This window comes from Coenobita brevimanus, chromosome 39 (genome assembly GCF_032717465.1).
Source record: "Coenobita brevimanus isolate Jiangsu-jjx chromosome 39, ASM3271746v2, whole genome shotgun sequence".
NCBI classification, from domain to species: Eukaryota; Metazoa; Arthropoda; class Malacostraca; order Decapoda; family Coenobitidae; genus Coenobita; species Coenobita brevimanus.
This window is the reverse complement of record NC_136992.1, coordinates 12946399-13018487: the sequence shown is the minus strand read 5'-3', so window position 1 is coordinate 13018487 and position 72089 is coordinate 12946399. Positions and strand designations below refer to the sequence as shown.

Here is a 72089-nt window from a genome sequence, read left to right as displayed (position 1 = left end):
TGGCAAGCAGTGTATACATGTTCCGTACCTTCTCACTGATGTGGTCAGCCGGAGATAGTCCGTTATTGATAATCACACCTAGGTCCTTCTCTCTTTCTGATGTGTGCAGGGTTTTGTTTCCTAATGTATAATCCTAATCAGGTCTTTTTCCACTTTTACCAAACTTGATTATATGACACTTGTCCACATTGAATTCCATTTGCCATGTATTATTCCATTCATGAAGTCTATTTAATTCTTCTTGTAGCTCTTTACAAGAGTTTGTGTTAGTAATTCTCCTTTGTATTTTTGCATCATCTGCAAACATATTTAGATAGCTTTCATTTCCAGTGTTACTATCTATATCATTTATATACACTAAAAACATGATTGGTGCCAGCACTGAGACCTGTGGTACTCCACTAGTCACTTCTTTCCATGATGAGTAATTTCCCCTTAGTACTGTTCTCATTTCTCTTTTCATGAGAAAATCTTGCATCCAACAATACAGATTGCCTCGAATTCCTCCTTGATGGTACAGTTTCCATAAAAGTCTTTGGTGTGGTACTGTGTCAAATGCTTTCTTGAAATCTAAATAGATACTGTCCACCCATCCTCCTCTTTCCTGTAATGTGTCTGTCACTCTGTCATAGGTGCTCAACAGATTAGTAACACATAATTTTCCTTTTCTGAAATCAAACTGTCTTTCTGTCATCATACTGTCTTCTTCTAGGTGAGTTACCCAAGCTTTTCTTATAAGCTTTTCTAATACCTTAATTACAACACTGGTTAGTGACACTGGTCGGTAGTTAAGTGGATTTTGTCTATTCCCTTTCTTGAATAAGGGAACAATGTTTGCTTTCTTCCAAATATCAGGTAGTTTACCTTGACTCAAGGATTTCTTGAAAATTAAAAATAATGGTTTACTTAACTACTTTGCACATTCACATAGCACCCAACATGAAATTTCATAAGGACCATTTGCTTTTCCTTTGTCTAATTTACTTAGCTCCTCCTGTATTTCTTTTTCTGATGTTTGTATATCTGGTAGTATGTGTGGGCATGCATGTTCCACATAATCCCTCTCACAATTTTTTTCCTCTGTAAAAACTGATTGGAAATTCTTGTTTAGTGCTTCACAAATATCCTTCTCTTGTGTATAGGTGATTCCATCGTCCGTAATGGATTGTATTTTGTCTTTTACTTTGGTTTTGCTTCCGATATAGCTGTAAAATAGCTTTGGTTGATCACTACTTTTATTTATGATATCCTCCTCAAACTGTTTTTGGGCTTCCCTCCTTACTCTTGTATAATCGTTTCTTGCCTGTTTGTAATTATTATATGCCCTTTCACTATTGTGTCTTCTGTATCTATTCCACAACAAATCTCTTTTTTCTTTTGATTTTTTACATTCTGTATTGAACCATTTCTGTATTTTCTTTTCTGTTTCTTTGTGCTGTAGGATGTACTTCTGGACTCCTATTTCATAAAGTTCACAGAATTTTTCATATATAGCATTTTAATCTTGTCCTCTAAGCTCCTTTTCCCAAGCAGTTTCTAAGAAGTACTTCTTTAGGTCATGGTAGTTTCTCTTTTTATAGTTTAGGCTCTTTTTGTAACTTTCATTGCTGTTAACTATGTCATATGCAATCCTGAAATTGCAATTTAGTACTGCATGGTCGCTTTTGCCGAATGGAAGGCGATATATTAAATTGTCAACAAAGTTTTCTTGCCTAGTAAATATAAGATCTAGCATTGAGGGCACATCGAGTCCTCTTTTTCTGGTGCTTTCCCTTACATGTTGCGTTAGGAAAAACTCTTGCACAAGATCCAGGAGCTTTTGGTCCCAACAGCTTTCTTGGTTTATTATATCTAGAGTATTCTAATTTATATTTGTATTAAAATCTCCAGTTAGTATAATTCTTTCCGATTTCTCTTCCATTTTATGTAGTAATGCTCTTAAACTCTGAATTGTACTCTCCACCAGGTCCTCATATTCGTCTCTTTCCCATGTGTTTAATCTGGATGGCATATACAAATTGGCTACAATTACTTTCCCTTCAGATGTACTTTATTTATCTCTACTGCAATCAGTTCTACTTGTGAGGGTATATCTAGTTCTATTTCTCTGACGTTTAGATTTTTCTTAATTAATATTATATTTCCTCCTCCTTTTTTTAAGTTTCTATCTCTTCTCCATATATTATATTCCTCTAAGTTTAGTTTGTCATTTGATATCCTTGGTGTTGATTTTGTTTCAGTTAGGCATATTATATGTGGTTCATTTTCTCTGACATAATCATTCATCTCTAATAATTTAGATACCATTCCATCCACATTTTAGTACATCAACTTAATCATCTTGTTTATATACTTGTCATGATTTGGTTCTACTACCTTCCTCCTTTTTATTCCCTCATGTTTATGTACCACTTTCATACTCCAATTAATTTGTAAAAAAATGTTTTCTTCTCCTTCTCTGATTTTCCCTCATTTTTTGTTTTTACTTCCTCCCTCTTCTCTTTCATTAATTCCAGTTCTTCTTGTGTTAGGCATCTTTTTATCCATACATTTTTTAACTCTTTTTCCATAAGATTCATTGCATTTTTTAGTATCTCCTCCACGGTGTTTACACTCTGGAAGGTTACCTTTAGGGGTCTTGACATGCTTTTCTCGTATTTCCCTAACCTTTTGTGTTCCTCTATGTCTTTACTACAGATATCCTCTGATACTTCTTTCAATATGCCCATTTCATTTGCCATCTCCTTTTTGTCTCTTGAGATCTTGTTTTTTTACTTCTTCCTCTTCTATACCAGTGATTACTATAGATTTATTGATATCCACTGAATCTCTGACTAACTTGGGATTGTTTTGGATTATTCTTTTCACTTCCTTTTTAATGCTTTTTTCTTCCACCCTTGTTTCCAAGTCTTTCTTTACTTTCACCATTTCAGCATAAGCGGTTTCCACATTTTTGTAGCTTTGCACAGCTTCATTCACCTATGTTATCTTCTCCTCAATATCACTGCTCTGGTCTATCAGACTGCTTTCTTGTCTAATTGTCTCTGTATCATTTTTGAACTCTTCCATAATACTATTTTGGTTGACTACTGTACTTGCCATTTCACTAATTTTCCTCCTAAGTGTACTCACTTCAACTGTGAGCTCATCTATGGTTGTGTCTTTCTTGTTGACTTCCTTTCCTAATTTTTGTTTTTCTTTTCTTTTTTTTTTTTTTTGCAAGTGCATCTGTTTCTTAATTTCATCAATCTCATTTTGAAAAGCCGTCTCTAACCTGTGTACTCGTTCCACCAGTTTATTGTGAATCTCCATTTCAACCAGTTTTTGGTAGAAATCATCATCCTGCTTTCTACCTTTATCCCTTTTCTTTTCCAAATTTGCTTTACTAAAGTATGTGGTCATTTTGCAGTACTAAAAGCGCATATACAGTAGTACTTAAATTCTCTGGGGCAGTTATAGACTAAACAACGATCAGTTGATTATGCGCATTCTTGCACCGCTTTATTTTCTTTTCTGTTTGACCAAGTCTTATTTAAAACTTCTTCTTTTTTATATTAGAACACCTTGTACAGAGCTTGACTCATAAAGATACTAATTCAGTTAATGCCATTGGCCAAGTTGGCCAGGTATAGAGCGGTGGCGACATGCGTCTGCTCTCCTCGGTGCCTCGGTGTGTGTGTGTGTGTTTGTTCCTACCTAAGTGTTCTTACCTAATTGTACCTTTACAGGAATGAGTCAAGCTCGTTCTGTCCCGTGTTTTGAACCATTTTGATTATACATATCTTTGAATTTATGAATACGGTAGTTTTAGCACACACAGATTCAATCGGTAGTGCATTCCACTGATCAGTTGCTCTAGGCTATTTGGGAAACTGAATTTCCTTACGTCTTTATCATCTCTCTTTTTGTACAGTTTTTTGCAGTTTCCTCTTGATGTTGCTTCCCCATAGGTTATACACTATATACTCATCTGTACCTATTTTCTCTTTTCCTAAAATGCATTCATATAGCATAATCATGTCTCCTCTATTCCTTCTCTCCCATAATGTTGGTAGGTTTAATTTTTCTAGTCTTTCTTCATAGCTTAGATCCCTTAGGCTTGGTGCCCATCTTGTTGCGATCCTTTGTACCTTTTTAAGCTTATTTATTTGTTTTTTGAGATGTGGATTCTGGAAAAAGATGCATACTATAGAGCTGGGCTAATGAGTGATGTAATTATCTTTCTCGGCATGTCTTCATTACCCGTCCCCACCCCGGAGGGGCTCGGGGACGGGTATTGTTTTCACTTGGTTTCTTTTTAACAACTTCATGCAAAACCTACTGGTGCGATCTTGACTGAAATTACAAGGATGATGTGCTATGACCGTTTGATTACCTGATTAAATTTTGAGCCAAAGTAGGCCAAGGCCTAGGCAGTAAGCCCAACAAATGTAAAAAGAAAACAGATCGTTTTTCGCCATAACTCCGTTAAAATTCGTCATATCGCCATGAAACCAAAACCTAAAGGTGCAACTTTCAAATCTGCATCCTATAACATACCTCATTTTCATCAGAGGGGGTCACCCCTAGCTAGCGGTCGGGGGGTCCGCGTCAGGTGGGTCGGGCCTAAAGTTTCATATGGGCATAAAATTGTCTTATTTTCACCCAATTTACTCCAAATTTGATATGTGACATCTTTGAGAAGATATCCTGTTGTGTTTATACGTCAGCATTAAAATGACTGCCCATGTATAGAGTTAACAGTTGTGCAGGGGTAAAGAAGGAATGGAGTCAGCTTAGCACACATAATCTCTTGGAAGCAGATTTTACAAGAGATGTAATATGATCTTTCCAAGATAAGTCCCAAGTAAATGAAACCCCAAGCATGTTCAATGATGATGCAGGATTAAGCTGAATATTATTAACCCACCGCATGCCAGTGCCGTTTTAAAACGATCTGACAATTCCATGGCCAGTGCCAGTGTCGTTTTAAAATGGTTTAAAATAAAAAACTTCACTGTGATCACATTTTTCAAGATTCGTGGGTAAAAATTGGCAGGCATGTAAGGTAACTGCTCCTCTACCATCCCCCAGGCTGTCAAGGCCATACACTCACTCGCTTCCCCCCTCACGCTTGCTCTGTCTCACTCTGCCTGTGTGCCTCACCCAGTGCTGTACATAATGAAGGCATTTTGTAAATATTTTCATGTAAGTGAAATTTGTAAATATTTTCTTGTAAGTGTAAGGACTATATAGTGAAGTTAAGTTGTAAATACCTTCTTGTAAGTGCCAGGACTATACATCATGAAGTCAGGTTGTACCTATCTTCAGATAAGTATAAGATAATGCATTCACAGTGAGAAAAATACACAAATTGTGATAGATGCTGAAGCAATAAGTAATCAGAAATGTGTACTGAACATTGCTATACCTTCCCAACATAAATACCTGAGTATACCTTATATAGAAAACGGCTTTCTCTCACATACGAGGTGAGCATGAGAGTGGCTATACCTGTAGACGAGTGTGCCGGACTGAATAAAACCCATTTCCGAGCCTCAGTCAGCATTTTAATGGCGAAATTTGTTGCTTCTACATCAAAATCTATCATTTAAGCCAAAAAAAAAAAAGTCAAAAAATGGCCAGCACTGGGGTGACCCATAGGGCTAAAAATAGCCGGCACGCTGGGGGTTAATAGCACAACAGATCATCAAAACATGTCCTGCACTTCATTTACCTTTAGCTATGATGTCTTGGTCTGTTCTTGTTAACTGCAGATTTTTTATTTAGAATACAAAAAATCTCATGTTCGGGGGGTTAACAAAGGCTACACTGAACCCTTTCTCTGCCAAAAAACTCTCTCCTCCACTAAATTAAACCAGTCACAGACTCCACTGTTTCACTGTTGAGCAGAGTCTGGTACCTGAGGTCTCTCCTGTACACTTCCAGCCAGCTGTGGGTCATGTTCTCAGTTACCTGTTCTCCTGCTGCATCCATACACTGGCCGAAGTCCTGAGCTTTGAAGCTGGTACAGTCAGCCATGGCCTTTTCACCCTTCAGGAGCTTGTACCAACCATGCTTAAACGTGAGCGCAGAGAGTTTCCTCCAAGCCTGGTCCTGGTTGTAGATTGCAGAGTTGAGGGAATATCGCCTGAGGTTGGCCAAGATCGTCTCCCCCTTAATGTCCTCATCTTGGGCTGCCTTCTCCTTGTCCTTGGGCACAACCACCATGTCTTTAATCAACCTTTACTGGTACAGTACGTTGCCATGATAATACCCTGGTCCATGGGCTGCAAGATTGAGGTCGAATTAGGGGACAAGAACAGCCAACTCTGTCTTAGCAGGATGAGTAGGAGCATTGTCATGGAGCAACAAAGCCTTCACTTGGTCTTGGGCAAGGCCAAAACTTTCTGTCTGATAACGATTAATCTCCTTCACAGCATGATTGCAAATCCAATCTTTGAAGATCTTGGCTGTAAACCAAGCCTCCTGCTAGGGGAAATAAAATACTGGGAGACGATCCAATAACCCCCGGAGACAACAGGTTTCAGACAATGGGAGCCTGTTGCACAGGCACAACACAAAACAGAGACGTGCTGTTTGCACACCTTACGACCAGGTACCGACTTCTCGCCAGCCAAGATATGAGTCGGCACTGACCTGAAGAACAGATCAGTTTCACCTGCATTATAAACCTGACTGAGACCTAACCCTTCTTCGTCAATCAAGTTTTTAAGCTTGGTGCAAAACTCATCTTCTTCAGTGTCAGCATCCAATGCTGCGCCATAGATCATCCTGTTGAACAGCCCATGTCGACATTTGAACCAAGTCAGCCAACCTTCAGATGCCTTGAAATCCGTGAGCCCCAGTTGCTCAGCAAGCATGGTGGCTACAGCCTTCAGCTCAACAGGATGTGCAATCATGCCACTGCCAAGCTGCCGCCAAAACCACTTCAGGCATGTCAACTCAAGTTCACAGAAGCGTGGCTTGGCCATCATCTCGCATTCGTGCCGTCGCACATTCTCACCATGTTGACCCTGGAAGAACATCTTGATGCAGTGTTTGTCCTTCCGTAAATCCTGCAACGTGGTCTGGGGTATGTTGTAGTGCTCCATTAACTGTGCTATGGTCCAGCCAGGCTCCATCTTGTTGATTATCCCCATCTTCTTCATGGACAAAACAATACAATGCCTCATAGCAGGTGGTGGAGGCACCATCGAGACAAGGACCAGGACAAAACACAAGGCCAGCAAGACCTGCACCAGGCAGGGCACGACTACAAATGCCACAAATTCAGCCATGATGCACAACTACTGCAGTGTTGTTATGAGAACTTTCAGGCCACAGGTGAGGCATGTCAGGAGAAACATCATGGGGGGGTAGGAGAAACAGCACTAGGGGGTAGGAGAAATGGCACTGGGGGTTGGCACTCACACTCATATGTACAGTATGCAACAATTTGACAATAACAATAGAGCACTAGGATATGATCACTGGCAGGCAATTAGCTTTGCAATACAATACTGTACAGAACACTACCTCGAACATAGGATGCCACAGTTAGTAATGGGGCCCAGGTTTTGCGACTGCCTGGTTGAAAAGGCAGAGCATGCAGATACATCTTCAGTGAATGACATCCGAGGACAAGAATGAGAGCATGCGGGTATTCTTGGCATGCTGAGTGAGGCTGATTCAGATTGGCTGGCAAGTAGCCGGTGTTTTCATTGGCTCCTGAGTTTCGAGATTTCCCCTGCTGCTTGTTGGCTACCACCTACGAGCCTGTTGAGACCCGTTAGTGCCGGATATTGCATTGGACCGCCGGTTATGTCCAGTTTCAGTGCCATATGTTGCATAAAAATTGCAGGATATTGCTTTAATAGAGCCAAGATAGCTGTGCTGGATAATGTGTTGGGCTGTATATTGTGATGGTGGATAATTGAGAGGTTACTGTATTACTATTCTTGGCAGTAAAGTCAGTAAATATTACCTAGAAAAAAAGTCCCTGAAGAATTAAAAGCAATTTAGAGAAATTAAAAAAAAAACATTCTAAAATGCTTAACATTTAAAAGCTTCTAAATCTGTCTACTATCTATCTACTGTCAGACGCCATAACCCGTAAGGGGTGGGCGTTTGACTTTGAGTTAGTTGTTTTACGGGGAGGGGCACTAACCCTCCACCAACCCATTTGTTGACACGTAGGGAGCACGTATGGTTTGGTTATATGGTTACCACCCAGCGCTGTAAATGGTTTCTTGGCTAACAGGAAACCATTAGGCTTGTCACTCAATGTAAAGCCACCTGTAAAGGAAAGAAAAGCAATAAGAAGTGACAGGAAAGATGGGAGAAATAGAAAGAGAGGAGGACAGACACAGAAAAAGAATGATAAAGGCTAAGGAAGAAGTAGGCAGCACTACATCAAGTGAGTGGATGATGGTCGCCACCACCTACCACAATGCATTTGAAATTTTCTAAAATGTATAGTTCAGTTACATGAAAATGCACTGATATTAAAATACATTTAAAATAGTAGAAACAAACAAGCATTTACAGCATTACAGAACAAAAAATAAAAAATAAAAATACATTAATATAAAAAATAATTATTAAAAATAAATAGCAGTTAAGGAGAGGTGCAGTTAAAATCCATAATAACTACATGACCTGTGCTTTTGGACCCAAGGTAGGAAGTCAGAAGGGCCGATATTCTCGTTGGTTGAGGAAACTCCCTAACACTTTTTCCTTAGCAAACTACATTCGGATGTGGCAGGTTAATTTCTTTTATGCAGAGTATGGTGATGTTGGAAGGATTTATATAACACAGAACAGGACAGTAGTTGTAATAAACAAAATAAACCGCTCAGGAAGATGTGTTAGGTAGCTTCCTTAGCCAGGTAGAATATGGACCCAGGTCTTTGTCATAGATATCCACTTCATTTGTTCTTCAATAAGTTTTGCACATGTCCTAGAAACAACCCTTTCTTAAAGAATGGGATTTTATAACAAATTCATAGATTGAAAGAACTCTTCATCCTTCTGTAAAATCTAGCCTGCATAAGGGCAGTTTGATGCCATATTAAAAACTGACTACAACTGGAAGCAGTAATATGCGGCTGCTTACATAGAGACCCCACGTACTCTTTTAATGTATTATTATGAGCTATATTTAGAGAAAGCGTATGATAGAATTGATAGGGAGGCTTTGTGGACTGTTTTAAGATTGTATGGACTTGATGGTAGGTTACTAAAAGGGGTGAAAAGTTTTTATGTAAATAGTAGAGCGTGTGTAAGAGTGGGAAATGCTGTGAGTGATTGGTTTCCCGTGAGAGTGGGGCTGCGACAGGGATGTGTGATGTCGCCTTGGTTGTTTAATATTTACATGGATGGTGTTGTAAGGGAGGTGAATGCAAGAGTTTTAGGTGGAGGTCAAGTCTGGTGAATGTTGATGGTGGAGAGTGGAATCTGAAGCAGCTGCTGTTTGCAGATGATACTGCACTGGTGACTGATTCAAAGGAGAGATTGAGACAGTTGGTAGAGGAGTTTGGAAGGGTGTGTGAAAGGAGGAAATTGAAAGTAAATGAGAATAAGAGTAAAGTGATGAAGTGTACGAGGTTGATAGATGGTAGGAGGATGAATATAGTTTTGAATGGTGAGTTGCTTGAGGAGGTAGATTGTTGTATCTAGGGTCACATGTTGCTGTGGATGGAAGAATAGATGCAGAAGTGAAGTTTAGAATAAATGAAGTAGGAAAGGTGCTGGGAGGAATGAAAAAAGTGTTTAATTGTCGTTCGCTTAGAATGGATGTAAAGAGAAGGCTGTATGAGGGTGTTGTGGTACCGACTACGTTATATGGGGCTGAAACATGGAATATGGGTGTAGCAGAGAGGAAAAGTTTGAATGTAATGGAGATGAGGTGTCTGAGGAGTATGTGTGGAGTGACGCGTATGGATCGAGTGCGAAATGATGAAGTGCGAAGGAGAACTGGAGTTGTTCGGGAGATGGCTGGTAGAGCTGAGCAGAGGGTGTTGCGATGGTTTGGGCATATGGAGAGAATGGATAATGAGTGATTGGTGAAAAAGATAACTAGATCTGATGTGAGAGGTGTAAGGCTGAGAGGAAGACCACGAATAGGATGGATGGACAGTGTGAAGAGAGCGCTGGATGCGAGAGGGATGTCTGTTGAGCAAGGAAGAGTGGCTGTGCATGACAGAAATAAATGGAGAGAATTTGTGAATGAATAAATGATGACGCAGCCCCGAGGGGATATTCTCCCGCATTTGGTCTGATCAGCTAGTCAGGTCAGGTGCGGGTAAGGGGATGGGTCTGTTATGATGTGGCAGGGGTAAACCAGTTCTGCTGTCGGGCTCTGCTGCGGATGTCACTGATTGCATTGCGCAGTTGACCCTTGTGCAGTGTGGTGCGGTGAGGATCTGTCCGTTCTCCCCTTTGGGGCTAAGATGCGAATGAATGTGTTTGAATGGATGAGTAAATGGGGGGAGTGTCGTCCTGTCTCAGCTACCTCCCTTTCCTTGGGGGAAGCAGCCTAGGTATATAGATAGATAGATATTAAAAGCATTAAAAATATTTAAAAATTGCTTTACTGTTCCAAAGACATAACCCATAACCAGAACAATATGAAGCAAATAAAAATAGCATTGCATTTATAAAAAAATTAAAATCTTTAAAAACTGTGTTGAAAGAAGCATAACAATTGTTAAATGTAAATGCAACATCTTTAGTATCATTAAAATCAAAAGAAATGTAATGACCAGAAGCAGTATTTGTAATCCCAAGTTCATTTGAAACGTGAACCCGGTGGACTGCAGACTCAAACTGATCTCCTAAATCTCCCCATCCTCTTTTTATGGGGATAGGGAAGTAGTTTAGGGACGTTTGTACAACCAGGCAGCTGAGCGATCTGGTCATATTGGTGCCGCCACATGAAGGCATCCCACTCCAGCACCACACTTCCAGGTATATACAGGCTGGCCCATACGTAACACTCCACATACACTCCGCCAGAAGATCTCTTGTGTGTTCTGGGGACGGCTCAGTCGGTGTTATCAGTATCTACCTAGCATCATTTATTTATTTTCTACTCCAAATGCCACAACCACGCCCACACTAGCCAACTGAGCTGTCCCCGCAACACATAATACCACGTGAGTTTCTGGTGGAGTGCTAGGCTATATACACGCGGAATAAAAAATAACACGCAGGAGGGGTACAGTGATATCTGATCAATATAGCTTGTGTAGTACTTGGAAAATTAATTGATTATCATTTGAATATGCATACAATAACAATATCGACCATAAATTGTCATATGAAACCTATCTATGACATACGTATGTAAGCAGGTTTGACAACAAGGGGGAAAAATCATCAAACATTTCTAGAGTCCATCGTCTGTGGCGTCAAATTTTTTCGGGCCAAATGTGCACCGATTTTTTTTTTTTTTTTTAAATCGTGTGTGAGGTTCATCCTGTATACATGTAACTGATATGTACTGCAGAAAGATTTGGTAGTGTAACAATGATCGTCTCAGTATCATCATTTAAGACTTCCTTTCCTACCCATACTCTTGTGGGCTACGCAGGGATGGCCATATTCTTTTAACTGTAACTTGACCTAAAGCTGACATCTCTCCATCTAGAATGCGAGTGACGACAGTAGTTTAATACTAGAATATGGTGCTAGTCACGAAGAAGTGCTATGGAAAGGATGTAGAGCTGCAGTATTCCTCTAACTTGATTTAAAATTGACATCTTACCATCTTGAGTGCTAAGTAGCAATAGTAGATTAACCCTAGAATATGGTGCTCGTCAGGAACAAGTGTTATGGAAAATATGTAGAGTCGTAGTCATGTCTTTCCATACTCTAGCTTGGCTTAACACTGACATCTCCCCTTCTTGAATGCTGAGTTGCACGAGATTAACACGAGAATATGGTGCTAGTTACAAAGAAGTGCCATGGAAGGGTTGTAGATCCGAAGTATTGTCTGCTGTCACTGAGATACGTGAAACAGGCTGCAAAAGGACGAAATTCTGGGCCAAGTTAGTGTGATTGAACAATAGTGGCAAAGGGTGCTCAACGAATGGGTCACACTGAGTATAATCACTTCTTATGCTGCAAGCTGTGGTAGTGGAGTGAGCAATATATTGACCACCCTGAATATAATCTTGTCTATGTTGCAGGATGTAGTAGTGGAATACATCAAGTTCATGGCCCAGTCACCACTTGAGACCACCCTCACTGCCCAGACCGTGACGACTTACGTGAAGAAGGTAACAGATATCTTGGCAGATTTCACGCAGGAGGAGATTGAGGCGGTGAAGTCCAAGCTGCCGAGTGACAACGCAGATCTGCACACGTATATGATGTGAGTAGGCTGGAATGTGACCTTGGTGGGAAGTGTAGTAATAATATTAGTATTAGTAGTAGTAGTAGTAGTAGTAGCAGTTGTAGTAGTAGTAGTTGGCTTAGTTCAAATGAAATGTAAACCAGGTGGATTACAGGTTGAAATTATCCTTCCCCGACAGTCCAATATCTTCCTCTCGAGGGATTCAGAGGGAGTTGAGGGTTGTTTGTATAACCAGGTAGCTCCATTACACAGTTCCTTATATCAGTGCCACCGCATGAAGGCATCCCTTTTCAGCACCAGACGGGAAGGAAGAAACGGAAATATGACTGTAAACATGAACACAGCCAGGCGGGGGGGGCAAGGATCCCATGCCCCTCCCCCCCCTTTTTTTTTTTTTCAAAGTTCAGTAGGAAGGTGGTAATCCATAGATTTAGTTGTTCTTTCAGGTGCTAATAATTATATTCTGGACTGTTTCATTAATATTTAACACTATATAAGTCTTTTACCTTAACTTGGCCCAGGTTTTCATTTTTTGGCAGCTTATTTCATTTAGATGTCTCTGTGACTAGCATCATATTCTTGAGTTGTTCTCTTGCTACAACGCAGCATTCAAGATGGACAGATGGCAGTTTGGGGCCAAGTTAGAGTGCAAAGAATATGGTGGGTCTTGTGGTACAGCGTCTTCACCAAATACAGATAATAGTTACATAGAGTCAGTATACTGTATACAAAGAAGAAAATAGGTAAGAATTTATAAGACATAATACTTTCCAAGCAGCCGCATCTTAAGAATAAGAACAGTATAAATTTAGTAACTCCTATAACAAAATCCTGCCTGCGCCTCTGGCTGTAAAATATGTGATAATGGAGAGAGAGAGAGAGAGAGAGAGAGAGAGAGAGAGAGAGAGAGAGAGAGAGAGAGAGAGAGTTGACATAAAATGTTGTTGGGGATTCGGAGAATTATCTGTCGTGAACCCAGTGGACTTCAGGAAAAAGCTAACGCCAGACGATTTTATTCAGCCAAGAGTGGGCCATGCCTTGATGTCCACGTTGTTCATTCCAGAAACATATTTAAGCGCTTGGTGATGGGGGCGGGTACAATGCCGGCAGTTCGGTATATCATCCAGCAACTGAGCAACCCAACTACCTTCAACCTGAACGTCTACATTGATTTCTTCTCTGAGGATTCCATTTCTAACATCAAGAATCCTGTCCTCATACCAGAGATACTCGTAAGTAAGAGAGAGAGAGAGAGAGAGAGAGAGAGAGAGAGAGAGAGAGAGAGAGTCCTGCAACACCTATTTTGCTACTGCCAGGTGGCGTATGGGATGCCTGGCGAAGACAATGCATGAGTGTTAATACTGTCCCCAATATTTTTAACTCTGCCTAAAAACAAGCACTCCTAATGTTACACACTAGTGACACTAAATGAACCGTCCCAGCAACACACGAGAAATGGGTTGCGCTATATGGACCACCCTGTACTTCTTTCATATAAATAAAAAAAATAAAAAGTACAGTTATGACAGAGGACTGATTATTAGCGTATTTGTGAATCCGGGATCTGTTTCTCGTCCTTTCAGACAGAGAACTACGGTAATATGCTAACCACCTGACCACCGCCTTTCCCTGCAGGACTTGGTGACGATGCCGAATGAGAATGTGCCGTTGGAAATGCTGAACTATCCGAGGATGTCCATAGCGAAGTTGATCCACGATTTGTGCCTCGACCCAGAGAAGGATGAGACCACCACCTTCACTGCCTGCGACACCCACTTCACTTGTGACACCCAGAAAATCTTCGAAACTTTCATCCCGTCACTCAGACAAGATATTCAGGTAAGGAGATGGAGGTGAAGGAGACCGAGAACGAGGCGGAGACGTAAGGTGCGAGAGTTTGTCAGGGAGAGTGGTGTGTTTGAGGAAGAGGGGTTGTTGCTGAGTTGGGACTGAAACGCCTGGGGATTTTTTTTATCGAGGCCACCCCTCATAGTATGCAACGTCAGACAAGAGGCAGATATATGGATGGATAGATAGATAGATAGATAGATGGATAGATAGATAACAAGACAGGTAAATGGTTATTGAAAGAGATGCATGCATAGATATATGGAAATATTAACTGACTGATTAACTGACTGACTGATTGATTTGTTAATTGACTGTTACTTAAAATAATCCATAGGGCCTGATATTTGTTGGTTTCTTCCTCATCTTAGACTTGACTTTACTATCCAATACGCTTTGAACCTGGGAATATGTGTTTGAGTGGAGCACAGTCAGAGCTGGAAAAAAGGTTTTGATAAAACTTGGCAGGATGCCTGGAATTAGGTCCCAGATGGGTCAGTTTCTGTTTCATGCCGATTTTGAAGGAATGTTTTGGCCTCTATTAATTGCCCCACTGGTGTTCCACTGAGTACATGCGTGGAAAATGCAGTGGGACGCTTCAGTGGAGTTTCCTTTCTCTCCACAGCAGCAAGATAGGCCCGCAAAGCACTTACTCCAATGCAGATTGCGGTTCAGAAATGATTCCCATTTGGACAAGTGCTGAGCGACCCGGTAGGGCCACAAGGCGCTTGTTATTATAATAATACCCATGCGAGGGTGGGTATTATGCGCGCACGAGTGTATGTATGTACGTACTGTATGTGTGTGTGTGTGTGCAAATTAAAAAATGTTTTCATCCGAATTTAACCAAACTCTGTCGAAGGGTTAAGAGATAAACAAAGGGAGGACCTATTGTTTTGGGGAGCACTACATCAAAGGTCAAGGTCACGGAACTATGTCATAGTCTGACACAGCAAAATCAGCGTAAAAAGATTATACTCAATTTGGACCTAACTTGGTGGATGGGTTGAAGGTAGGGCAATAGCTGAGTGGGTTAATTTTAAGAGTGATCAGTAAAAGGTCAAAGCCACAGAGCAATGTCAAAGTATGATAATGGTGGTTTGAATAATGGTATGTATTAAGGTAATACAGAGTATACAGTATAGTTGGTGGGAGCACTCACCATCCACTCATTTGACGTAGTGCTGCTCTTGGTGCCTGCCCTTTCCTCTCTTCCTTCTTCCATTCTTCCTTTTCTGTGTTTCCTTCCTTAATTCTTTCCTCTTCTTTCTGTCAGTGGGTGACTCTACACTGAGTGACAAGCCAAATTGTTTCATGTACACCAGGAAACCATATTGTTAAGATGCGAGATTTGCCAGTTAGGTAGTTGAGCAGCTTCTCGACATTTCCCGATGTTTACCGTAGGTTCCGGTATGAGTCAGAGTTGCCAGTTTGTCTGCTGTTTGTGTTTCGAAAGTTATGCATTAATTTTTGTGCTCTTTTTCTTTATAATGTTTTATTTATGTGATTGCTTGTTAAATTATGTAATTTAATTTAAGTTTGTATGCAAAATAATTTACAGTGATATGTAATGTAGGAAAACTCTGGCATGTTTTGGATGTCTCTGAACTGGTAACTGTTGTTGCTAGGGGCAGGTACGGGACCAATACGTCCTAGAATCTTGGAGAAGGATGGGGAAGAGACTAGAGCAAACTCAGTCGGTTTTCAGTTCAGTTTGAGTGTCGGTGCAGTGTCTTTGCAGTTTATATATTTTCGGTACTTGTGAAAACAGTGAAGTGTTGTTGACAAATAGTGAAGAGTTACTGAAGTTTGTATATCATCGGAACTTGAGAGAATAGTGAAGTGTCGTCAAGCATTATGTGCAACTGCAGTTATTAAAGATTGTATAGCTCCAGTGATTGGAAGAATAGTAAAGTGAAGTTGGAAAGCATTAAGTGTAATTATATGAAAAATAAAGACCCTGAACTTTACCCTTTCGTGTGCAGATAAGTTTTTAAGTTTTCTGTTCTACGACACGTCGGCTTTTCTCCCCTGCCTCCCTGGCCACCGTGTGCTCCAAAAAAGTGTATTCTCGGCTTATTTTCACCACCCAAACATATTTATTTTGCCACAAAACCCACATATTCCTATTCGTCGATGTTTGTTCTACACGATAAGCAAAAAAAACACACACACACAAAAAACACTATACGTAAGTTAGGGCCGTGTGAATAAACATTCGGGAACATACATCTCACTTCCCAACATCATAAGTCGAATGTTTACTAATCAATCACTACATGTTATACCATCATTGGAAAGAAAATTTTATTAGCTTTCGAATGGGTGGGGTCCCAGTTTGATACGAGGTATGGTATTGGAGCAATAAGCGAAAAAGTAAAACCCATTTCCGATAAACAACAGATTTTTTATTCAGGGAGCTCTAGCGAAAAACTTCTCTCAGTGCTGTTATGTTATTTTATCATCCTATGCAGAATTTCATTGGCTTTCATTTGAAACCAAAACGGTGATCCTAGGCCTCAATAGTTTTCGAGAAACATGCAAAAAAACTACGGTGTACCCATGCCGTGTCGTGACTGTAGGGTGGTTTCCTGCCTCCCTCTAAGCTACTGCATGTATTTCACCAATTCCTTGTACACTAGATATGCACACTATATTCACATGATTCACTGTCACTACTTTAATAGTTGAATACTCACATCTGATGCAGGGTAGAGGCAGTGTAGTTGATTAGAAACAGTAGCACAATCTTCGTTGGGCCAACGGCTGATGACAACCAGGAATGCTTCACAAACACCAAATCTAATCACAACAGTGCCCAAAAACTATCCATAAGCACTATTGTTATAGTGAAATATGTTGCCTGGCCGGGATGGGGATAAGAGTGGAAATTTAAAGGGCCAAACCACACAGTACCTCCCCCACTCACAGCTCATTTAGTATTGAATAACCTGTCCACTCTCTTGCTGGTATTGAGACCCACAGTTGCCAGCTCATTACTTTTGACAAACGCTAGGCAAAGTATGACGCCTCCAAAAATGATGCCAATCCACCAAAAACTTTTTCTCTGATGAAAGTTTTTATGCTTAACCCCCCCCCATCCCGACGTTTTCTGAGCAGTGGTACGCCCCAGTCCTGACATTTTTGGACCTTTTTTTTTTTTTTTTTTTTTGCTCAAACATCCGCTTTTGGTGAAAAACATCGAAAATTCATAGAGAAATCGCTCACCTGAGGTTTAAAATACTCGATCCAGGTAGGAGTACCTCCTTACCTTACAGGGTTTTCTATCAGGCTGGCTGGAAAGAAAACGAGTTCTATGGGAGGATAACTATTCCACACCACTCATAAACGGTATTTATTTATTTATTTGGTACGAATTATATGTAGTACGAGAGTATATTGGTTTTCAAACGGTAATATAGGCATTATAAGCATTGTTTCACTCACTAACTCATCACCATTCCTGACCTTTTTTTGCCACATTACCTGATCATCATTTCTGACTGTTTCTTCCTCTAATGTTTGTCCTCCACATTGTCATCTATTGGGGAATCACTCTGGCCCTGAATTTCGTACCATGGCATGACATGGCTTTACTGGCCAGGTCACTGATAACAGGTGAATTGCTGAGAAAAGGGCATGAAGGGGGGGGGAGGAGATCATGCTGGGTAAGGCATTGTCCCTGCCTGGCATCTTGTAGAGGAAGGTGTCCTGTGTATACATGCCAAAAATCACTCGCAGAAATTGAAAATTGTTCAAATTAAATTGAAAATTGTGCAAATTAGGGACCTTGCAATGTTGCCGCGTTAATTTACGTCTCCGGGATATGAGTGCACATCATGTGAGGACGTGAATTCACGTCTCCGGGACGGGGCGGGTTAAATGAGGACAAAGGCATCAATGAATGTAGTTGCAGCACACCCAAATGATGACTAAGGTGTCAATGCGGGTGAAGGGGTTAAGAAGCCAGTGTATATTTACGATGTCTGAGCTGATCTTGTGTACTGTACACCTAAAGGCTGATGATAAGAAGAACAACTCACTGGGCAATGTCCTTCCTGTACTGTACTACTGTTGTTGGAGCCTTTGGCAGTGTGGGGTGGGGACGTAACAGTGGTGTCAGGAGTGTGGATTATTTAGGGCTGCAGTGAGTCTACCTTTCGACATGGAAGCAGAAGGTGTGCAGACAAGGTCTTGAGCTGGGCAGGAGGAGGAAATGTTCCTGGCGACAACTGTGAAGCTATTACAGGCACAAAAGAAATAAAGAACAATTCCAGGCCCAAAGTGAAGAACAGAAAAAGCTCAGGAACAAAATCAAAGAACAGTTACCAGCACAGAATGAAGGGCAGAAAGAACTCAAAGAACAACTGCAAGCTCAGAGTGAACAACTAGAGGCACAATGTGAAGAACAAGAAGAATGATATGAAAACTTCAAGAGCATCATAGGAGCAACAGAGGGAATTACAACTGAGGATGCAAGGGCAGCTGGATGCTGTGAAGGAAGAACAGGAACAATTGAAGGAGCAGGTATACACTGAGCTATGGCAGCAGACGTATGAGGTAGTCAATAATGTGACTGAGTGCAGACAGCATGTAGACGACTAGTTGAAGTCAGTTAATCAGGAAATAGTGATGGAGTGCAAACAACATGTGGACAACCAGCTGAAGATTAGTGAGAGAATAGTGATGGAGTGCAGACAGCATGTAGATAACCAGTTGAAGGATGTAGTTGACCATGTGAAAATAATTAGTGAGAAAATTGAGGCTGTAGAGAAATATTGCACTGCTGAGCCTCAGGTTAGTGTACAGGGAGCATATGAAAGGAATGGACAATGTATGGTGAATCTTGACGGATCCCAGGCATCTGAGGGTAGCATTACTTGGCTGAATAATGAAAATGCAGAAGTTTTAAGTCCTGGCCTTAATTATGATGCCCCAGTTTTTAGGCCCCAAACTAGTGAAGTAGATGACTATAATGGGGGTCCAATTAAAAAGAAACCTCAGGAATTTGATGGTACAGTATCTTGGGAAGCTCACCGTGCACAGTCTGAGTTACTTGTGGATCAGAATGGTTGGGATGATAGGTCGAGGGCAGTGGAGCTTGCTACTAGCCTTAAGGATGCTGCAGTGGAAATTCTGGGCCAGATGTCAGTGATAGAGATGAACAGTTATCAGTCCCTATTAGAAGTGTTGGAGTGCAGATATGGAACCACGTACCAGGCTGAGGTTTGCGAAGTAAGATTTTGGAGCCACGTACAGGCTCGAGGGGAATCCCTACAGCAGCTTGCTCATGACCTGCGGAGTATAGCATACAAGGTATACCCTGGAGCAGCACCTAACCTGTTGGCTATGTTACTGAGGGACCAGTTCATCGATGCTCTTGATAGTGCAGAGTTGAAAGTGCAAGTGAAGCAGGCACAACCAAGAAGCATGCAAGAAGCATAAGCCAGGACTCTAGAATTTGAGTCCTACATCAGATCCAGTACATCCACTTTTCAGGCAGGTCGTAGTGCAGGATTCAAGGCAAGAAAGGGGCAGGTATGCGAAACAAAAATTTGAGGGAAGTTGCTGGTACTGTGAAAAGTCAGGACACAGAAAAGTGGATTACAACAAGTGGAAGAGAGAACAGGAGAAGCTCAAAAAAGTTGCTGGTTCTGTGGGAAGCCAGGACACAAGAAGGTGGATTGTTACAAATGGAAGAAGGAGCAAGAATGAAACAGTGCAAGGAAACCAATGATTGCAACAAATGGGTGTTGGACATGTGGCGAGGTGGGACGCTTCAGCTATGAGTATCCAAATGAGAAGGATGAAGATAAATTAGTGAAGGCCTGTGATAAGAGGCAACAACCTGCCAGTTTTTCCCAAGAAGCCCCACCACTGAAGAAATGTAGGAGAACCTTCATGAACAGTATGCGAGAAGCTGGAAGAACAGACGACAAGCTGTGTAGTGGAAATGGGAATCATAGGAAGAAATGCTGTGCATTGTAGTGACAGGGCCAGTGTCAGAGGAAGAAGACCTGAAGAGGATGCAGATGGAGGATGAGATTTACAACCAGTGCTAGAGTGGCTGCAGCAGAGAACAGTGCGACCATCTTGGGAAGAAGTTTCCAGGTTAAACCCTGAGACCAAGAGCTACTGGGTTCAGTGGCACCTTATTCGTTTGAACAGTGGACTACTAGAGTGTCAGTGGGAGACAGCCGATGGCCTCAGCAAGTATTGGCAACTGGTGGTTTCGAAGAAGATGAGGTCCGAGATCTTGGATGAGTCTCATAACCAGATCATTAGTGGGCACATGGGAGTGAAGAAAACCCTAAGCTGGCTGTGACAGAGGTTCTACTGGATTGGCATGCGTCAGGATGTTGAAGAGTGGTGTCTGGCCTGTGATGTATGCTGTGTCAAGAAGGGACCCAAGAAACGTGGTTGTGCTCCTCTCCAGCTGTACCAGGTGGGTGCACCAATGGAAAGAGTCATGGTGGACATTGTTGAACCTCTGCCACTCACTGAAAGAGGAAACCGGTATATATGTGTCACCATGATCTACTTCACAAAGTGGCCTGAAGCCTATGCTATCCCCGATCAAGAGGCTGTTGCTCAGGTGTTGGTTGACCAGTTTTTCTGTCGTTTTGTGATGCCACAAGAGCTACATTCAGACCAGGGTAGAAACTTCAAGTCTGCTGTGTTCCATGAGTGCTGCAAGTTATTGGGGATCAAGAAGACCAGGATAACCCCACTAAGGCCACAGTCAGATGGGATGGTGGAGAAATTCAACTGGACCCTCGGGCAAGAACTGGCCAAACACTGCGCAGAGGGACAAACAGAATGGGACAAGAAATTACCTGCATTGCTGATGGCATATTGGGCTGCATCCCATGAGTCTACCGGCTACACCCCTGCAAAACTGATGTTGGGCCACGAGTTACGTTAACCCATTGACTTGTTAATGGGAAGACCACTTGGTGAAGAGCTGCCTACAGACACCTCCAGCTATGCGAAGCATCTTTAAGAAAAACTGGCTGAGGTACATCATCAAGTGCAACGAGCCCTTAAGTTTTAGGAGAGGTGATGAAGTACAAGTATGATGCCAAGGCAAGTGAGGTGAGCTTCAAGGATGGTGACCAAGTTTGGTTATACAATGCTCAGCGAAGGAAGAGACAGTCACCGAAGCTGCAGAGTCCGTGGGACGGGCCTTACACTGTGTTGGACTGCCTATCAGGCCTGACGTATTGGATTCAGGGAGGCAGAAAGTCTTGCCCAAAGGTGGTACACGTGAATCATCTGTAGCAGTACAATGGGCCAGGGCAGTACAGCTGAGACGTCTCCGAGGAATCGTGCTCTGCCCCAGCTGGAGATGTTGAGGGGGACCAGGAAACTGAAGTGCAAGAGGATGGTGACAGTTTCCCAAGAGAAGCTGTGAATAACGAAGAGGACCAAGACCTTTCTGGCAGGGTGGACTATGTTGAGGAGCAAGGACGTTGTCAGAAACGACACAGAAGACGACTTGATATATTGAAGGATTATTTTGTGTATAGTTAGATGTTTCATTAGGATTAAGGTTTATATTTGTATATACTGTGTAGTTTTGTCGGGACGACAAAGAACTAGGGACGGGGTAGTGTTAAGAAGTGAAATTTGCCAGTTAGGTAGTTGAGCAGCTTCTTGACGTTTCCCGATGTTTACCGTAGGTTCCAGTACAAGTCAGGGTTGCCAGTTTGCCTGCTGTTTGTGCTATTTTTCTTTATAATGTGCCCTTTTTCTTTATAATGTTTTATTTATGTGATTCCTTGTTAAATCACCTAATTTAATTTAAGTTCGTATCCAGAATAATTTACAGTGGTATGTTATGTAAGAAAACTCTGGCATGTTTTGGATGTCTCCGAATTGGTAACTGTTATTGCTAGGGGCAGGTACAGGACCAGCACGTCCTAGAATGTTGGTGAAGCAAGGAAGGTTATATAAGGATGGGGAAGAGACTAGAGCAAGCTCAGTCGGTTTTCAGGTCAGTTTGAGTGTCGGTGCAGTGTCAGTGTAGTTTGTATATTTTCGGTACTTGTGAAAACAGTGAAGTGTTGTTGACAAATAGTGAAGGGTGATTAATGTTTGTATATCATTGGAACTTGTGAAAATAGTGAAGTGTCGTCAAGCATTAAGTGTAACTGCAGTTAGTAAAGTTTGTATAGCTCCAGTGCTTGTGAAAATTGTGAAGTGAAGTTGGAAAGCATTAAGTGTAATTATTTGAAAAATAAAGACCGTGAACTCAAGAGGCCAGTGTTTATTTACGACGCCTGAGCTGATCCTGTGTACTGTACACCTAAAGGCTGACCATAGGAAGAACAGCTCACTGGGCAACGTCCTTCCTGTACTGTACTACTGCTGTTGGAGCCTGTGGCAGTGTGGGGTGGGGACGTAACAATATACTATGCTGGGTGGTAAACATATAACCAAATTATGGCACCTGGTGGTTTAGTGGGCAATTAAGGCACTCCCATCGCATTGAGCCTATGCAGGTTTATGTCCAGGGGATGGTTGGGATTCATTGCTCACAAATGCCACTCAGGGATGAGTGAGGCTGGTCACTGTCATCATAAATGTTAGCACCAACTTGCTTAGCCCCGGGCTCCTGCGCTCCTCATGGGGCAACTGTGGATTAGATGATGATGATGATGATGATTAAGGTAATAAAGCAAGAAATGATGATGGTAAAAAAAAATGGTAATGACGATAGTAAAGATAAGGATGAAAAATAATACTGATGATAGTGCAGATGATGATTACCAAATGGTGTTGAAGATAGTGAATATGATGATACTGATGGTGTAATGATGATATGATGCTTGTTATGATTATGGTAAATCGTGGTGAAAATCATGATATAATGGTTATGGTAATGTGCTGATGCTGATGGTAACAGTGATCTAATGATAATAATGGTGGTAATGATGATGACGCTAATGGTGACATGCATGACATTCTAAATAGTGATCCTCTCTCATCTCTCCTCCCTCAGAATACGGGACTGTCCACATCTGTGCGTGACTCGGCCTTGCAAGCCTTATGCAACCTTGGCGTCCCCTCCGAAATTGACACTTTTAAAAACATCATCCTCGGTACCCATGGAGAGCCGCTAGATATGAGAATGCATGCTCTGTACTGCCTAGATGCCCACCACATGCCTGCCTCTGCAAGATCAACGGTAAGTTACCATGTTCTGTCCACTGTAACTTGGACTAATACTGCCATAGTGCCATCTCTCCGTCTTTGATTGCTAGCATTGAGATGTAATGCTGTGCTCTTTTCACCTTGATTGGCCTATTATTGCCACCTTTCCATCTTGAATGCTAATACTAAGATACAATGCTCTACTTTGTTCACTTTAATTTGGTCTAACATTGCTATCTCTCTGAAACTGAGATATAATACTGTACTTTATCCACTTTATCTTGGCTTAAATTTGCCGTCTCTCCATCTTGAGTGATAACATTACAATGTAATGCTATACTCTGTTCACTATATCTTGGCTTGAAATGACCATCTGTCCATCTTGCATGCTAACACTAGGACATAATGCTATAGTTTCTTCACTTTAATTTAGTTTAAAATTGCTACTCTCAATCTAGCGATTAACACCAGACTGTGATGATATAATCTTTTTACTTTAACTTGCCTAAAACTGCCATCTCTTCATCTTAAATGCTGAGCTGTAACAAGTATGTAACAGTACAAAACGACAGCATACTTTTTCTACTCTAACTTGGCCTGAAATTGCCATCTCGCCATCCTGAATGCTGAGCTAATGCAAGAGACTGTAGTAGTTTTAGCCCCAGGTTCATCCGAATATAAACCCAGTGGATTACAACTGAAGCTGCCACTCTCGTGCAGTCTATTAATTATCATTCATTCTGGGTGATAGGGAGGGAGTTGAGGGACACGTGTTCGACCGGGCAACTCCACCGCCCAGTTATATCAGTGCCACCACATAAAGGCTTCCCTCTCCAGCACCAGGCAAGAGATTAACACTAGAATACGAAGCTATACTCAGTCTACTTTACCCTCGCCTAATTTTGCTATCTGTCCATCTTGACTGTTAAACAGAAACAAGAGATTAACAACAGAGAATGATCCCCCACTCTGTTCATTCTAACTTGGCACAAAATTGCCAATTCTTGATCAATAATGGTTAGCCGTAACAAAATATTTACATTGGTCACGAATAAGTGCTATGGGAAAGATGGAAAACTGTGGTATTGTTTTATTTTGTCACTGAGATGCTGCACGAAATTAGCACCAGAACACAGCTCTAGTCAAGAAGAAGCGCTATGGAACGTATGGAATGCTGTACTATTATCTTATTCTGTCACTGAGATGTTGCAAGAAATTAGCACCAGCGCAGCACTAGTCACAAAGATGTGCTGTGGAGAGGATGAAGAACCGTACGGCTAATGTCTTATTCTACCACTGAGGTGTTGCACGGGATCAGTAGTGGAACTTCGCTCTAGTCACGAAGGGGTTCTGTGGAATGGATACAAAGCCATAGCATTGTCTAATTTTCTGTCACTGAAGTTTGGAAAATAAGTTGTATAAGGACGAAAATCTCTGCCAAGTTAAGGTGGACAAATTATAATTCGACTGAATATGAAGAATAGGGACGCCTTCATGTGGTGGCACAGATTTGACTGGGCGGTGGAGTTGCCTCATTACACAAACGTTTCTCAGTCTCCACCCTATCCTTCACGATATAAGACGGTGGACTGAGGGAGAAGGTAATTTCAGCCTGAAGTCCACTTGCTTCATGTTCAGATGAGCTTGGGGCCTGAAAAACAACAACAGCAACAATTGCTATTACTACTAGTACTACTACTGCTATAACTACTACTACTGTACTACTATTACTAATGTTACAACAACAACAACTATTACTACTACTACTTCAGCTACTACTATTTCCACAGCTACATGAACCACATCAACAACAACAACAACAACAACAACTACTACTACTACTACTACTACTACGACCACCACTACCATTACTACTACTACTATTATCACTACCACTACCATTGCTACTACTACTACTGCTGCTGCTGCTGCTGCTGCTGCTACTCCTACTCCTGCTACTACTACTACTACAACTGCTGCTGCTGTTGCTGCTGCTACCACCACCACCACCACCACTGCTACTATTACAATAACAATAACTACAACAACGACCACTACTACTGTTACGTGACTAGCATCATATTTTAGGTTAATCTTTGTTTCACGTGGCCCCGTGACAGAGAAAGACATTTCTTATTAGCTGTACATCCTTTCCGTAGCACTTCTTCGTGACTAGCATCATATTCCAGCTTTAATCCATTGTTACAACTCAGCATTCAGGATGGAGAGGTGACAATTTAAGGCCAGTTAGTGTTAAAGGAGTATAGATGCTTGACTTCCTCGATTTTCTTCGATTCTTAGCCGGGTAGAGGAGAGGAACACCTTCACGTGGTGGTACCGATATAACCAAGTGGCTTCCCAGCCCTGTTATGCAAACGTCCCTCAACTCCCTCCCTACCCCAGAAAGGAGGATGGTGGACTCCCGGGGAAGGGCAACTTCGTCCTACAGTCCACTGGGTTCATGTTCCAAAAGAAGCAGCAACTACTGCTGCTGCTACTGCTGCCGCAACTACTACTACCACCACCACCACTACTGCTACTACTATTACTACTACTACTATACTACTGCTACTACTACTACTATTATTACTGGTGGTACATCTTGCTAATACAACCTTATCTATCTGGCTGTCTATGTATCTGTCTATCTGTCTGTCTATCTGTCTGTCGATATACATATTCACATACATATATATGAACACACACACACACACACACACACACACACACACACACAAACACACACACACACATACTATATATATATATATATATATATATATATATATATATATATATATATATATATATATATATAGTATATAGTATATTTATTTATTTATTTCCAGATCCTACCCTTCTTGGTACTCATCATTGAAAACAAAGGAGAGGTTCCTGAGGTCCGTAGCCTGGCCTTCCTCAGTGCAGCTACATGGGTCCCTGGTATTGTATTGATTACCTGTATTTATGTATTATTTTAAATACATACACCTAGGGGCTGGAGAGGGACGCCTTCACGTGGTGACACCGAAATGAGCAGACGATGGAGTTGCCTGGTTATCTAAACGTTTCTTAACTCCTTACCCATCTTATGCGAGGAGGATGGTGGAAAGGCAGCTTCAGCCTGCAGTCCACTGGGTCTGCGTTCAGACAAGCCTTTGGTTACTACTACTGCGACTACTACTACTACTACTACTACTACTACTATTACTACTACTACTACTACTTCTGGAACCAAGTACTTTGAGTGTGGTGTGAACCATCTTTACATACTGTATATACAGTACATACACAGCATCAGAAACAATGATTTTTACACTTGTCGTTTTATTGTCAGAGAAACAACTCTTCCCAGTTCCGTCTGAAGAAAATTTACAACTGGCGAAATGCGGTCAAAACTGTATCTCTGTTAGTGTGTACCTCAAATGGTTCGATTTTTTTTCGCTTAAAGGTTGGGAAGATACTTTTGTCTTTTTCTATATACATTTACGGCACGCGACGTGGAGAGGTTAATAATTTTATCAACATAGACGTCATACAATATTCATTTAGTATTGTTTGTTTTAACTGGGTATAATATTACTTGTAATATTACATGTTTATATTGATACAAAGAGCTTTTATCAATATTCATAAACTGTGTTTAGCTTAGTAGTAGTAATAGGAGTAGTAATGGTGGAGGTAGTAATAGCAATAGTAGTAGTAATGGTGGTGGTGGTGGTGGTAGTACGGTAGTAGTAGTGGTAGTAGTAGTAGTAATGGTAGTGGTCGTAGTAGTAGATGTAGTTGTAGTAGTCCCAGTTTCATCTCAAAAGTGAATCCAGTGGATTGCAGGTTGAAGTCCACCATGCTCCTTTTGGGTGATGGGGAGGGAGGTGAGGGACGTTTGTATAACCAGGGAGTGGATCAGCTTGGCTATATCCATGTGAAGGCCTCCCTCTTCAGCACCCTCTTGAGCTTAATTTGTATAGAAAATTGCATATTTGTACATTTTTTTGTTTTTTAAGTGGATGAGCCAGTGGTGCATTGGTAGCACACCCAGCTCGCAACTAAAAGATTCTGAGATGGTATGGCCATGTGAAGCAGATGGAGAACGACAGACTGCCTAGGAGAGCGAATGTGAGTGAGGTAGAGGGGGAGAGGAAGAGGAGAAGACCAAGGATGAGACGGAGGATAGAGATATATGAGAAAGGGGTGTGTAAGGCCCCAGTCACATTGCAGGTACGACTTATCGCAAACTACCCGCGACCTGCAAGTCGTGGGTGGTTTTGGTGAGGTTTACGACCGGTCTTCATATGTCTCGGTTTAGCTGCAGGCCACCATGGCGACCAAAAAATCGTTGCGACGTTTTTCGTGCTGCACGATAAACCTCCCTGCGACCACCGATGTTGTAACATGGAAGTCGCCTGGTGGGCGGCTGGACTGCATCCGGCTGGCTTACAGACTGTGACTGGTGGGCGACACCTGATTTTTAAGCAGTGGTTGCCATCTGGACGGAGGCCACTTGCCGCCCACTCTGTGCGGTGGCCGTCTGCACTCCGTCGAGGCGATGACTGGACTGCGGCGGCCGCCATCCACAAGCCTCCTGTCTGGGGTGGTAGTTGAAGTCCAGCCACCGTCCAGCCGGCGATTGGTTGAGTGACAGGTGGTGGGCTGGACTGACACCAGCCACCGGCCAATCCATGGCTGGTGTCGGTCTAGTGGTCGCGGTCTGAACTGCAACAGGACGCGGACTGGCCGGCCACCTGTCGGTGTCTTGACCTTTGTGTACCTGTCCATGGTCGCTGTTTGGCCGCCCACTGGATGAACGCTGGACGGACACTGGATGACCACCGGTAGCTGATCGGTGGCACGACTGCTCGGTGACCTCCGTGGCTGGGGACTGGTTTCGCGATTTTCAGGTTTGCGACAAGTCGTACCTGCAGTGTGACTGGGGCTTGAATTGGAGGGAGAATAGCCAAGTGGCAGAGGACAGGGAGACGTGGAAGGGGTTTGTTTGTGGCCACCCCTTATGGGATTAAGGTGCCTAGCTTTAGATAAGCAGAGAGAACTAAAAAGACAAAGTCATAGAAGAAAGCAAAATATCAACAAACGAATCTAGCAATTGTTTCCAGGTAATTCTAGACGATTTTACTGAGGTGAGAGTTAGTCGTTGGGGCCTTTTCCAAACGGACGTGATGTGGTACATAGGAGTACATAGCAAATGCAGATAACAGTAGGCCTGGTGGCCCATGACGAAGTTATCTGTTGGATAAAGTGTAAAGTCTCCTAAGAACAAACCAACGTGTAAGAAAAAAGAATAGATAAGAGGAAGACTCTCCTCCACCCACCACACCATCCTGTTAACCTAGCAAGAAAAAAAAAGTGCTTGTCAGAAAGAGCATGCATTGAAGATTTTATAGGAGAAGCAGAAGAGGAACAACTGTGCACTATTTAATATATGTTCTGTTGATATGTTAAAGGAAAGCAAATGCAAAGTTTATTATTAAGTTTATTATTAAGCAATTGTTTCACAGTCGTCAGCATACGACTACATCTCAACGTGGAAATAAACACTAAGTCATTTACAGCCTATAGTCTCAAAACTGATTTTGTCTAGTCGAATTTTAAACGTATCAATTGTTTTTTTTTTTTACTAATTACTGTTGCTGGTAGCCTATTCCATTGTTCAACTATGGGAATATTAAAGTAATTTTTCCTTGTATTAGTATTGCATCTCTTGCTTTCGAGTTTCATTCCGTTATTTCTATTCTTAGTATCATTCTGTATTTCGAACAACTTATTATATCTATCATCGTCAGATTTGTCAAGAGTTTTAAATATTTGTCTTACATCTCCTCTGAGTCATCACTTTTTTTTTTTTTTCTTTATAGAGAGAAAACATATGTAGTTTCTCCAGTCATTCTATGCAGGTCAAATTTCTCAAGACAATGCAGCTCTGCGCTGCATTGTCTTGAGTCCGTCTTGGTCCACAATAAGATTCAAGGACCATTGCTGCACACAGTATTCTAGATGTGGTTTAACTAATATCGAATAGAGCTTAGAGATTACATCAGGCGTTTTATGATTAAAGTTCCTTGTGATGACGCTGGGCATTGTGCTTGCTTTATTGCTGGCTGCGATACACTGTTTAGTTTGTGAGATCTTCACTGATAATAACTCCTAGATCCTTCTCGTCCTTTTCTTCCATCAGTGGGGTATGGAACATGCGATAATCATATTTAATGTTTTTGGTGCCAAAGTGCATTACTTTACATTTATCTACATTAAATTTCATTTGCCATTTTTCACTCCATTTCATTAACTTACCCAGGTGGTTTTGTAAACATTCACTGTCCACTCTCATGTTTACTTTGCCTCCAATCTTCGTGTCATCTGCAAATTTCGATACCTTAGAAACGAGTTCATTTGTAGATCATTGATATAAATGGTGAAAGGAACTGATCCTAGAACTGACCCTTGAGGAACTCCACTTGTTACTTTTAGCCAATCTAATGATTCGCCACTTGTTACAACACGTTGCTTCCTGTTCGTTAACGATTCCGCAATCCATGAACATTATTTGTTTGAGAGGGCTTTAGATTTTCTAGCAGTCTTAGATAGGGGACCTTATAAACAACTTCTGGATCTAGGTGGATGACATCCAACGGTATTTTTGCGTCTCAGTTATCATATATGTCTAAAAAATTCAAGGAAATTTGTAAGGCATCGTCTGTTATTATGACACCCGTACTAATTATCTGTTATAAGATTATGCGTATTAAGGAACACGATAATTTTATTTCTATTTTTTTTTTTTTTTTGCAAAACTTGCATAATAAAGGCATTTTTGACGGTCATCTGTGGTGCATTTTTTAACGTCTTTTAAAAAGAGATGTTATATTTTTGCGAACTTCCATTGATTAGGTACTCTACATTAAATCAATGATTTATTGAATATTTTAGATCGGGGAAAGGCGAACTGTCTGTAACATTCATGTAGAATGTGAGGAAATATCAAGTCTGGGCCAGATGATTTATTTGGGTCGATTTTCTAAAGTTAGTTGAACACATCATGCCTTGTCACTGTGTTGATTGATAACTTATCATCTGGTGTTGAGAAAACAGACTGAGGAATGCAAATGTTTACACAACTTTCTTTTGTCAAAACACTCTGAAAGAAGTCGTTCAGTATTGTTGCTCTTGTTTGGTTATCATGGACGAGATCGCTATAATTTTCACCAACATCTCAAGAATATATTAGATCACCGTCTGTCGCTAGGGCATGGTCGAGAATATTATTACCACAGGTCGTATACACTGCATCGTCCACCAGTTCTAACGACCTGTTCCCTTCTTTGCCGGCACAAAAACTTTTCCAATCAGTATTCGGATTATTAAAGTCCCCCCAAAGTGGAAGGGGTATAGACAATTTGAGAAAGGTTTTTGGAGATAGCTTTAAATATATAGATATATAGAGATAGCTTAGGGATATAGAGAAATACTGGTAAGAGATAGCTTAGAAATATTGTTATTTCCCCATCCTACACTGCCACAGGCTCCATCAGCAGTAGTTCAGTACAGAAAGGATGTTGCCCAGTGAGTTGTTCTTCCTGTGGTCAGCCTTTAGGTGTACAGTACACAGGATCAGCTCAGGCATCGTAAATAAACATTGGCTTCTTAAGTTCACTGTCTTTATTCTCCACATAATTACACTGAATGCCTTCCAACTTCACTTCACTATTCTCGGAAGCACTGGAGCTATACAAACTTTACTAACTGCATTTACACGTAATGCTTGGCAACAACACCTCACTATTTTCACATGTACCAATGATATAGAAACTTCACTAACACTTCATTGTTTGCCAACAACACTTCACTGTTTTCACAAGTAAAGAAAATATACAAACTTCACTGCATCATACACTCAAACTGAACTGAAAAGTGACTGAACTTGCTATAGTCTCTTCCCCATCCTTATAGAGCCTTATATTACTCGAGAAACTTCTAGCACAGACTCGACAGGGCAACAGTTAACAATTTCCAACTAGGAGACATGAAAACATGCCAGAATTTTCATACATTACATGACACTGTAAATTATTTAGCATACAAACTTAAATTAAATTACATAATTGAACAAGCAATCACATAAATAAAACATTATAAAGGAAAAGAGCACAAAAATTAATGCATAACTTACGAAACAACTATGCTCACAAACAGCAGGCAAATTGGCAACTCTGACTCATATAGGAACCTACTGTAAACACTGGGAAACATCAAGTAGCTTCTCGATTACCTAGCTGGCAAAGCTCGCTTCTTAACACTACCCCGTCCCTAGTCCTTTGTTTTTTGACAAAAGTACACAATATATACAAACATAAACCTTAATCCTAATGGAATCTCTAACTATACACAAAATAATCCTTTAGCTTATCAGATCTTCTTCTACGCCACTTCCAACGGCGTCCTTGCTCCTCCACACAGTCCACTCCTCCAGGAAGGTCTTGGTCCACTTCCCGATTCACTTCTTCCCTCAGGAAACTGTCACCTTCCTCCTGCACTTCAGCTCCCTGGTCCTCCTTAACATCCTCAGCTGGAGGAAAGCACGATTCCTCGGAGATGTCTCAGCTGTACTGTCCTGGCTCATGGTACTGCCACAGACGATTCACATGTAGCACCTTTGGGCAAGATTTCCTACCTCCCCGAATCCGGTATGTTATGTCTGAAAGGCGGTCCAGCACAGCATAAGGCCCATGCCATGGGCTCTGCAGCTTCAGTGACTGTCCCTTCTTTCGCTGAGGATTGTATAACCAAAGTTGGTCACCATCCTTGAAGCTCACCTCACTTGCCTTGCCATCACACTTGCACATCATCACTTCTGAAAACTAAGGGCTCCTCACGCTTGATGATTTTGTTTTTTTAATGCGAGGAAGATGGAACCAAAGGCCATGAGCCTGCAATAACAGTTTCCTCCAAGAGAAAAACAAAATAGAAGAGAGAGCCAAATTCAAGATCCATTCATTTCGAGATGCCTGGACGCACTGCTTTTGAAAGACTGGAGATCATAGGCAGCAGGAAATACAGACAGAGGGAGACAGTTTCATAGTTGACCTGTTGCATAAATGGAGGACTGGGAGTAACGGTTAACTCTTGCATTAGAGAGTTGGACAGAAAAGGGATGAGAGTTTGCTGCTAGACGGGTGCTACGCGCCCGTCGTAGAGGTGGAGGAATGCATGCAGACAGTTCAGAGGAGCAGTGACCATTAAAGTAGTGATAGAAAAGAGATAAAGATGCAACAGTGCAGCGAAGAGACAGAGATTGAAGGGAGTCAGTAAGAGGAGGAGAGTTAATGAGATGAAAAGCCTTTGACTCTACCCTATTGAGAAGTGCTGTATGCGGGGAGCCTCCCCACACATGAGAGTTGTACTCCACACAGGGACGGATAAAACCCCTGTATAGTCAACAATTGTGCAGGGGTAAAGAAAGAACGGAGTCGGCTTAGCACACCCAATCTCCTGGAAGCAGATTTTACAAGAGATGTAATATGATCTTTCCAAGATAAGTCCCGAGTAAATGAAACCCCAAGCATGTTCAAGGATGATGCAGGATTAAGCTGAATATTATTAAACATTAGTGGGTATACCTGTGGAAGATTTTGACAGGTTGATAGGTGTAAGAACTGAGTCTTAGATGCATTACAAACAACAAGATTATTTTTATCCCAGTTAGAGATACGAGCCAAGTCAGACATTAGGTGTCCCATAGCCTCATCCCTTGTTTGTTGAAGTAACTGCTGAGATGGACATTGCGGGAACCGAATAGAAAGGTAAAGGGTGGAGTCATCAGCGTATGAGTGGATAGGGTTAGATGTACAGCTTAGAAGATCATTGATGAATAAAAGGAAGAGAGTTGATGACAGGACAGAGCCCTGAGGAACACCACTGTTGATAGATCTAGGAGAAGAACGATGGCCGTCTACAACAGCGGCTATAGAACGACCAGAAAGGAAGCTAACGATGAAGGCACAGATAGAAGGATAGAAACCGTAAGAGGGCAGTTTGGAAATTAAAGATTTATGCTAGACTCGATCGAAAGCCTTTGAGATGTCAAGTGCAATGGCAAAGCTTTCGCCAAAGTCCCGAAAGGAGAATGACCAGGAGTCTGAAAGGTAGGTGAGAAGATCGCCAATGAAGCATCCCTGACAGAACCTGTATTGACGATCAGAAAGAAGGTTGTGATAGGAAAGATGCCTTAAAATTTTTCTATTGAGAATTGACTCGAAAACTTTTGAAATACAGGACGTTAAAGCAATTGGACGATAGTTGGAGGGTTGGGAGTGGTCACCCTTCTTTGGGACTGGCTGAATGAGAGCAAACTTCCAGCAAGAAGGAAAGGTACAAGTTGACACAAAAGGCGTAAGAGTTTGCTTAGGCGAGGTGTAAGCACAGAAGCACAGTTCTTGAGAACAACAGGAGGGACTCCATCAGGCCCATATGCCTTGTTAGTATTGAGGCCAGTGACGGCAGAAAGTACATCAGCTGAAGAAATTTTAATGTCAACCATGAGGAAGTCAGAGGCGGGAAGTGATGGAGGAACAGCACTGGAATCGTCTAAGGTAGAATTGGAGGAGAAAGTCTTAGCGAAGAGATCTGCTTTATCAGGAGAAGAAATAGCTACAGAACCGTCAGAGTAGAAAAGAGGAGGGAAGGATGATGAGGTAAAGTTGTTAGAAAGGTTCTTGGCAAGGTGCCAGAAAGAGTGAGAAGAATTCAAGTTGGAGAGTTGAGAGCATTTAGTACGGATGAAATTATTTTTAGCAGAGCAAAGAACAGACTTAGCACGATTCTGGGCAGAAACGTAAAGATGATGTGATTCAGGGGTGGGTTGGCTCCGGTACCTTTTGTAGGCCCTCTCCTTGTTGCGGACAGCATTAGAACAAACGTGATTAAACCAAGGCTTTCTTGTGTTAGTCAAAGGATATGAGAAAGGAATGTATGCTTCCATGACTGAGAGAATAACCTCTGTAATGTGCAAGGCACACTCAGATGGCTCCTGGCCTTTCCTAAAGGTGCTTCGCATAGTCGGTGGTGTCTGTAGGCAGCTCTTCATCAAGTGGTCTCTCCATTAACAAGTTGGCAGGTAAACATAACTCATGACCTAAAATCAGTTTTGCGGGGGTGTAGCTGGTAGACTCATGGGATGCAGACCGATATGCCATCAGCAACGCAGGTAATTTCTGATTCCTTTCTGTTTGTCCCTCTATGCAGTACTTGGCCAGTTCTTGTTCTAGGGTCCAGTTGAGTTTCTCCACCATCCCATCTAACTGTGGCCTTAGAGGGGTTGTCCCAGTCTTCTTGATCCCCAATAACTTGCAGCACTCACAGAACACGGCAGACTCGAAGTTTCTACCCTGGTCTGAATGTACTATAGCTATTGTGGCATCCCAAAATGACAGAAAAACTGGTTAACCAACACCTGAGCAACAGTCGCAGCATCTTGATCGGGGATGGCATAGGCTTCTGGCCACTTTGTGAAGTGGTCCATGACAACACATATGTACCAGTTTCCTCCTTTAGTGAGTGGCAGAGGTCCAGCAATGTCCACCACGACTCTTTCCATCGGTGCACCCTTTTGGTACGGCTGAAGAGGAGCACAACCACGTTTCTTGGGTCCCATCTTGGCACAACACATATCACAGGCCTGACACCACTCTTCAAGATCCTGATGCATGCCAGTCCAGTAGAATATCTCTCGCAGCCGGTTTATAGTTTTCTTCACTTCCAGGTGTCCACTAGTGATCTGGTTATGGGACTCATCCAATACCTCGGACCTCATCTTCACAACCACCAGTTGCCAATACTTACTGAGGCCATTGGCTGTCTCCCACTGACGTTCCGGTAGTCTGATGTTCAAATGAAGAAGGTCCCACTGACTCCAGTAGCACTTGGTTGCAGGGCATTATCTGGAAACTTCTTCCCAAGATGGTCACACTGTACTCCGCTGCAGCCACTCTAGCACTAGTTGTAAATATGCATCCTCCACCTGCATCCTCTTGAGGTCTTCTTCATCTGGTCCTCTCACTGCAGTACGGCTGCATTTCTTGCTATGATCTAATTTACTACACTGCCGGCACTCGGGATCACAAAGCTGACGACTTGGGCTGTCAGCATTGCCATGTATCCTCCCAGGACGGTGTTGCACCTCATAATTGTGCTAGTCTAGCTTCCTGAGCCAGCGTGCCAGTTGTCCTTCCTGATTCCCTAGCTTTTTCAGCCACTTGAGTGCTGCATGGTCTGTCCTGATGATGAAGTAGGACCCATACAGGTAGGGATGGAAGAAATCAAGGCTCTTCATCACTGCCAAGAGCTCCTAACGGGTCACACAGTAGTTCTGCTCTGGTGGGCTAAGCATCTTGCTGTAATGCTCCACCACATACTCCTTGTCACCCTTCTTCTGTAACAGGACTCCACCAATACCATGGTCACTAGCATCACAGTCCAAGATAAATGGCTGATTCTGGTCTGGGTATGGCAATACTGGAGAGCTTGCCAACGCATGCTTGAGTTCATCAAAGGCCTTCTGAGTCTCTGCTGTCCATGCAAACTTCTGCTTTTTCTCCAACAGCTTGTGAAAAGGTGCAACTATCATTGCGAGGTCCTGGATAAAATGCCGATTGTAGGTGCACAAGCCCAGGAAACTCCGTAGCTCTTTCACACAAGTTGGAACTGTCCAGATTTCCACAGCTGCCACCTTCTCTAGGTCAGTATGGACACTGCCCTTGCCTACAATGTGTCCCAGGTACTTCACTTCCTTCTGAAACAGGTAGCACTTCTTGGGGTTCAGCTTGAGGTGCACTGTGCGGATCCTGTTCAACACCTCTGACAGCCTCTCGAATTCCTGGTTGAAAGTCTGCTCAAACACAATTACATCATCCAGATAGATGAGTGCTGTCTGCCAGTGCAGGCCTTCCAGTACCCGATCCATTAGATGCTCAAAAGTAGCTGGAGCATTGCATAGGCCAAAACGCATCACCTTAAACTGCCATAAACCCCACCCATATGAAAAGGCTGTCTTCTCCTTGTCCTTGTCTTCAACCTTGACCTGATGATATCCCGCCTTCATGTCTAGGGTGGAGGACCAATTAGCACCTGACAAGAACATCCAGGGTGTCATCAGTTCATGGCAAGGGGTATGCATCCTTCACTGTCACATCATTCAGGGCTCAATAATCTACACAGCACCTTACTGAGCCATCCTTCTTCCTTACCAGAACCACTGCTGATGCCCAAGGACTCCTGGACTTTTTCTATCACTCCTTGACTTTGGAGATTCTCCATCACCTTCTCCATTTCTTGCTCTTGGCCTGGCGCCATCCTCCGCACTGGGTATTTAAATTGGGTGATGATCCCCGGTGTCTATACATGCTCCACCAGATCAGTGCATCCCAGGTCTAGGTCTCAGGTGGAAAAGACATCAGCAAACTCTGTCAGCAGCTGCCTCAACTTCAGCATTTGTGAGCTATCCAGGGATTGGCAACTCCTTGAGAAAAGATCTTATAAGTGCTGTGGCAGATATCCATCATCTTTGACTAAGCTCCTTTTACAGGCCTTCCTCTGATGCCATTCAGGGTCCACCACCTGACACGGTCCCAGAATTTCTCCCTCGTTGATCTTCTGTGGCTCATGGGAGAAATTGGCTACCACAACCGGCACTTCACCTGCACCTGTTTCCTCCAGAATTATTCCCACCATCACTCCGGCCTTTATCTTGCACTGTACATCAGGCTCCACCATCCCTAGATAGCTCTCAAAAGAGCTGTTCACCCTACACTGGAGCAGCAGTTCTGATTCTGGGGTTATCACTGTAGTGTGGAGCACTTTCACCTCGCCACCAGAACTGGTACGTTTCACTGCTGTGACAGGAACCAACTTTTCTCGAACCTTAAACTTCATGGAGCAAAAGTCCAGCTCACATCCCATGGACATCGGATAGTCCAGATCAAGAAGGCATGGGTCCTCCATCTCAGCTACATAGACTGGACGTGTGGCCTCATGCCCTGCCACTTCAGTCCAGACATCCAGGGGTCCCCTCAGTTCTGTGCGGTGTCCAGTTACACCACACAGTTGTTCTGATGACTCAGGCAGATACTGATGATGTAACACATCAGGCCTCACAAAAGTCAGCTCTGAGGCCGAATCAATCACCAGGGAATACTTCTTTTCCGTCTATCCGTCAATCTATTTGCACACTGTCGATTGCCATTCTCTTGCATTTTCTCGGTGATGAGGCGACTTGGGAAAAGCTGGCTGGTGGTTGCCCCTTAACACCAGCCTCCACTAGTTTTCTGTTTCCTTCTGGTCTTCTGCAGCCTTCTTATCATTCTTTTTCTTCTTCGGTCACTCAGAACTGAAGTGTCCCACCTCACTACATGTCTAACATGCTTTTGTTTCAACTGAAGGTTTCCTTGCACTGCTCTGTTCTTGCTCCTTCCTGTGTCCCGGCTTCCTGCAGAACCAGCAACCTCCACCGGTCTTCTCCTGTTCCTTCTTCCACTTGTAACAGTCCTCTTGTCTGTGCCCTGGCTTTTCACAGTACTAGCAACTTCACTCAGATTTTTCCGTTTCACATATCTGCCTCTTTCTTGCCTTGAATCCTGCGCTATGACCTGTCTGAAAAGTGGACGTACTGGACCTGACATAGGACCCAAACTCTAGGTCCCTTGCTAGTGCTTTTTGCATGCTTCCTGGTTGTGCCTGATTCACTTGCACTTTCAACTCTGCACTGGCAAGAGCATCGATGAACTGGTCCCTCAGAAGAATAGGCAGCAGGTTAGGTGCAGCTCAAGGGTATGCCATATATGCCATACTCTCCAGGTCATGAGCAAACTGCTGTAGGGATTCTCCTTGAGCCCGTACACGGCTCCGGAATCTTGCTTTGTAAACCTCAGTCTGGTACATGGTTCCATATCTGCACTCCAACACTTCTGCTGTATAACTGTTCCTCACCATCACTGACGTCTGGCCCAGAATTTCCATTGTGGCACCCTTAAGAGTAGTAGCAAGCTGCACTGCCCTCTACCTATCATCCCAACCATTCTGATCCGCAAGTAACTCAGACTGTGGACGGTAAGCTTCCCAAGATACTCTACCATCAAATTCCTGAGGTTTCTTTTGAATTGGACCCCCATTATAACCATGGACTTCAGTGGTTTGGGGCGTAAAAACTAGGGCATCATAATTAAGGCCAGGACTTAAAACTTCTGCATTCTGATTATTCAACCCAGTAATATTACCTTTAGATGCCTGGGATCCATCAAGATTCACCATACACTGTCCATTCCTTTCATATGCTCCCTGTACACTCACCTGAGGCTCAGCAGTGCAGTATTACTCTACGGCAGGGGTGGGGAACCTTTCTCCCAATAAGGACCATTAGGATATTTTAAACATCATTCACGGGCCATACAAAATTATCAACTTTATATATCTATCTATCTATCTATCTATCTATCTATCTATATATATATATATATATATATATATATATATATATATATATATATATATATATATATATATATATATATATATATATATATATATATATATATATATATATATATATATATATATATATATATATATATATATATATATATATATATCTTCAGCAGCAGCAGCCGTTTGAGTGTCCACAGTAGGACCGGCCTATCCCTACCGAAGTGGAGACGATACAGCCTATGTATCTCTACCAAATGCCTTAGGCTGTCTGGTAGAGATTGTATGTAGGGTGAGAAGTGCTTGTAAGTGTAATTGTAGTGTTGAAGTGGCTTTGGATGTGTGTGTAGTCTGTTAACCAAGTGTAATCGGCCCGCGCAAGCTGACAGGGTACAAGCATACTTTACAGTATGCAACACTGGTTCAATCACAGAACCCCTTATGTCTGCCAATGCAGTACGTGGTCAGAAGAATGCTTCCAAAGTTTATTACCCTGGCGGGGCACGAACCCTCGTTCTTCACTGTACGAAAACACACGCTTTACCACTGTACCACAGAAGCTCCATATATATATATATATATATATATATATATATGTATAATTGTTCATGAGTTTATGAAATTGCCTTTATGACTTGCCTCGCAGGCCTGATCAAATGGTCTTGCGGGCTTTATATGGCCTGGAGGTAGGACGTTCCCCACCCCTGGTCTACAGCCTCAATTTTCTCACTAATTATCTTCACATGGTCAACCACATGCTTCAACTGGTTATCTACATGCTGTCTGCAATCCACCACTATTTCCTCACTAATCTTAAGCAGGTTGTCTACATGCTGTATACACTACATCACATTATTGTTTACCTCATACTTCTGCTGGTGTAGGTTGGCATCTACATCCTCCTTAAGCTGTTGCTGTTCTTCTTTCATTTCCCCCAAGAATGCACCTAACTGTCCTCGCACCCTCAGTTGTACTTCCCTGTGTTGCTCCAGTAATGCCTCGTGAAGCTGTTCATATCATTCTTTCTGTTCTTTGTTCTGTGCCTGCAATTGTTCTTTGATTTTGTTCCTGAGCTCTTTCTGTTCTTCACTTTGGGCCTGTAATTGTTCTTTGAGTTCTTTCTTCTGTGCCTGTACTTGTTCTTTGAGTTCTTTCTTCTGTGCCTGTAATTGTTCTTTGAGTTCTTTCTTCTGTGCCTGTAATTGTTCTTTGAGGTCTTTCTGTCCTTTGTTCTGTGCCTGTAATAGCTTCACAACTGTCGCCAAGGACATTCCCTCCTCCTGCCCAGCTCGAGACCTTGTCTGCACATTCTGCTTCCATGTCAAAGGTTAGCCTCACTGGCGCCCTTAATAATCCACACTCCTGACACCAGTGTTACGTCCTCGTCCCACACTGCCACAGGCTCCAACAGCAATAGTTCAGTAGAGGAAGGACATTGCTCAGTGAGTTGTTCTTCCTATGGTCAGCCTTTAGGTGTACAGTACACAGGATCAGCTCAGGCATTGTAATTAAACACTGGCTTTTTAACCCTTTCGTTCACAGTAAGTTTCAATAAGTTTAGCATTCCATGACACATTGGTTCTCTCCCTTCTCCCCGCTGCATGCTGCAAAAAAGTGTATTCTCAGCTTATTTTCACCACCCAAACATATTTATTTTGCCACAAAATCTACATAATCCTATTCGTCAATGTATGTTCTACACAATAAGCAAGAAAAAAAAAAAAAAGACAACACACTGTATGTACATTAGGGTGGTGTGAATAAATATTCGAGACCATTCATCTCACTTCCCAACATCATAGCGGTGTGAATAAATAATCGAGAACATTCATCTCACTTCCCAACATCATAGCTTGAATGTTTACTAACACATCTGTACATGTTATACAATCATTTGAAAGAGAATCTTATTAGCTTTCGAATGGGGTAGTTGGCATATTTTGATACGAAGTATGGTTTTCGAGTAATAAGCGAAAAAGTAAAACCTTTTTCCAACAGACAACAGGGTTTTTATTTGTGGAGCTCTAGCGAAAAATCTTTTCTCGGCAGTGTTACTTTTTTTATTTCATCATCTTATGCAGAATTCATGGGCTTTTTCATGATATAATCAGATTTCTCCGATGCCTCATAGTTTTTGAGAAAATGCAAAAAACTACAGTGTACCCATGCTGTGTTGTGACTGTAGGGTGGTTTCCCACTTCCCCCTAAGCTGCTGCACGAATTTCACCATTTGCACACTAGGTATTGCACACTATATTCACGTGATTCACTGTCACCATTTTAATAGCTGATTACTCACATTTGGTGCAGGGTAGAGGCAGTGTAGTCAGTTAGAAACAGTAGCACAATCTTTGTTGGCCCAACGGCTGATAACGGCCACGAATGCTTCACAAACACCTAATTTCCTAGTGGAAACACCAAATCTAATCACAATAGTGCCCAAAAACTATACATAAGCACTATTGGTATAGTGAAATATGTCATGTGGCTGGGATGGGGGTAATAGAGGAGATTCAAAGGGACAAGGGACCGTGCACTACTTTCCCCACTGACAGCTCATTTGGTACTGAAAAACCTGTATGCGCTGTCTCGGATATTGGGACCCGTTGTTGCCGACTCATTACTTTGGACATAAGCTGAACAAGCTATGACACCTCAAAAGATGATGCAAATTGACTGAAAACTTTTTTGTTGGTGATTATTTTTATGGTTTTATGACGCTAAAGATGTCTGTCTTTCTATCTGTGGCCCGAAGCCCTAATCCCGCAAAGGGTGGCGGGAGACAAAACGCCTCCAAGTCGCTCTGTCACTCACCATTTGACTACCCTCCCCGCAACTCACTCGCCCCTCCCTCATATACCTCTCAACTCCATCCCTCCACCTCATCCTCGGTCTTCCCCTTCCACTCCCTCCTTCCACTTCACCTACATACACCCTCTTAGTCAGTCTTTCATTCTCCATTCTCTCCACATGTCCAAACCACCTCAGTGTATTTCTCCTAATTTTCTCAACCATATCCACATCCACCCCACAACGTTCCTTCACTTCTTCATTCGTCAACGTGTCCCTCCATGTCACTCCACATGTTCCTTTCAAGTAACTCATTTCCACTGCTCTCACTCTTGACGTGTTCCCTTCTAGCAAGGTCCATGCCTCGCTTCGATATGTCAGGGTAGGGATCACAATACTATCATGCAGTGACTTCTTAACTTCCATACGCACCTCCCTATTTCTCATCACTGCTTTCAGTGAACCAACAACCTTCGTTCCGTGCTGTACCCTTTCAAGCACTTCATCCCACAAAGTTCCATCCTTACTCATCACACTACCCAAGTTCTTGAATGCACTCACATTCTCCTATCCTAATCATCCAACCCTCACTGTGTATTCTGTGACTTCATTCCTCTCAAACACCATAACTTTACTCTTGTTTACATTAACTTTCAGATTCCTCTTCCTACACACTGTTCCAAATTCATTCACCAAACCTTGCAACTCCCATTCATCTTCACTCACCAATACTGTATCATCAGCAGACAGCAACACCGGAATCTTCCACTGTATTGCAAGAATTTATTAAAGATTATGGGGAGTGGGGGGAGGGGTAGCGTGATCTTTATGGCTAAGCCACCAGTGTAATAACGAAAATTTTTATGCCACCATGCAACCACTGCCCACCAGGATAATAACGAAAATTTTGATACGCCACCAATATGATGCTGAGACTTAGTCACGTGTAATGATAAGAGGCTTTTAGGCCGCTGTCCAGCAGTGTAATGATCAGAATTTAGATACCTCCAGTGTAATGCCGAGAAGTTTAGAGATTATAGAGAAATAGGGCAGCATGATCTTATTTGAGAATATATGGCTTTATGAGAAATTAGGTAGCGTCATTTTATTAGAGAGGGCGTAAGTAGTTAGATATTGGCACACCATGTGGGCCACTCAACCTCGTCTGTACCACTTCTTGGAGGATAGCAAAATTCAAACTCAAAATAACTTAACCAAAGATTTACTAAGTATTAAAAACTGAGATGCAGATTACTCTTCAAACTGGGAATGACAGCAAACAAAATATAACGAGGATCTATATCACCGGAAATGAGAAGTTACAAAACTAAATTAATATTCAATGATCGGGATTTACAGTATAACTCCAGAAATATGTATCCCTACACACTAGATTAATATTCCAAGAATACTAATACGCATGGATATAGTCCCGTGGTCTCTGACGGACTCGTCAGGAAGGAACCTAATAATTATCACCAAAGAATATTCTCTAAGACTAAATGCACAACTGAAGAATCTTATATAAGCTAGACACAATAATCAATAGGATCAGTAATCACATGGACCTTAATCAAATGGACAAATGGACCAGCCAATATTCACTTTGAGTCCATGAACTAAAGGGGGGGGGGATGATTTAGTGTGTTAGAGGTTAGGCTGCGACTAGAACGCTCGAATCCTTGGGATGCAAGCCACGGCCCTCCATAATTCTCGTCTGCATTGATGAAAGGGAGCGATGATCTCGTTATTCAGCACAAGAAGGATTAGGGGAAAATATCACTAATTTAACTCAAGGATTAGGGGAAAATATCACTAATTTAACTCACGAACATATGTGATGACTTAATACACGAGGGAGAGATAAGGGGGGGGGGTGAGAGCTCAGGCACTAACCTGCAATGATGAAAAGGAGTGATGATCTGAATTGTTTGGTGCAACTTCTCGCCTTTTATAAGCATCAAGACAGTATTTGGGAATCGACTAAAACTTACACTGATTACTTTGTAATATTTTATTTCTACTAGAGCTTCCAAAGAACACGAGACACGTTTGCACTCAACATACGTAGAATAGTGACTTACGATGTTGAAATTTTTGTAATAAACGTACAGGAACTTTAATCATAATGAAGCCATATTAATTAAGAATTCAAACAGTTTTATTACCCGTGTCAGTTACATGCCTTCATGACTGTAAACAGGACTCAATAACATGAATTTCATGCTTCACAAATGACAATCTTCAATATTCTTACTTCAGTCAACTCTCAATCACCATTGCATAGTTCAAAAAGGGAAATCTATCAACTTTGGCAGGTATATCTCTAGATCAGAATCTAATATACTATAGCAGTAGCCTTGTGTCTGTCTGTGTGTGTGTGTATTTTGGGCAGCCGAAACTACACATTCAAATCGCACCAAAATTGGCACAGAAATCGCAAAAAATTCGCTGATGTGAAAAAACTTGGTCCCATCACGATTGAAAAACTTTTATAATATTTAATGAGTTATCATGTTTTGACCATAATAACGCCGCTTCTGGCACCCGGCATAGGATTTCCGTAGAATTTTTTGCCCACAGGTACAACTAAATTATTTCGGACTTGCGTTCGGACAACTTGGGTTCCATTCCCGAAGCTGCAAATAACACGATCAGTTGGTTAGCTGCAAAAAATCCAAGTGACAACATTACACTAGAACAGCACATAAACTCGAGAGCCCTCTGCAGGAGCAAGTGCAAGGGGGCCGAAGGGCCCACGAGCACTTGTATAAAGGAAGACATTTGCAATTTTTAATCTCTGCTAAAATTTCTGCGGTTATACGTCTCTGTTGAAATTGGCTGGTTCACTATGCATAAACATTAGTTATATTCACATCAAAACTCGACTTAGCATTATCAATAGCAGAATCATGTTCAGATTATGAATATCAACTAAGACTAGACTTAAATATAGAACTTAACGGTTGAATCAAGAGGTATACCTACAGCACTTAAGCTTAAGATCACACAATACTAGTTATACTGACACTAATACTGAAAATTATGGCACTACACTACATCTCACCCTCATTCATTAGAGCCACCCCCACATCCACTGCCCTACCTTGCACCTCCTTTACAACCCCATCCATGTATATATTAAACAGCCATGGAGACATCACACATCCCTGTTTCAGTTCCTCATTTAGATCAAAGAACTCACTCAGCTCATCATCCACTCACACCATAGTCTTAGCTCCTTCATACATACTCTTCACAGTACGCAACAATTTCCCCTCTAATCCATATATTTTCAGTATCTTCCACATACCTTGCCTATCTATTCTGTCATAAGCTTTCTCCAAGTCTATGAAGGCAGCATACACTTTCTTTCCCTTCACTAGATACTTCTCCACTAAACATCTTAGAACAAATATCTGATCTACACACCCTTTTCCCTTCCTAAATCCCCCTTGTTCTTCTCCACTAGCTCCTCTGTTATATGCCTAACTCTATCAATGAGTATTCTACCATATATTTTTCCAGTCACACTAAGAAGGCAAATACCCCTAGGGTTACCACATACTTCTCTCTCCCCTTTTCCTTTGTATAAAGGAACAATTATACCTGATTTCCAGTCCTCTGGAACCCTTCCCTCTTCCCAGGCCAATCTACAGAAACCTCCATATCTACTCCACAACAATCTCACCCCCATACTTCAGCATTTCACCACACACTCCATCAATTCCTGGGGCCTTTCCCATTTTGATCTTCTCCGTTGCTTCCACTACTTCCGCCCTACTGATCTCTTCCTCGCTCCTCTCATCTCGTCTTCTCCAAGCCGTTCCCCAACCACTTATACTCACACTGCACTCACTCTCTACATTCAGCAAATCCTCAAAGTGCTCCTTCCATCTCCTCACTTTCTCTTCTCCACCAACTATTATTCCCATCTTTCACTCCCCTACTATTTCCCCTTTCACACTGTCTTCCTTTCATTACCTCCTTCCAAAACAATTTCTTACTCTCCCTCCATTATACACTCAGATTCTTCCCAAACTCTTCGTCCACTTTCCTCTTACTCTCCTTCATCAATCTCTTTACCTCCCTTCTCTTGCTCACATATACCTCTCTCTTCTCTCATCTTCTTCCCTACCTCTACTCACTAGCCATTCACTATATGCCTTCTTTTGTGTCACAGGTCATTTCACCTAATCATTTCACCATGCTGTCCCTTGCACACCCCTGCATCTCCTCCTCACTCCACAAACCACCTCACATGCTGTGCTTATCCCTTCCGTGAATATCTTACATACATCTTCCACTCCTTCCATCTGCTCTAACTCATACCCTCCCAATCTTCCTTCCACTATGCTCTTATACTCTGCCATTTTCTCGCCATCTTGCAACTTCTCACTGTGCATTTATGAGAAAAGACCCTAATGACGCCAAATGCGTCACTGTGTATGAAAGGGTTAAGTTCATCATCTTTTTTCTCCAAATAATTACACTGAATGCTTTCGAACTTCACTTCACTATTCTTGGAAACACTGGAACTATACAAACTTTACAGACTTCAGTTACACTTAATGCTTGACAACAACACTTCGCTATTTTCACATGTACTGATGATATGGAAACTTCACTAACACTTCACTGTTTGCCAACAACACTTCACTGTTTTCACAAGTACCAAAAATATACAAACTTCACTGCACTACACTCAAACTGAACTGAAAACCAATTGAACTTGCTCTTGTCTCATCTCCATTCTTATATAGCCTTATATTACTCGGGAAACTTCTAGCACAAACTTGATGGGGCAACAGTTAAAAGTTACCTACCAGGAGACATCAAACCATGCCAGAGTTTTCTTACATTAATAACACTGTAAGTTATTTAGCAAACTTGAATTACATAAATTAACAAGCAATCACATAAATAAAACATTATAAAGGAAAAAAGCACAATAATTAATGCATATCTTACGAAACAACAACGCTTATAAACAGCAAGCAAACTGGCAACTCTGACTTGTACCAGAACCTACGGTAAACATCAGGAAACATTGAAAAGCTTCTCGACTACCTAGCTGGCAAATTTTGCTTCTTAACAATGTAGAGATATACAGGCAGAAGTAGCTTTTTAGAGATAGCTTAGGCACTGAGAGAATTTGAGATAGCATTTTATAAATAGCTTAGGGACAGAGAAAGTTAGAGATAGCTTAGGGACAGAAAATTAAGGATAACTTTTTAGAGAAAGTTTTGGGAGAAAGAAAATTAGAGATAGCTTTTAAGCTTAGGGACAGAAAATTGGTGGTAGCTTAGGGACAGAAAATTAGAGATAGCTTAGAGACAGAGAAAATTAGAGATAGCTTAGGGACAGAGAAAATTAGAGATAGCTTGAGGACAGAGATTAGAGATAGCTTAGGGACAGAGAAAATTAGGGATAGCTTTTTAGAGATACTGTAGCTTTTTTTTGTATTCATGCTACCACCAAACTACTTTATGAACACTTCTGCCCTCAGACGTGACGTGGTGGCACTACATGGCATACTCCACCTGGCACGAACCCTCCGCTCAGGTGGCATCCTTCATCAGCTCCACCCTCGCCTCCCTGGCCCAAAGCACTGGTCCATAGTAGGTGTCACCATTACCACTAAGCCACCAGTTGACTTCCACAACCACTGTTACCACTGCTGTCACCACTACTACCACTACCACGTGACTACCACCACTGTCATTGTTACCACCACCACTGCTGCCACCACCACCACCACCACCATTGCTACCATCACTTCCATCACCACCACCATTATTACCATTTCTGCTACTACCAGCACTTACCTACCACCATCACTACCACTACTACCACCAACATCACTACCACTACCACTTGATCTTGATTTTTGGGAACAGAAAGAAGTCACAGGGGGCCAAAGCCGGTGAGTAAGGAGGGTGGGAGACGATAGCCATGTTGTTCTTGGCCAAAAATTGCTGGGTGTTGAGTGCACTGTGTGCTGGGGCATTGTCATGGTGATGCAGCCATTTCTTGTCTTGCCAAAGGTCTGGGCATTGCCTTCACACATCTTCACGCAGTCGCCGCAAAACATCACACTAGAAGTCGGAACTGACAGCTTGGCCAGCTGGGCGAATTCTTTGTGCACAATCCCCTTGATGTCAAAGAAAACGATCAGCATGCTCTTGACATTGCTTTTCACCTGTTTGGCCTTTTTGGGTCTTAGTGAGGCTGTCCAACCAAGAGATTTCTCACCAAACACCAACATGTTGAATGACTGCCAAGGTCTCTGTTGCATTTTTCCCGAGATTCTCACAAAATTTGATGCAAATTCTCCTTACCTTTTTTATATCCATCTCGAAAATCGCCAGACAACACGCGTACGACAGCAAACAAACGAACGTCACTAATACCCACGTCCCTCATGCCCCGCGCCACCTGGCAGTGGCACACTGACTCACAGTGTATGTTAGTACTGCCGCCTAGAGGCGCATCGTGCTACTACAACCTGTTTAGGAGTCGCGATCCTAGTCAGAAAAATTTTGGATATCACCTCGTACCAATACTGTCACCACCACCACTACTACTTCCATATGACTACTGATACTACTACTACTACTATTACTACTGCTGCTACTACTACTACTACTACTACTACCACCACCATTTGACTATGACCATAAGCACTCTTACCACCACCACCACTACCACTACTACCATCAAAACTACTACTACCACCACTTGACTACCACCGCTACCACTACACCATCACCGCCATTGCTAACACCACTACCACCACCACCACCATCACTTCTACCATCACCACTACCGTTGCTAACATTCCTGCCACCACCACTACCACTACTACCACCACCACTTGAATACCACCACCTACCTGTATGCTACACCACTGCCACCACTTGACTACCACCACTGCCACTGCTGCCACTACTGCCTCCGCCTGATTTCCACCACAACCATTGCTACCACCACTACAACCATTACCACCATCACTACTATTCCTACCACCACACTTGACTACCATCATTACCACTGCTGCCACCACTACTACTGCTACCACCAGTTGACAACCACCACTGTCACCATTATAACCAATACTACCATCATTTGACTACCACCGCTGCCATTGCTGCCACCACTGCTACCACCACTACCACTGCTACTACCACTTCCACCACCTGACCACCACCATTACCCCTGCTACCACCATCACCACTGCTACTACAACTACCATAATTGCCACCGCTACCACCACTTGACTACCACAACTACCACTACTATCACCACTGCCACCACCTGACTTCCACCAGTACCATTGCTGCTACAACAACCACAATTACCATCACTCCCATTCTCGTACACTGCCTTTAACACGTTCACACAATAGTACTTCAACCCCTTCAAAGCTTGGACGAACTTTCACTATTATTTTTGTTACCACCACACGATATACATAACCTCAGTGAAGGGGTTAACGGGGCATCTTGGCTAATCCCTCCAGTCTGACATTTCTCCTGAGTAAAATCGTCTGGTGACAGAAAGAATGAACTATGGTTCGTTCACCTTAACTTGGCCCAGATTTTCGTCCTACAGAAGCTTATTTCACGTAGAACAGTGGCAGAAAGAGACAGTGCTACATACTGCCCTACGCCCCTTCCATAGCACTTCTCCGTGACTAGCGCCATATGCTAGTATGAATCTACTTACAGCTCAGCATTCATGATGAAGAGATGGCAGCTTTATGGCACTAGAGTACAAATGACGTAATATGTCTCTTTCTTTTTTCCCTAACACATCACCAGGCTGCCCTCCTTTTGCAGCCTTTGTACTCACGGCCGTATTGTAAGTAGGATAGTTGACTCGGTAACAGATCTTCCTAAGTGATTTATTTTTTTATCTTACACCTTTTTAAACCATTGTATAATACTGAGGAAAACGATATCGATTCTACAGTGCTTGTGTTCTCAGCTGGCAAAAATCCGTAACTCTTTTTAGCTTAGTTGATGGCCAAGTGTATTCAGAGAGGAGGATAGATCTGAGTATAGTTCAGTCACTTTATTTTGGCAGAGATTTTCGTCCTTTTGCATCTTATTTCTTGTAAGTCTGTGATTGAGAAAGACTGTGCTACGGCTCAGCATCTTTTCATAGTACTTCTTCGTGACTCGCATCATATTACTATGTTAATCTACTGCTACAGGTCAATATTCAAGATGGAGGAACAGCAGTTTTTGGCCTAGTTAAAGTGAAGAGAGTATACTAACAAATGAGACGCATACCTACATAGTTGGGGTGAACAGAGCATACTACTGTAACAAAGGTGACAGTGGAAAGAGTATACTAACAAAGGAGATACATTCCTACATAAAATGAAATAAAAACATTCAGGATCCGAATGCTAATCGCCCGCCAGAATATGCTGTTGGCCAAGTTTAAGATTTTGGCCATATCTTCATGCCGTGAAGGTTCCATGTTGATAGCTCAAACCGCTCATGAGATAAAATGGTGCTAAAGGCGGTGATAAAAACTAGTCGACCATTGGCAGCAATTTTGGTGACCCTGACCTTGACCCCGAGTGCCCATTCTCGAACTTGTCCAAGATTTTGGCCATATCTTGATACCCTGAAGGTTTCATGCTGATAGCTGAAGCCGTTCATGAGATATAATGGGAACAGACACACATACACACACACACACACACACACACACACACACACACACACACACACACACACACACAGAGGCAGGCAAAAATATTATCGTTCCGAGTTCTAAAGGCGGCCGATAATAAAGGAGACAGAACAGAGTAAACTAACCAATGAGACTCATTCCTACCTCATACTTAAGGCTCACCGAAATCCATGCAACCCAGCCTTAGTATCTGAAGCGGGAGACATGCCCAGTTCCCTCGGAAAAAAAAAAAAAACACACACACTTTATAAATACTTAATTGATATAATTCTGCTGTGTCACCGAAAATGCGGCCTTGTCTTCCGGATCATTGTTTTCATAGCACCTGCCACTTCACTTCCCCCACTCATTACTTTCTTCAGACACTACTTCCTTCAGCCACTACTTCCTTCAGCCACTACTTCCTTCAGCCAGTATTTCCTTCAGCCACTACTTCCTTCAGCCAGTATTTCCTTCAGCCACTACTTCCTTCAACCACCACTTCCCCCAGCCACTACTTCTCCCAGCCACTACTTCCCCTAGCCACTACTTCCCCCAGCCACTACTTCCCCCAGCCACTACTTCCCCCAGCCACTACTTCCCCTAGCCACTACTTCCCCCAGCCACTACTTCCCCCAGCCACTACTTCCCCCAGCCACTACTTCCCCCAGCCACTACTTCCCCCAGCCACTACTTCCCTTAGCCACTACTTCCCCCAGCCACTACTTCCCCCAGCCACTACTTCCCCCAGCCACTACTTCCCCCAGCCACTACTTCCCCTAGCCAGTACTTCCCTCAACCACTACAGTCCTCAACCACTATTTCCCTCAACCACTCTTTATTCTTATTCTTTCACGCTTTTATCTGTCTCGTTTTCCATCACAGAATCTGGCGTTTAAGTCAGTCTGTCTATTGCCAGACGCCTTAATCCCGTAAGGGGTGGCCACAAACAAATCGCCTCTATGTCGCCCTGTCCTCCGCCATTTCACTGCCCTGCTCCCAGCTCACACCCCCTTCTCTCGTATACCTCTCCACTCCATCCCTCCATCTCATCCTTGGCCTCCCCCTCCCTCTCCCCCCCTCCACCTCACTCACAGACACTCCCCTCGTCAATCTCTCACTGTCCATCCTCTCCACATGGCCAAAACCACCTCAGTGTGTTTCTCCTAACGCTTCCCAACACATCCACACCACAACACTCCCTCACTTCCTCATTTGTCAGTCTGTCTCTCCAAGTGACTCCACATGCTCCTCTCAAATAACTCATTTCCACTGCTCTCACTCTTGATTTCTATCCCTCCAACAAGGTCCAATCTTCACTTCCATACGTTAGAGATGATATCACAATACTGTCATGTAGTAACTTTTTCACTTCCATGCTCACTTCCCTGTTTCTTATCACTGCTCTCAAGGAACCAGCAACTATTCTTCCTTGTTGTACCTTTCCAGGCACTTCACCCTCCAAACCTCCATCCTTATTCATCACACTACCCAAGTACTTAAACGCACTCACATTCTCCGTTTCCTTCTCATCCAACCTCACTGTACATTCACTGACTTCACTTCTCTCGAAAACCATAACTTTACCCTTCCCTTCATTCACTTTTAGGTTCAGTTTCCTACACACACTCCCAAACTCATCCACCAAGCCTTGCAGCTCCCCTTCGTCTTCACATAACAACACAATATCATCTGCAAACAACAGTACAGTGAGTTTCCAAACACTGTCCTCTCTCATTAGGGTCGCCCCAACATCCACTGCCCTACCTTGTATCTCTTTTATAACCCCATCCATATACAGATTGAACAGCCATGGAGACATGACCCATCTCTGTTTCAATCCAACCTTCAAATAGAAATATTCACTCAGTTCACTCTCCACACGCACTGCAGCCTCAGCACCCTCATAAATACTCTTCACGGTATTCAACAACTTCTCATCTACTGTACTCCATATATTCTTAATACTTTCCACAATCCTTGTCTATCCATCCTGTCATATGCTTTCTCCAAATCCATGAAGGCCTCATGCAACTTCTTTCCCTTCTCTAGAAATTTTTCCACTAAAGATCTAAGAATGAATATCTGATCTACACAACCTCGTCCCTTCCTAAAGCCTCCCTGTTTAAGTCCTTCCACAAAGTCCATTCTCTCTTCCTTCCACTGTTTATCCACTTTCTCAGTAGCCTCTTATATACTCTTAACTACTGTACATAAAATTTCTGATCACGCTGCCCACAGACATTCACAAAACTCTGAATCAGTCTGGTAAAATGATGTTCACAGTTGTCCAACAGCCTAACGTCCCCTTCTTGCATCAGATTTTCGATATTCCATCTCGTACCATTCAGCGTTCTCACTTCCATAACTATTGCTCTGACTACTCTCATATTCTCGTTCATACATACATATATATATATATATATATATATATATATATATATATATATATATATATATATATATCTACCTATCTATCTATATATCTTTATCTATCTATCTATCTATCTATCTATCTATATATATCGTATATCATCGTCATCATCATCCGGACCTCCTTTTCCACCCTAGGGCAGGGTGAGGAGTAGCAACGTCCAGATAGCCCAAGTCTTTCCGGTCCAATGGGCCACGCTTCCATTCACTCATCATTCAAGCCACCGGAATCCTGCCTCTATCTGATACGCCAGAAACTTTCATCACATTCAGTAGCTTCACATAAACGTATCCGATAGTCAATCCGGACACTGTCACTTTAAAAAGAGGTGCCAAATCCTTGATCAAGCTCTTCTCACAACACCCATCCGGCCAGCTCGATCTCTTATTAGTCCCCTAGCCTCACCGACTTCCAAACCTCTCTTCCTCACACACTCATCCACCATATCCCTCCACCTTCTCCTTGATCTACCTCGCCTCCTCCCTCCTTCAAACTCGCTCAGATATACTTTTTCACCACTATTGTTATCCATTCTCTCCACATGACCATACCATCGCAGTACACTCTCTTCGATTCTGGTGTCCACTGACTTCCTCACTCCGCATCTTTCACGAATCACATTATTTCGTATCCTATCCACTCTCTGTACTCCACATACATTCCTCAGCAGTCCCATCTCCAATGCGCTCACTCCTGACTTTTCATTTTCATACCACACCATAGTCTCACATCCATATGTTAAAGTTGGCACTAACACTCCTTCATGTAAGCCTCGCGCAGCTGCAATACTCAAGCCTCTGTTTCTTATCAAGGCTTTCACAGCACCAGCTACTTTCCCTCCTTGTGTTACTCCACTTTCCACTTCTTTTGCACATTTTCCTTTCTTTTTCTATCACTGTACCCAGGTAATTGAAGTCTCACCATTCACTGTAATCTCACACACACACACACACACACACACACACACACACACTATATTGATCAACCATAGAGGGTGCTGGGGAGGGATGCCCTCACGTGGTGGCATCGATACACTGTAACTGAGTGGCTCCACTGCCCATTTATATCCCATTGGGTCCTGGAAGTCCTGTGCGAGGGATTTTGCCGGAAGGGTGCTGGGCGTACCGCCCTCCGCCTGTCGGCTCATAGTCGCGATGCTCATAGGTCCCTACCCGGGGGGTTCCCTTCTTTATTAAATTTTGAAAATGCCCAGTTCTGTCCTGTACTGAGGACACTGAGTGCAAATGGGATATAAACATCCCTCATTTCCTATAACATCTTTCAAAAGGAGGATGGTAGACAGCAGGATGAGACGAACTTCAGCTGCCAGTTCACTTGGTTCAACAACAACAGCAACAACAGCAGCTACTGCTAATACTACTACTATGACTACTACTACTACTACTACCACCACCACAAAGACGTCACACCCCCTTATCTCACTTTAAGGACTGTATTTTAGGTTTCATAAGAGGTGTGGCAGCTCCTCTTCATTGGCAGTGTACTTTGCAAATCACACCTTTGTCACTTATGCATAAGTGTTGATGGTAAAAATATATAGCTAAGCAAGGTGGAGTACACACACAGTGCAACATCCACATCCTACAAATGTTCTAGAGGCCGCATATATGGTTTTGCCCTGTGACTTTGATCTTCACTTGATTGTTTTCAAAATCAAATAACTTCCTTCTTGCATGAGCCCCGACCCATCCAACTTTAATCCAAATTGGATTGAAGCCGTGAGACTTTTGACCAATTGGTTTCAAAATAGTATGTGGTCATCCTTGGCTGACCTCCAGCCCTTTCACAAAAATTGGTCCAAATGGAATGAAATCTGTTTGTTTTCAGGGAAGAAAGTTGACCTCTCCCTGTGACCTTGACGTTTAACGAATTGTTCTCAAAATCTACTTCCTTTACCTTTTCCGTACCTCGAATCCTTCCGAAACATTTGGCCTAAATCGGGTGAAAACTTTAAGTTGACCTTACCATGTGACCTTGATTTTTGATTCTTTGTTCTCAAAACAGCGGGTGAACCCTTTGGCTGGCCTTCACTCCTTACACCAAGTTTAGTTTAAATAAGATTAAAACTGAGTTATCATGTGCACACAGATAAACACCGGCTGAATTTTGACCTTGCCCTGTGGCTCTTCATGGTAGCTTAGTGTTCCTGAAATCGAATCTATTCGTTCCTCCCTCAGCCTCAACCTTTCCCCTAAGTCTGGTTTAAATCCAATGAAAAATATTTAAGCTCACCTTGACATGCGACATTGACCCTTGACCTTTCCATGTGACCTTGGCTTGTCTTTCATCTTTGCTTTATGCTAAAGTGATGATAATGATGATGAAGATGATGATGATGATAATAACAATGATGATGATTTTCTCCTGTAATGGCAGTTCGGTGATGGCTGGTCGTTCTGTGCACCTGGCTAAACCCTCGGCCCCCGCCTCCCTCACTCACTCCACCTTCGTGTACCTTCAAGAGGTTCTTCACAACTGTGAGGTAAGGCCACTATTTACCACGTACACCTTGAGTCGTATTACGTTGTAGGTTATACGTAAGTGTGAGGTAATTACACATTACGTACACTTGTATCGTATTCACGCTTCTTAAGTGCATTGATTCACATACTTTTTTTGTTCATGACCCTAAAAAAGTTTTCACCCTACCTAGGGGACTGAAAAATGTTCGTACAGGTCGTTTTACCTACACTTATAAGTGTATATACGCATACGCAGGCGCATAATATATCTATCATCAACAGCCATTATAAGTCCACGGAAGGCCTCTCTCAACCTTCTCCACAAATTCCTTGGCTGAGCCAATCTTTGCCAAGTTTTCCCTGGAAATTTCTCTATCTCATCTCTCCACCTCCTGTCTGACTTTAATCTGCTATTCCTACAATCTCTTGGTGTCCAGCCAGTCAGCCTCTTGTTCCATCGATTATCCCTTATTCTTATTATATGGCCTACCCACCTCCATTTCTGTTCTTTTATGACTTCTATAATGTCTTTAACGTTAGTCTGCGCTCTAACCCATGCTGATCTTTTCCTGCCTCTTAAAGACATTCCCAACATTGACCTTTCCATTGCTCTCTGAGAGCGGATTAGTTAATTTTCCATCGATTTTGTCAGTTCCAGTCTCACAACAGTCCGTCATATCTGGAATTATACATTCGTTATATACTTCTCGTTTCATACAAATTGGCAAGCTACTTTTTATAATGTCACTTATGTTTACCGAAAGCTCTCCATCCAATTGTAATGTGTCTTTTTATTTCACTATCAGGGTCTTTCGTTAATTTTAGCATTTGCCCCAGGTAATTGTACACCTCGACTTCTTCAAGAATATCCTCGTTTATTCTGATGACTCTCTTTGGTGTTTGTGGATAAAACATTAGTTTTACTTCGGTTCATCTTTAGCCCTACTGTGAGGCTTTCTCTGTTCAAGTCATTTAACATTTCTTTCAATGTCTTTGCTGTTTCTGACATTAGGACAATGTCATCTGCAAATCTTAAATGGTTTAGCTTTTCTCCCATCTATGTTCACTCCTTTGTTTTCCCAGGCTAGCTTTCTGAAAATGCGCATGCTGTAAATAATGTTAGTGAAATTGTATCTCCCTGACGCACGCCCTTCTCAATCATATTTTTTTCTGAGTCCTTATGTAATTTAACTGTAGTAGTTCCCTCTTTATACATGCTTTCATGCAGTTTTACAATTTTCTCAGCCACTTCTTGTTCTCACAATGAATGTATAATTGCTGTGTGCTCCACAGAGTCGATAGCCTTTTCGTTATCAACACCACCTAAGCGCAGTGGTTTATTACAGTATATTCTGCAGTTTTCTCAGTTGGCTGATTCATTGTGTGTAGGTGATCAGTAGTCGAAAACCCACTTCGGAATCCTGCCTGCACACGAGTTTCGTTTTCTTCCAGATTTGTTGTTATTCTGTTTGTAAGGACTTTAGTGAAGAGTTTGTAAACGACTGATAATAACCTAGTGGGTCGACAGTTACTAAGATCTTTTGAGCCACCATTTTTGTAAAGTAAAACAACTACATTATTGCATTACTTTGGGATTTTTTTTTTTTATTGTGTAAATAAGTGGGCGAGCCTGTTTTGTACTTCAACTCCTGCATCCAATAGTAAAGCTGCTACTATTCCATCTTCTCCCGGAGCCTTCCCTCTTTTCATATTCTTTAGAGAAATATTTACATCGTCTGATGTTACCTCAGGTATTTCACTTGTGTCAACGGAAAAGTTAGCTATTGGTACTACTGTCTTTGATGCATAGGGCACAGTTCTTTGTAAAATTCTTCAACTCTCTTCAGCATCTTAGCTCTGCATTTAATGACTTCACCGTTCTTCTCTTTCATTGATGTAATTTGTTGCTTTCCTAGTGCCATTTTACTTTGAACCTGTTTCAGACTTTTTCCTTTCTTGATGGTTTCCTTGATCTGATTAATGTTTCTCTTTCATTTTTCTTCTCTTTGTGTCTTGCTGATAAGCTTATATAATTCCGTTCGTTCTGTCTCATCTTGTTTTTACTCTCATTTCCTTTCTTTTCCTCATAAGCTCGAGTGTCTTTTCTGAATTATTCTTGGTTTTGGTTTTACTAGGCTTCCCTGCTACCTCCGCTGATTCTCTTAGCACTTACGTAGTCTGTCATTCAGCTATCAGTGTCACATTCAGCATTACTTAGAGCCTGAAATGTGTTCGTTATTTCCAACTGAAAGGCTGCACTGCTTTCGTTTACTTTTATTGGGCATATGTTTTTATTTTTAATCATCTTTTTCTTTCACTTCTGAAGCTGCATCTGGCTATGCAACCCACCATTGTATGGACACTTCCAATACTTCCTTTGTTGATAACGGTGACATTTGTGATCCTATTATTTTTCATCATCATCATCATCATCATCGTCATCCGGACCTCCTTTCCCACCCTAGGGCAGGGTGAGGAGAAGCGATGTCCAGACAGTCCAAATTGACCTAATCCAATGGGCCACGCATTCATTCACTCATCATTCAAGCCACCGGAATCCTGGCTTTAACAGATACGCCCAAAACTTTCATCACATTCTGTAGCTTCATATAAACGTATCCGAAAGAGGCAATCCAGACTCTGTCACGTGAAAAAGGGGTGCCAAATCCCTGATCATGCACTTCTTCTCACAACATTCATCCAGCCAGCTTGATCTCTTGTCAGTTCCCTAGCCTCACCGACTTCCAAACCTCTCTTCCTCACACACTCATCCATCATGTCCCTTCACCTTCTCCTTGGCCTACGTCGCCTCCTTCCTCCTTCAAATTCGCTCAAATATACCTTTTTCATCGCTCTGTTGTCATCCATTCTCTCCAGACGACCAAACCATCTCAGTACACACTCTTGGACTCTGGTGTCCACAGACTTCCTCACTCCGCATCTTTCATTAATCACATAATTTCGTATCTGGTGTCCACAGACTTCCTCACTCTGCATCTTTCATTAATCACATAATTTCGTATCCTATCCACTCTTTGTACTCGACATACATTCCTCAGAAGTCACATATCCATTGCTCTTACTCTTTATTTTTCATTTTCATACCACACTATAGTTTCACATCCATATGTTAAAGTTACACTAACACTCCTTCATGTAAGCCTCGCGCAGCTGTTACACTCAAGCCTTTGTTTCTTATTAAGGCCTTCATAGCACCAGCTACTTTCCTTCCTTGTGTCACTCTACTTTCCACTTCTTTTGCACATTTTTCTCTCTTTTCCATCACCGTACCCAGGTATTTGAACTTCCTCACCAATTCCAGTCTCTCTCCATTCACTGTAATATCACACTGGGAGTCACCTTCTTTCTCGATTACATATCACATTTCTCTTTTCTGCATTTACTCTCAAAGCACGACACTCACAGTCAGCAGCAAAACTCTGCACTAGTCTAATAAGTGCTGCTCCGGTATTTGCAAGTAGGACTGCATCATCTGCATACAGCAAAACTGAGATATTCAATCCATCACCATTCATTACCAACGCCATCCCTTTCTCCATTACTCGTGTTTTTACTTCTCTCATCACCCCATCCATGTATATATTGAAGAACCATGGGGACATCACACAGCCTTGTCGCATGCTTACACTGATTGTGAACCATTCACTTAGATGCCCATTTACCCTTACACATGCCTCACTTCCATCATAAAAACTGTTGACGGCACCTAGCAGCTTACCATCAACACTGTACATGCGCGAAGCCTTCCACAATTTTTCTGTCTACTTTGTTGTATGCATTTCCCAGACTCATAAATGCCATAAACACCTTATAGTCCTTCTCACATGCCATCTCCACTATCTGTTTTCACTGCAAATATTTGATCCACACGTCTTCTGCCACTCCAAAAGCCACCCTGTTCATCACTCACTAGGACTTCTGATATCTCTCTTTCTTTATAATAATTCTTCCATATACCTTCCCATCCACACTCAATAGACTTATGCCACGATAATTCTTGCGCTGTCTTCGCTCACCTTTATTTTTGTACTGGGGTACAATCACAGCCTTTTTCCACTCTGCTCGCACAGTTTCACTCATCCACGTCCTCTTACATATCTCCAACAAGCACTTCATTCTGCTTTGTCCACTAAACTTAATCATCTCTGCATACACCTTATCAACCCCAGCTGCTTTCCCATTGTTTAGCCGCTTTGCAGCGCTCTTCGCTTGTGCGAGTGTCATGTTTCCTGGCACTGCATTCTTTCTCTGTACACCCCCGAAACCAATCATGTTTACAGCGGTTCTGCTTTCTCTATTCCCATTCATCATGCTTTCAAAATATTCTTTCCATTTGGTCCTTACTTCATCCCCATGGGTTAACAATTAACCACTTACATCCTTCACACTTTCACATTTCTTCCGCTCTCACTTCTACATTTCTGCACCTCTTTCCGGAATAATTTCCTATTTGCAGGGTAATTTGCATTCATTTTTCCTCTTTGATCATCATTTACCTCCTCCTTTTCCTCTTCCCTAGTCTCTTTACATGCTTCTTGCTCTTAATATATTCAGTTCTTATTTCAACTGAACTCCTGTTCTGTAACCACTCCAGCCACTTCTTCCTCATTTCCTCCACTGCTCTCTTAACCTCTTCATCCCACCGTGCCATACCTTTCTTCTTTGTTGTTACTCCTGCCACATTGCTTTAGCATTCTTAACTAGGCATTCCCCATATGCATTCCACAGGCCGTCCAAATCCTTTTCATTCCAGTTCACTGATTCCAACTCCTCCCCTACTTTGGTCCTGTATTCATCTCCCATTTCTTTGATCCTCAGCTTCTCGACTTTCAGTCTTTCTTCCTGACTGCTCCTCTCTCTCTCCTGGTCCATCTCACTCCTCTCAGCTTGATTTTGCATGCCACAGTCATATGATCTGACAGACCTCCACATCGTCCTCTCACGGCCCTCGAATCAGCAACCATTCCCTGCACGGAGCTCTCTATGAGCACGTAATCAATCAGGCTCCTTTCAACAACGATCCCTGTTCCCTCTATACCATGTATATTTATGTGCATCTTTGTGTTTGAAATACGACACATATCCTTCAATCGCTTCCCATTATCATTTTCTCCTTGTACTCCATTACAGCCTATTATGTCATCCTCAGGACCAGTGCCTACTATTCCATTCATATCACTTATTATGATCACGATACAGCTCCTGGGAATTTCTCCCACTGCTCTATCCAGCTCATCCCAAACCTATCTTTCTCTCTCTCTCTCTCACTCTTGTCATCAGACAGTGCATACGCTACAATCACTACGATTTTCATCTTCTTGAACATGACATTCATACATCTCGAACTGACACATTTGTAATATCTAATTCCACTCTGTCACACTTCATCATCAACAAAGCAACTCCTCCCTTGCATCTTCCTCGCCCATTCATGTCCGATCTTACACACTTTACACACCCCCTATTCCTCCACTTCACATTCTTTCATCTTTGTTTCACACAATTCCATCACAGCATATCTCGCACTTTTGAACTCCACTTTTGAACTCATTCACCTCTTCCTTCCTCCTGCTTTCCTCATTCACACCTCTCACATTCCACATGGCCATGCGAATCAGCCCACTTGGTTGGGGCTCCTGACAGGTATTTGACCCTCAGAGGCTCTCTGGAACAACTGCTTAAGTGATTTTAGATAGGGGAATGTGGGGGACACTTAACTGATCAAAAACCCCGGTTATATGGTTACCACCCAGCATAGTAAATGATTTCCTGGGTACAGGAAACCATTTTGCTTGTCATTCAGTGTAGAGACCATAAGACATCCCTACACTGAGTGAGTGGATGATGGGCACCCCCACGTACCTGTTATTCTTATCTGCTATAATGAAGTCGATTTCATTCTTTGTTTCTCCATTCGGACTTTTCCAGGTCCATTTTCTCCCAGTTCTTTTGTGAAAGCATGTGTTCATTATTCTCATGTTATACATTTCAGCAAAATTTACCACCATTTCTCCTCTTTCATTCCTTTCTCGAACTCCAAATCTTCCCATACATATTTCTCTATTTTTTGATTTCCCAACTTTTGCATTGAAGTCTCCCATGAGTATAGTATGTTTGGTCTTTTCATCTTCCATAATCTGAGAGATGTCATCATAGAATGTTTCTATTTCTTCATCTGAGCTTTGAGAAGTCGGTGCATACACTTGTATTACTTTCAAGGTGTATTTTTTGCACAGTCTAATAACCGATGGTGCTCTGTCAGATACACATCATCCTGGAGAATGGTCAAAACACTTGGCTCTGACCACCTCCCAGTCATCATCACTAACAAAACCAGAATCACCCCAGCTGGCCACAGACACACATACACTAATTATAAGACAGCCACCTGGGAAGCCTTCACAGATGAAACAGAAAAACACTTTGAAACATTAAACAGTACATCCATCACAAACATCAACACCGCTGTGCACACTTTCAATACAACTGAACAAGAGACACATCCCTGGAGGCAACAGAAAGAGGCACAACCTCAACTTTACACCAGAAATTCATGGCCCCATCAGTCAGTGCGACATACTATGATACTCTCCAACATCCCATACACAAGACACCGTACAACAAATATAAGAACTCATCATTCAGATAAACAATAATATATCAGAACAACAAACAATAAAATGGAATAATTATCTCCAAGCACATGATCACAAAACAAACACCAGCAACTCTGCAAAACACTAAACAGCATCACACTCTCCAACAGCAATACTACACAATTGCAAGCTGTCATCACAACAATAGACACCATACCCTCAAACAAACAACAAGCAAACACTCTCATCAATCACTTTTCACATGTCAGCCATATAAACCCCCACTGCGACGACCAACGTGTCATCTGACGCAAGAAGCAGTTCCCCACAGACCCAGACTTTGCACCTTTCACTTACAGCCAGATGAAGCACATTATTAGCAGCCTTAAGCACTCGTCGGCCTGTGGACCAGACAACATAAGCAACACACACCTTAAACACCTTGGATCACAAGGCATACAAGCACTCACCAACATATCAAACCACAGCTACTCACACAACATAATACCCAACATCTGGAAGCATAGCAATATCATCTCTATCCCCAAATCCAACAAAGACCCCATGTTACCTTCCTCACACCGCCCCATCACACTTCTCTGCACCTCCTCCAAAGTCACTGAATTACTGGTATTACAACTAGTTACACTTCACATCCCCCTAGCCCCATCACAACATGGTTTTAGGCCGCTACACTCCACACTCTTCTTACAGATCTGACACAGAGAATTTTTGATGGTATCAGTTCATCTAGGCCACCACAGAGAACACTCCTAGTCACACTAGACATTAGCAAAGCTTTTGATGCCATCCCCCGCCACAGTCTAACAAAGATAATAATCAACACAAACATGAACAATAACACAAAAAAGATGGCTGGCAAACTATTTAGCAGGCAGATGTGAACATGTAACATTTGCCGGTCAGTCATCAAACATCAGAAACTTTACAAACAGCGTCCCCCAAGGATCTGTTTTATCCCCTACTCTCATTAACCTATACATGCAAGACATATCACACCCTACACACCACAAATACACAGAGCTTCCTATGCGGAGGACATAACACTTACATGTAAAACCAAAACGTACCAACCTTACCTCAACACACTATACAAATGGTTCACCACAAACAGGCTCAAAATAGCCCCAGCCAAATCTACAGTGACCCTTCTCACAAACTGGACAGCAGAACACAGTCACATTCTACACCTTACCATAAACAACACTACTCTATCCCCCCCCAAAAAAAAAAATCCTTGGTGTAACATACATCACTGTCATTTAAACAACACATCGCAAACATTAAAGATACATTAACACCAAGACTCAATGCCTTAAGGTCACTTGCCCATACAACATTTGGACACAACAAAGAAACCACCACCACAGTATACAAACAATACAAACGTTCAGTGATGAATTATGCAAGTCCTGCTTGGGCTTCCAACCTCACTAAAACGCATTATAACACTGTACAGACCATACAGAACAAGGCCCTAAAAATAATCACAGGCTGCACAGCTACTACACTCACAGACCACCTACACTAAGAAACCAAAGTCCTCAAAGTCAAGGATCATCTACACATGAGAGGCATCCAAATTCTTGCCACAGCCTCACAAACCCACACCATCCATTACACTACATGGCAGCACAAGGAACATCAAAACAACACCCAGCACATGATATCATACACAAATACTGTCATCTCTCCCCCCTTGCCTGCCTCAAACTAGCTTCCAGAAGCATATCCATACTCAAATCACTCGCTGCTCCATTCAGTCACTTAAAGACAGCACACAGCTGCATGCACGGCATCCCAATATCCATCCTTCTGAATCCTATCTCCCTCGTGAGGACAGGGTCCACCTGGCCTGGCTGAGATGTGGGCATCATCCAGCCCTCTTATCAGAAGAGGCTGGATGACTCCGTCGCTGATGCCTGTCCAGGCTGTAACACAGCACCCCATATTATTAAGCACATTATGGAAGACTGCATTGCACACAATCACCTGCACCAATAACACAACGTACACTCCTTGCGAGCTCTGTGGGAAAGCCCGGTCTCGGCTGTGGCCTTCCTTAGGGACTTGGGATTGATCGGCCAGACTGCCTAGGGAACAACTACTACTTCTACTACAATGTTGTCTGCAAGATTTCTGTTAATTAGAAATCCTACACTACTGACTCTCTCATTTTCCCTTCCTCTGTAGTAAATATATATATATATATATATATATATATATATATATATATATATATATATACAGTACTGTATATATATATATATATATATATATATATATATATATATATATATATATATATATATATATATACAGTACTGTATATATATATGTATATATATATATATATATATATATATATATATATATATATATATATATATATATATATATATATATATATGTATACAGTCCTTCCAACCATACATGAGATCTATTGCAAGTGATTTTTCGGGGGTTCCTGTTGGATCATTGTCTACTAAAGGTTCAACTGCACTGCCTCCTGTGCTTACTGGCAGTGTGCCACCGAAAGTGAGTAGGCACTGTGTTGGCTAGTTAGAGACTGGAATTTTAAACAAACAAATCCATGAAGATCTATGCATACAATGTACGAAACCTCATAGAAGATTACAAACTTGATTACTTAATGACTGAACTGGAAAACATTAGTTGGGATATTGTAGGTTTGAGTGAGATCCACAGAAAAAAAGAAAACGTAATTCAGCTCGAAGCTTCGGCCATCCATTTTACTAAAGAGAAAGGCAAAATAAAAGAGTTACCATAGTGGTGTAGGATTTCTAATTAACAGTAATCTTGCAGACAGCATTGTTAATAAGCAGTGTATCTGCTAGAGCAGCATTGGTTGTAATTAGACTATGCAAAAAGTATACCCCGAAAGTAATAGCAAGTATATGCACCAACTTCTCAAAGCTAAGCTGAAGAAATAAAAGCATTGTATAATGACATCTCCCAGATTATGGAAGATGAAAAGACCACATATACTATACTCATGGGAGACTTCAATGCAAAAGTTGGGAAAACAAAAAATGGAGAAGCATGCATGGGAAAATTTGGAGTGGGAGAAAGGCACGAAAGAGGAGAAATGGTGGTAAATTTTGCTGAAACGTATAACATGAGAATAATGAACACATGCCTTCACAGAAGAACAGGAAGACAGTGGACTTGGAGAAGCCCAAATGGAGAAACAAGGAATGAAATCGACTTCATTATAGCAGATAAGAATAACATGATCACAAATTTCACAGTTACCAACAAAGTAAATATAGGAAGTGACCATAGAATGGTGGGTTGCACATGCAGATTCAGTTTCAGAAGTGAGAGATAGAAGATGATTAAAGATAAAAAGATCTGTCTATCTATCTATTGCCAGACGCCTCAATCCCGTACGGGGTGGCCACAAACAAATCGCCTCCACGTCGCCCTATCCTCAGCCATTTCACTGCCCTGCTCCCAATTCACACCCTCCTCTTTCATTTACCGCTACACCTCATCCCTCCATCTTATCCTCGGCCTCCCCTTCCCTCTACCCCCCCTCCACCTCACTCACATACACTCTCCTCGTCAGTCTCTCACCCTCCATCCTCTCCACATGGCCAAACCACCTCAGTGTGTTCCTCCTAACGCTTCCTATCACGTCCACATCCACACCACAACGCTCCTTTATATCCTCATTTGTCAGCCTGTCTCTCCATGTGATTCCACAGACTCCTCTTAAATAACTCACTTCCACTGATTTCACTCTTGACTTCTGTCCTTCCAACAACGTCCAAGCTTTTCTTCCATATGTTAGAGTTGGTATCACAATACTGTCATGTAGTAACTTTTTCACTTCCATGCTCACTTCCCTGTTTCTTATCACTGCTTTCAAGGAACCAGCAACCATTCTTCCTTGTTGTACCTTTCCAGGCACTTCACCCTCCAAACTTCCATCCTTACTCATCACACTACCCAAGTACTTAAACGTACTCACATTATCCAATTCCTCACCATCCAACCTCGCTGTACATTCACTGACTTCACCTCTCTCAAAGACCATCACTTTACTCTTCCCTACATTCACCTTTAGATTCCTTTTCTTACACACTCTTCCAAACTCATCCACCAAGCTTTGCAGCTCCCCTTCGTCTTCACTCAGCAACACAGTATCATCTGCAAACAGCAGTACAGGGAGTTTCCAAACACTACCCTCTCTCACCAGGGCCACTCCAACATCCACTGCCCTACCTTGTACCTCTTTTATTACCCCATCCATGTACAGATTGAACAACCATGGAGACATGACACATCCCTGTTTCAACCAAACCTTCAAAGAGAAAAATTCACTCAGTTCATCATCCACACGCACTGCAGCCTTATCACCATCATGCATACTCTTCACAGCATTCAACAACTTCCCATCTACTCCATATATTCTTAATACTTTCCACAATCCTTGTCTATCCACCCTGTCATATGCTTTCTCCAAATCCATGAAAGCTGCATACAGCTTCTTTCCCTTCCCTTGAAACTTTTTGACTAAAGATCTAAGAATGAATATCTGATCTACACAACCTCTTCTCTTCCTAAAGCCTCGTGTTCTTCTCCAACTAATTCCTCTGTTCTTTCCCTAACTCTGTCAATAAGTATCCTTCCATACACTTTTCCTATTACACTAAGAAGACAAATGCCCCTATGATTACCACACACTTCTTTTTCCCCTTTTCCTTTGTACAAGGGAATAATTATACCTGACTTCCAATCCTCCGGGACTCTACCTTCCTTCCAGGCCAATCTGCGCATCTTCCACATCCATTCTACTACTATCTCTCCCCCATGCTTCAGCATTTCACCACACACTCCATGAATTCCTGGGGCGTTTCCCAATTTGACTTTCTTCATTGCTTCCACAACTTCTATCCTACTGATTTCTTCCTGTTTTCTCACCTCCCTCCCTCTCCCAGCTATTCCCCAGCCACTTTTACTCGCATTACTTCCATCCTCTGTGTTCAACAATTCCTTAAAGTGTTCTCTCCATTTGCTCACTTTTTCTTCCTTCTCCACTAATAACCTACTATTTTTATCTTTCACTCCCCTGCTAACTTCACAAAGCACCCTTTCAGTTGGAAACAACGAACAGATTTCAGGCTCTAAGTAATGCTGAATGTGACACTGATGAGCTGAATGACAGACTAACAAAAGTGCTAAGAGAATCAGCTGAGGTAGTAGGGAAACCTAATATAACCAAAACCAAGAAGTGTTCAGAAAAGACACTGGAGCTTATGAGAAAAAAAGAAATGAAATGAAAGTAAAAACAAAGAAAAATGAAACAGAACGAGTGGAATTAAATAAGCTTATCAACAGGAGACAAAGAGACGATAAATGAAAGAGAAACATGGATCAGATCAAAGAAACCATCAAAAAAGAAAAAAGTCTGAAACAGGTCCAAAGTGAAATGGAGTTAGGAAAGCAAAAAATTAGATCACCGAAAGAAAGAAAGAAAAAAATGAAGTCATTACATGCAGTGATAAGATGGTGAAGAGAGTTGAAGAATTTTACAAAGAACTACAGTATGTGCATCAAAGACAGTAGTACCAATAGCTATGATTTCAGCTGACACAAGTGAAATACCTGAGGAAACACCAGACGAAGTAAATATTTCTCTTAAAAATATGAAAAGAGGGAAGGCTTCAGGAGAAAATGGAATAGTAGCAGATTTACTGTTGGCTGCAGGAGTAGAAGTACAAAACAGGCTTGCTCACTTATTTACTCAGTGTATAAAAAAAGAAGAAAATTCCCAAAACATGGTGTAATGCAGTAGTTGTTTTACTTTACAAAAAAGGTGACTCAAAAGATCTCAGTAACAATCGACCGAGTAGTTTATTATCAGTCATTTACAAACTCCTCACTAAAGTCCTTACAAACAGAATAACAACAAATTTGGAAGAAAACGAAACTTGTGAGCAGGCAGAATTCAGAGGTGGGCGACTACTGATCATCTACACACAATGAATTAGCTAACTGAGAAAACTGCAGAATATAATAAACCACTGCGCTTAGGTTTTGCCGATTACGAAAAGGCTTGCGACTCAGTGGAGCACATAGCAATTATAAATGCATTGCGAGAACAAGGAGTGACTGAGAACATTGTAAAATTGCTCGAAAACGTATATAAAGAGGGAACTACTACAGTTCAATTACATAAGGACTCAGAAAAAATTATGACTGAGAAGGGTGTGCGTCAGAGAGATACAATTTCACCAACATTATTTACAGCATGCCTAGAAAGTATTTTCAGAAAGCTAGCCTGGGAAAACAAAGGAGTGAACTTAGATGGGAGAAAAGCTAAACCATTTAAGAGTTGCAGATGTCATTCTCCTAATCTCAGAAACAGCAGAGACATTGAAAGAAATGTTAAATGACCTGAACATAGAAAGCCTCAGAGTAGAGTTAAAGATGAACCGCTGTAAAACTAAAGTAATGTTTAATCCATAAACAACAAAGAGCGTCATCAGAATATGCAAAGAAATTCTTGAAGAAGTCGAGGAGTGCAGTTACTTGGGGCAAATACTAAAATCAATGAAAGATCATGGTAGCCAAATAAAAAGACACAATACAATTGGATGGAAAGCTTTCGGTAAACATAGAGACATTATGAAAAGCACCTTGCCAGTTTGTATGAAACGAAAAGTATATATGTTAAGAGGAGTAGACTGTAGCACCAGTCGAACATGGCAGTACTCCCGAGGTGGATGGCAAGCTGGTGATGGGGAGAGCTGGAGCTCCCGTTTCACCAGCCCTCAGGATTTGAGCCTGACTATCCCCTGTCGCTGAACATTTTCAGTGCTTTCATTTACACAGAGAGTAGGCCAGCATACTCTCCTAATACCTCTGCCTTCAACTGTCTACACCACACTACATGCACATGAGATATCACACCTATTCCACTCTCTTAGCAGTGGCCGCTGCAATCTTACTTTCAAAAGAGATGGTACCTCGGATTGCCACCACCGGAAGGGTAGGGCTGGCGGCACAGGGTCCTCCTGGTTGCCATCAAACAACTGTGCCGGCAGCGACCAGTGTGATTTCCGGTCATGCTCGTCAGCTGAGAAGTGAAAATTCTGCCTTATTCTTCACCAACATCCGTGGGCTTAGTTCCAACACAAATTCAGTCCATTTTTTTTCTACAGTCCATATCCCCTCTGGCCCTATTCCTCACAGAACCACAAATCTCACCGTCTACTGAAATATCTCCATATTGTTTTCCCAGTTACCATCTCCTCACAAACTTCCATAACAAGGGTGGCACCTGTTGTTATATCAAATCCCAATATGCAGTTGACACCATTTTAAACTTTGCTTCACCCAGTTTTGATTACTCATTGTATAAACTAAACTGTCAAAATATTACCACATATATTTGCGTAGTCTACCGCTCCCCCAGTGCTTCTTCGGAACCCAGTGTATTTTGATTCCATTTCCACACAGTTGAGTAACCTTAATCTTGCCATTAGCACCGAAATTACCATTTTGGGTGATTTTAACATACATAATGTTGAATGGTTATTGCATTCTGCAAGGACTGATGATGCTGATCCAGAGTGCGAGCTGTTTGCAGAATTGTTTAATCTCACGCAACTGATAAAGCAACCAACCAGAATACCAGATAATCCTGACCATAATGCCCATCTTTTGGATCTGTTCCTGACAAATAATCCAGATCAGTACAGGATAGAGGTATTGTCTCCACTTGGATCCTCTGACCACAATCTCATCAAAGCCTCATAAGTTAGCCCCCCCAAACCTCCCTGTTCTGAACTTGTCAGAGTGACCCGATGGCACTTTGATAGGGCAAACTGGGATGATTTTAGAAATTATCTTGCTGACATTCCATGGCAGTCTTTCTTCTCTAGTGATGTCAGTTCTACTCAGTCCCACATTTGCGACTTAATACTAGCTGGTATGGATTTATTCACACCAAGTCAACAGTTCATTAAACGATGGAACTCTCCAAAATGGTTTGATAGCAACTGTGCCAGAGCAACAGCCCAAAAGTCATTAGCATATAACTCTTACTTAAAATAAAAAAACATCTGAATCACTCTCTCAGTTTAAAATTGCTAGAAACCGTGCAAAAGCTGTAATAAATCTAGCTAAATCAAACTTTCTTCAAAACCAAGGAACAAAACTACTTAACAACCCTAATGACAATAGAATATTCTGGTCAACTCTCAGTTCTTTCAATAATAACTTTAACAAACCGTCATCCATTCCCCCACTAAAATCTCCAGATGGCAACATTACAAATGACCCGCGTGGGAAAGCAGATATCTTTGCCAGTACATTTGCCAGAAATTCTACCTTAGAGAAAGCCAGCCAGAACGTCCCAGCACTAGAACTTGACTCTCCGGAAATTGTTCCACTTAAAATACAGACAAGGTACATGAAATCCATCTTAGACAATTTACCTACCAACAAAGCTCCAGGCCCAGATGGAATTCTGCCAATTGTTTTGAAAAAGTGTTCCCCAGAACTTGTCTCTGTTCTTGCCAAATTATTCAGAATATGCATACGTACTTGTTCATTCCCTAATTCATGGAAAGAAGCCAATATCCACCCAATTCCAAAGAAAGGAAGTTCCTCTGACCCCTCTGATTACAGACCAATAGCTGTCACATCTTCTCTTGGTAAGGTGTTTGAAACTGTAATTAATAAGCACATAGTTAAACATCTTGTATCCAACAATTTAATTATTGATAGACAATATGGTTTTCGCCAAGAAAGATCCACCATTGACATACACAATCTCCTGACTCATACCACCCATCAATCAGTTGACCTACATGGAGAAACTCATGCAGTAGCCCTGGATATTTCTAAAGCTTTCAACAGAGTGTGGCATCGATCCATGTTGTATAAACTCCCTTGCTATGGACTAAACTCTTTTGTTCCTTTGATTTCTATCTCAGCAACAGAAAAATAAGTGTTAAAGTAGACGATGTATATTCCAATTTCCACTTAATTAACGCCAGTGTGTTTTAGGGATCAGTTCTGGCACCAACTCTGTTCCTGGTTCATATTAATGATCTCTTGTCTGTCACCCACAATCCCATCCATTCATATGCAGATGACTCAACACTTCATAGTTCATTCACACTCGGACATCCATTTACAAAGTCTGATATCTCTAACTCTCAACTTAGTACAGCCATCTCTTTAAATCAAGACTTATCCACGATCAGTGAATGGGGACAAAATAACCTTGTCTCATTTAATGCTAGTAACACTAAATATATACAATTTACTAATAGACAGGTATTGCCAGAATCGTATATTACCTTCAGTGATACAAATATTCCCATTTCCAAAAGTATTGAAATTCTCGGCGTCTCACTTAACAATGCCCTCAGCTGGACCTCTCATGTCAGATCACTTGCTAAAACCGCCTCAAAAAAATTTGGATTATTGCACAGAGTCCGTAACTTCTTCACTGACGAGCATTTAGCCATAAAATATAAGAGTCATGTGTGCTCTCAGCGTGAATACTGCTCACCCTTGTGGAATGGATGTGGAGAGGTTGCATTAAAACAACTAGACAAAATTCAGAACAAAGCTGTTAAAATTATTAATAACCCTGCTATTACTAATAAACTACCTCCCCTACAAGTAAGAAGGAATGTTGCCTCCCTTGCATTATTTTACAGATATTTTTATAGCAAATGCTCAGACGAAGTTGCGTCCAATGTGCCACCTCTCCATGTCTTCCATCGTGCTACACAGGCATCTGGCAGCGCTCATGACTGGAATGTCACTCAGCCATACTGCAGAACTTCTGCCTATCAGAATTCTTTCATTCCCCGAACTGCATCTCCCTGGAACTCGCTTCCCCAGAGTTGTTTCCCTCCAAACTTCAACCTACAGTTGTTCAAGTCTAACTGTTACAGATATTTTATGAACAGAGGACACTTGTATTCTGGTGTATGGATTTTTTTTTTTTTATTCATTTGTTTTTCCTTCCTCTGTTCTGTTATTAAAAAAGAAAAAAAAAACTATGACGGACTGTTGTGAGACCTGGAAACTGACAAAATCGATGGAAAATAAATCAATCCCTTCTGAGAGGGCAGTGGAAAGGTCGATGTTGGGAATATCTTTAAGAGACAGGAAAAGATGAACCTGGGTGAGAGAGCAGACTAAATTCAAAGGTATTAAAGAAGCTATAATAG

General features: G+C 42.0%; 1 protein-coding gene across 1 annotated transcript; it reads left to right on the top strand.

The window, feature by feature from the left end:
- Positions 1-13440: 13440 nt before the first annotated feature.
- Positions 13441-47242, top strand: LOC145396789 (hemolymph clottable protein-like). Its single transcript, XM_080270080.1, has 5 exons — positions 13441-13572; positions 13976-14179; positions 23193-23378; positions 26194-26287; positions 47130-47242. The coding sequence occupies exons 1-5, from the start codon at positions 13441-13443 to the stop codon at positions 47240-47242; spliced, it is 729 nt and encodes a 242-aa protein (XP_080126206.1).
- The last annotated feature ends 24847 nt before the right edge of the window (positions 47243-72089 follow it).

Bases quoted from the DNA above. Each gene is read 5' to 3' on its own strand.
- LOC145396789 (XM_080270080.1), top strand. From the start codon at position 13,441: ATGCCGGCAGTTCGGTATATCATCCAGCAACTGAGCAACCCAACTACC. The intron at 14,180-23,192 runs GTAAGGAGATGG...CTCCTCCCTCAG, and splicing joins CACTCAGACAAGATATTCAG to AATACGGGACTGTCCACATC. The intron at 26,288-47,129 runs GTATTGTATTGA...TTCTGCCCTCAG, and splicing joins TGCAGCTACATGGGTCCCTG to ACGTGACGTGGTGGCACTAC.